At 34.1% G+C, this 69,519-nt stretch overlaps 2 protein-coding genes across 2 annotated transcripts; both read left to right on the top strand.

Moving 5' to 3' along the window:
- The first annotated feature begins 33,362 nt into the window (after positions 1 to 33,362).
- On the top strand, positions 33,363 to 37,914 carry SLITRK1 (SLIT and NTRK like family member 1). Its single transcript, XM_043581434.1, has 2 exons — positions 33,363 to 34,084; positions 34,562 to 37,914. The coding sequence occupies exon 2, from the start codon at positions 34,615 to 34,617 to the stop codon at positions 36,703 to 36,705; it is 2,091 nt and encodes a 696-aa protein (XP_043437369.1). The 5' UTR covers positions 33,363 to 34,084; positions 34,562 to 34,614; the 3' UTR covers positions 36,706 to 37,914.
- Positions 37,915 to 67,392: 29,478 nt separating this feature from the next.
- LOC122478752 (60S ribosomal protein L10-like) lies at positions 67,393 to 68,008 on the top strand. The gene is made up of 2 exons (XM_043572404.1): positions 67,393 to 67,403; positions 67,471 to 68,008. The coding sequence occupies exons 1-2, from the start codon at positions 67,393 to 67,395 to the stop codon at positions 67,997 to 67,999; spliced, it is 540 nt and encodes a 179-aa protein (XP_043428339.1). The 3' UTR covers positions 68,000 to 68,008.
- Positions 68,009 to 69,519: the final 1,511 nt, after the last annotated feature.

Here is a 69,519-nt window from a genome sequence, read left to right as displayed (position 1 = left end):
TATCTGTATCTGCTTCTTACCAATGCCACTTTACTGCACACAAATAACATATATCATCTGGATTGCTATAATGCCTACTTTCTGATTTCTTAACTATTCCCCATACCCACTGCAGCCTGTTGTCCCAGAAACCAGAATGATCCTTTTAGCATTTAAGTCAGATCATGTCACTTCTGAGCTCAACATACTCCAATAAGTCCTATTGATTCTTACAACGGCCTACAAAACCTTACATGACTTGACTGCTCTTATCTCACTTTCTACTATTCTCTCAAGATATGAGTCATGTTCCCACCTTAGGGTCTTTGCACTAGCTGTATCTACTTACAATTTCTTCTACCCTTAACAATATTTTAATATATCTTGTAACCTTTGACACATGTACAACCACACACACACACACACACACACACACACACACATACAAGAAAGACTTCTAATTTACTGCTGCTAATGTGCTACAGACTCAAATAGCAACTAAACAGCCTCATCCAAATGATGTCTAAAATTAGCATGCATACGCTCTGAATGGCAGCCTGAAGAACTTTTCTTTAAGGAAATTATATATTTTTTTGCATACGATTGAATGGTGTTCATGTTTTAAACTGCTCTAGATATTTGATATTACTGGAAAAGTCATCTCAACATAAGTGGGGTATTATTTTCTATGGCATGTAAGTGGCGCTGATGAAAACCATCAATGGAGCAGATAGGAAGGAAAAAAGCTTCATGTGTCAGTGATTCAGTCTTCTAGTAACATTGTTTCTATTTTTTATTTTAAATGTAATAAGCTTGTTGGGCCACAGAAGAATGCATTTGAGGTAAATCCAAGTCATTTATCATATTCTTATTAAAAAAATGAAACTGAAAACAAAACAGGAAACATAATGGGAAATGTTTACTTCTGTTTAAAGTATTAGAATCAATCCTATTTAGAAAGATGAAAACTGAATTATAAGGCATATAGAGATATTTAAGGCATAAGACTGAGGAAAAGATGGCTACTTTCATAATGAACATTCTCACCTCATTCCTATATTAGTGTTAAATATCAAAATTAAATTAGTTATCTTCTTTTCATTGGAACTCTAATGAAGTGCCAAATGAGTACCATGATAATTTGTTGCATGATTTAATGTAAGCAACATTTTATTATTCTAACTTATAATAATAATAGTGATTCATTATATTTATATAAGTCCAACATCCAGAAGAAAATCCACAAGCATAAGTGATATATGTATTCAGAAACTCATCCAATAGCTGTAGGAATAAAGACATATGGTAACTGAACATGCTATTGACTGAACAGAGATTGACAATATCTTGTGTTCATTGTTTGAATGGCTGTTTTATTTATTCTTATTTCCTGCATAGGGAAACCCAGATAATAGATAATGAATTGAGCCCCCCCAACACACAAACAAACAAACAAACAACAAACCAAAATCCAAAAAAAGAAAAACAACAAACATTGGACAACAACAAACAACAAATATTGGATTTTATGATACAGACACAGTCTTGGGTTGAAAGAGTAGCTAGTGGGAAATCTTCATACATAATACTTGCTACTGAATGACCCAGTGTCAAATACACTCCATAAGTAAAAATCATGTCTCTACAATAGCCATATGTTTTCAGCCCATTGTGTTATTATATAGGAACCTCATTTATGTGTCATTCACCCTTGAGAGTAATTTATAGTAAGATAAAATGAAATTCATCTTCATTTCATCTGAAGAGATTGAGTAACTGGAAATCTGAGAGAATCTCATTTTGTCAGAGTATACCTATTTGGGAGCAGAATTTATCCCTGGAGATAAGCGCCCATTCCTAGAGATTATGGCATGAGTCAAGTCCAAAATACAAAAGTTGAATGCTATTCCTTGCTGTTATTTTCATCCTAAAGCATAAATACTGAGAAATAAGAAGAGTCATTTTTTTTTTCTATAGAGAAGACGATGGGATTTCTAAAATAGAATGAGCACAAAACCTCCAATTGTTTTTTTTTCCTCTTTTCGTTTCAATCAGTGTAGCACTGAAATAATGGAAACTCTGTGGACTCCTCATCAAAATGGTCCTGAGTTAAGAATGTGGGCAGAAGCACCTTTCCTTTCTGGGTAGACCTTTGAGAATATGACTTTGCAGGATAAAGGAAAATGCTGCGAGGTTCTGATAAGGCCAGGTGACATTAGACACTTCATTAACTATCTGTGCTCAGTGCTGGTTAAGTAGGGATTTCTTCTATGGTGAATATTAAAATAAAATCAAAGCTCAAGCCATGACTGATTCCTTTATCACCTCTTCATCATACTCTTCATCATCATAGTTAACATTTATTTTGTCTAGTTTTCATGCTCTGTTTCATACATTTAATTGCTTATCATATGTAGTTGAAATTCTATAGTATGTACTTGTTTAGATTAGCTTCTTTCACTTGTAATATATAGATAAGGTTCCTCCATGCCCTTCCATGGCTCAATAAATCATTTATTTGCTGAATAATATTTCTGTGTCTGAGTTTATCCATTCACCTACTGTAGGACATTTTGGTTGCTTCCAAGTTTTGGTAATTATGAATAAAGCTGTTTTACATATCTGTGTGAAGGTTTTTCTGTGGACATAAATTTTCAACTTCTTAAGATAAAATACCAAGGACACTTATTGATAGATCATATGGTAAGAATACTTTTATCTTCTGAATTAAATTGTAGAGAATTGGTATAACTTTTCCTTCAGTGTTTGGTGGAATTCATCAATGAATAAACAAAGCCTGATGCTTTCTGTTTTGGAAGTTTCTCCATTATTGAATCAATTTCTTTACTAAATATAGTCCTTTTCAGATTACCTGTTTCTTCTTGTGTAAGTGTTGGCAGTTTGTGTCTTTCAAGGTATTGATCCATTTATCTCTGTTATAAAATGTGCCGGGCATAGAGTTTTTTATAGAATTATTTTATTATCATTCTAGCGGCCATGGATTTGTAGTGATGTACCATCTTTCACTTGTAATATTAGTAATTTGTGTCTTTTCTGTTTTTTTCCTTAGACTGGCTAGATAGTGTATTGATCTTTTCAAAAAAATAGTTTTGGGTTTTGTTAATTTTCCCTATTGATTTCCTGTATTCGATTTAATTGATTTCTGCTCTAAATCTTATAATTTACTTTCTTGTGCTTTATTTGGATTTAATTTTCTCTTCTTTTTTAAGTTGCCTAATATGGAAACTTAAATCATGATCTTAAAACTTTTTTTAAATAATATAAATATCCAAGGCTGTAAATATCCCTATAAACACTACTTTTGCTGCATCCCATAAATTTTAATAAATGACATTTTTATTTTCATTTAATTCCAAATTTTTTTTTCATTTCTCTTGAGGTGTCTTCTTTCACTCATGTGTTAAAGGTATATTATTTAATCTCTAAGTCTGTTGGTATTTTTGAGTTATCTTTCTGTTATTGATTTAATTGCATTGTGTCTAGTGTAATTGCATTATGGTCTGAGAGCAGACATTATATGATTTCTATTATTTTAAATTTTTTAAAGTGTCATTTAGGGCCCAGAATATGGTCTATCTTGGTGAATGTTCCATGTGAATTTGAGAAGAATGTGCTTTCTGCTATTGTTAGATGAATTACTTAAAATACATTTTTAAAATTTTTAATGAAAAAAAATCAAGCATATACAAAATAGAAAGTACCTCTATTTACCCATTGCTTAACTTCAGCAAATATCACCCATCGTGATTTTCTATACACCACCTACCTCCCTCATTATAACATATCTTGAGTCATTCCCCAGAAATCATTCCATCCATAACTTGCAAAATACTTTTAGCAAGACACAAAGGTAACATTTTTCAGGGACTTTGTTCAGATATTAAACAATAATTTACTTCAGAAAGTATTATCATTAGATCTTACAAAAGTATAAATAAAGAAAAGAAGCACAGATATCTGGGAATTATCAACTATATGAATTTTACAAAGTTACTTGTATTTTCTATTCTCTAGTTTACTTACCTGTAAGATAAGAAGAGCTTTGTAAACCTCACAATTTCTTATGAAGTTAAAATGGTAAAAGATGTGTGGATATCATATAAATAGTTGACTCAGTGTAACTGAATTTGAAGTAAAAGGGTGATTAAGAAATAGAGAACAGTATGTTTACTTATGCCTCTTTTGTGTATAGAATAGAAATACAGTCAAGTATGTAGAAATTGAGGAGCTATTTCATGGGTGACTTAATGCAGGAAGTTGACAAATTATTAAAGAATTACCCAAATCAAATTTTCCAAGAAGGTAATGTAGATTACTATACTGCTAGTTTTATATTTGAAGTTGTTATTACAATCATTTTGTAACCATACGGATTTTGAAGTGTTTGGCTTTTAATTTTTCCTTCTGTATATTGTAATAACTACTAGAGTCAGTATTAAAACTATAGTTTGTATGCTGCAATTTTCAATATCTTAGTAAAATTTTGATATCCACATCAGCATAAACTAATCACGAAAGTATAATTCACCTATATATATATATATATATATATATATATGATAATAGCTTTTTCCATTTGAAAATTTATTACAAAGAAATTAGTTAAAACTAGAGTGTTGAAAATATAAAATAAAATTCAAATGAAAAGAACCATAAAAATAAATTAGAAATAAATTAGAAATACATTTTATCCCTGGAGCACCTGGGTGGCCCAGTCGGTTGAGCATCTGCTTGATGTCTGCTCAGGTCATGATCTCATGGTTTGTGAGATCTAGCCCCATGTCAGGAACTGTACTGACAGCTCAGAGCCTGCTTGAGATTCTCTCTCTCCCTGTCTCTCTTCCCTTCCCCCACTCGTACTCTCTCTGTTTCACTCTCTCAAAATAAAAATAAGTAAATAAATACTAAAAAAGGAAAGAGAGAAATTTAATTCCTGAGAAAATGATCACAACTATTGAGTGTTTTGTTGTTCTGGAGCTATCCATTTTTGTGGCATTAAAAATATTTAAAAATTTTTGTATACCAGAAAAATCCATGTGTAGTCCTCAGTGTATTTATATTTTTTAAATATATATTAAAGATATATATGTATATATATATGTATCATATATATGTATCATATATATAATTTTTCCATGTATTTTTAAACATATATAACATATATGGGTACCCCAGTAATACAAAATAGCTTTTTAATATCGAAATGCTTTTTAATATAAATATTACATTGTTATTAGCCAAATAGGCATGGGATAGTGATATAAGGAATGAGTGTTTGATGGTAGTATTTTGTAGTGAAAGGATCACAGAAAAATGTGTACTAAATAACGTATAGAGGGCAAATATGTTAGGACTACATTTTTTTATACATTTATAATGAAACAAATTATGGAGAAATTTTTTTTTTATTTTACTATATAAAAATAAAAATGTGGCTCTTTTATTTGTGAGATTTTGTTGCCCAAATCGTTTTCCATCTTTAAATTGTTAAAACCTTTATCCAAATTCTTTCCTACACTGAGCAATGCTGTCCTCACTTGAGATAATAATTATTTAGGTAATCTCTACCACACTTCTTTTTTCATATATGTGCTGACTTGCTTTCCATAAATAAAACCATGAAAATCCTTTGGTGGCTATATTCATTTTATTTGTGTTTTGAGAGGAGAAAAAGAGACAGGGAGCTCTTAACCAAGTATGATTGATATTCAACTTATGTGATCATGAATACTTCTATATTTTATATATGAAATATTTCATAATATGACATTAAAATAGTAGTATTTCGCGTAGGGTATTATAGAACTGCACAGGTTGTACAATAGTATTTTGCTTTAGATTAAGACCTCAATTTAAATCAATGTGTGAATAAAGTATATACATACATATATACATGTACATGTACATCATATATATAAACATACAAAAATAATATTTACTAACTAAAGTGTTTTTCTAACCTTTGTATAGTTTATATCTGTTAGGGTCAGGCGTAAGGCAGGGTAAAGATAAGAGTCAGGGGATAAAAACTTTTAGCAGTCAAAGGTTTTACTGGGAACTAAGGTCTCAGGCAAGGTTCCTTGACTCAGGGAGAGAGAGAGAGGAGTCAGGGATGTCGCCCCAGTTGTGGTGGGGTTTTTAAGCTGCAGCGATTCAGGGTTTAGGTCCGGGTGGGCCTTTTTTGCGTCAGGTCTTGCTTTCGCTGGGTGATTGGTTGACCTCCAATTCGTTCTGACACCCTACTAGGGGCTTTTCCTTGGGTTGCGCTGGCAAGATGGCCGTCCTCTCTACTGTGGTTCCAAGGAAATACTAACAATATCCTTAGTCACTATATTTCTCTGTAGATATTGATTTGAATTTGTTGGATATAAAATTAAAAATGGGTATTTATATTTGAAAAATATTCCTTTATATTTGTAGCAATTAGATTATTACCAATTTGTACCAATTTGCTCAAAGTAAATAAATGCATAACCTAAAAAGAGTATCAAAGAAATAATTTGTAATAATTTGAGAATCATTTTTGATTATTTGATTCTGAGTTTAAACATTAATCTTTTGTAATTAACTATAAATGGTATGCTGTTGCAAAAAACTTTCTTAGACATCAAATGTATTAGCATTGTGAAAGTTTCACATTCTAAATATATTAGTAATATTATAAGATGATATTAACTGCTTTCAGTAAATGAAATGACCTATTTGCATTTTTGAGGCCATTCAAGAAGTACTGATTTTACAAAGTGTAAACTTTTACCTAAAATAGCAAGTTTCAAATATAAACATATTCACACTGACTGTGATATTAGGTAGTTACCTATACCACAGGTGTAAATGATAGGGCGTTATCTATGCCACAGGTGCTAATGCTAGAGATATATAGAAGTGTGTGTCAAAAAATTCCATATTCCATTCAGACCCTATCATAGTTTTCATTAACTCAAAATAGCTACTAAACCAAAGTTAAACTCTATAAAAGATGGCATCAAGATCTATCAGGTTCTGAGTTGTATGTATGATTTATGTGACTAAAATTAAACCTCAAAGGGGCGCCTGGGTGGCGCAGTCGGTTAGGCATCCGACTTCAGCCAGGTCACGATCTCGCGGTCCGTGAGTTCGAGCCCCGCGTCGGGCTCTGGGTTGATGGCTCAGAGCCTGGAGCCTGTTTCTGATTCTGTGTCTCCCTCTCTCTCTGCCCCTCCCCCGTTCATGCTCTGTCTCTCTCTGTCCCAAAAATAAATAAACGTTGAAAAAAAAAATTTTTTTAAATTAAACCTCAATGGAAAATAAAATCATAAACAAAGAGGGGGACATAGCTTCTTGTATAGGAGTAGAATGATGATGGCTCATAAAACAGAGTTTTGCTACATGAGATAAACGCATAGCATTAATAACTTCAAAACATATCCAATAATTTAAAATGATATAATAATTATAAGTAAATTTCATCAGAGAATAAGGCTTTAAAAAGTTTACTATTATAATAAAAATGGAAGGAACTAGAGAATCAACCCTATCAACCAGATCTAATACTGTGATTTAATGTTTATATTCAAAGTTTTCTTGCAAATGATGATGGAACATGCAGAAATTTACAGTGGTTTAACTTATCACTGCCACCTATAAGTCTCTGTCAATTAAACATATACTTTCAAACTAATAGAAGAGAACAACCAATTTGTTCTTTCATGAATTGTATAGGAGGTATTGAATGCCATATTCAAGAAGCCTTTCTGTTCTAACTCAGTATTATACAATTTGTTTTGTATATACGAAGAGGTAGAAGATTCACTATTTCCCCTTAGCTTATTTACAGGAGATTTTGATGTACTAAATCATTTTAAAAGTTAAAAATAAATTTTCTTGAGCAATTTTATTTCTTTAATTTGCATCCAATAAAACTAATAATGACCATGTCTTTCAATTTGTTGCCACACAAAGCATAAAGCATTATTGTGTTGGGAAATCGTTTGATTTTGACTTAAAGGGAGAGTTCTTTTTTTTTTTAATTGATTCCTGAGTTATTATAAATGATGCCTGTGCAATTATTCAATCAATCCAAAATCATGTAGCTAAGTTAGTTCATGGTACAAATAAATATATTGAGCCACATTTTTTACATTGTTTTCTTTTTCTTTTTCTTTTTCTTTCTTTTTTTGTTTTTAAAGTAATCTCTACACCCAATGTGGGGCTTGAATTCATGATCCCAAGACCAAGAATCCCATGCTCTATTGACTGAGCCAGCCATGCACACCCTGAGCCAAAAGTTTTTTAACAGGATTTTTTTTAATCCAGTAATGTATTACAATACATATATGGACTTGAGCAAAAAAAAAAATTAAGATTTTGACTATCATTTTAAAAGAAGGCAAATGGTTTTATATACTATATATTTAAATATACCTGTTAAGCATAAATTAATCTAGTCATAGAAATGGTATTATTGTAGTCATTCATTGAATTAACAAATACTTACTGGGTAAAATATTATTCTACTCCTTTGCTTGACACTGATCTGGTGTTGGTGGAAAGCTGTCAGGATCCCTTTTCTCATAGAGCTTACCTCCTAGCTGTGCTCTTGGTAACTCATTCTGCCTCTGGGTCAATTCCAAATGACAATGATCTCATATATTTTCTCTTGAGAGTGAGGAGAGTGAGGGCAAAAAACACCATCATTGCCTTGAGATGAGGTCATTATGATTATGCCACACAAATCAGATTTTTATTCAAACTTTGACATAAAAGAGAAAGTTCTGCATTATATATATATATGTTTTACATTATATATATGTTTTATATATATATGTTTTATATTATATATAATATATATGATAAATATTATATATATGTTTATATATTTAATATATATTATATATGTAATATAATATTTTATATATATGTAAAATGAGAGAGAGAGAGAGAGACAAAGGTAGAGACAGAGACAAGAGACAGACCACAAGAATCAGAAGATATGGAAGTCAGAAGATATGGAAATCTATTTTTGTGTAATAATCCAATGCTTTATTTCAGTTTGATTTGTCTTGTCATATTAGCATGTGAACCGTATGGTCTTATATCTACAGATCTGAATTTCAGATTTTTAGTTATCGTCATACCCCAAACTTTGGTTTCAGCAGTATTTCGTTTATTTAATATATTTATTTAAAGCAAATTTAAAGCAGTTTTTAAAGCAAATTACATAAAGTAATATGTATTTAAAGCAAATACTTTTTCTTGCACTTTTGTTGAAATATTAAGACTCCAAGGTGATCAATATTAGTTAAATATATCATAAATTAAGAGTATAGCCTTTAGTGTAAGAGTATGGATTTTATAATTAGATAAATGTAGATTTAAATCAGGTGTTCACCGATGACAACTGTGTGAATTAGACCCATGTCTTAGACAGTAGTTACCTCACAGATGTGAAGAATTGCTAGTAAGAATGTAATGTATACACAAAGCTCCCAAAATTTTACTTACATACGCACATAACAAACACAGAATTCAACACTTTGGAAGTGATTAAAGCTTGGACAAGAGTGAAATGCTTAAACAAAAAGAATTCTGAATGAACTTACTTGTCTGAGGCAAGGCAGTCCTAATTTTTCAACATGATACTTTTCTCAATACAGACATGTATTGAAAAGTCAAAAGGCATATGCAATTGCAGAGGGATATAACATTGATGTAATCATAAAGTTACATTTTTATGATTATAATGAAGTAATTTAGTAGAGAGGTAAAGGACATTTGGAGAAACTATTCTGATATGAATATTACTATAGCTCTTTATAGAGTTCAATTTCTCCATTATCTAGATATAAAGCATCTATTTACTGATACAGGTTAATGAGGACTTTGGTAAAGTGCTTATTTGTGGCTTTAAAACCTAATGGAAATTTACTATATCAAGTAATAGCACATAGTACCTTTCAAATAATATGAAATTTTCAGTTTACATGACAAACACAAATCTGCCCATGATCTTTGTTATTCAGTGATGAAAATGCTTTATCAAATGTAAAATATAGAAATATTTTGCATTAATATTTCTGAAAAAAAACAATAGTATGTAGGTGTAATTATAGAACTCATGGAACTTATGATATAATAATGTTTCAAGACCATACTGCTCAGGAATTTTTGTTCATGATAGTATATACTAGGGATATAAATGCCATATCACACAGCAACATTAACACTGTGGGAAAGAAAGCAGGATCACATAACTGGAGGAGGAAAGAGAGAGAGAGAGAGAGAGAGAGAGAGATGGAAAAAGCAAGAAAAAGTATAATCTAGTACTGACCTCTAAGATTTTGGGTAGCATTAAAAATATGAGAACTTTTTGGGTACCTGGGTGGCTCAATCAGTGAAGCCTCTGACTTTGGCTCAGGTCATGATCTCACAGTTTGTGAGTTTGAGCTCCGCATTGAGTTCTGTGCTGATAGCTCAGAGGCTGGAGTTTGCTTCAGATTCTGTGTCTCTCTCTCTGTCCATCCCCCATGCTTGCTCTCTCTCTCTCTTTCAAAAATAAATTAACATTAAAAAATGAGAACTTTTGATTCACCTCAAGATTAAAGGAAAATACACAGACACGTATACATACATGTTTGGCAAGATATTACCCATTATCATGATACATAAAAATCTTTCATTCATTCAGTGATTAAAAACACAAATAGCATTCTTAGTGTTACTATCTCATTTATAATTATTTAATTACTTCCTACTCTGTGATGGAGACTGTCATAAGTACTGAGAATATTGTGTTCAATGAAAAGATGTGGTCCATGCCCTCATAAAATTTTAAAACTTGTAGATGGGAAAGGTATCTACAACAGTCACAGTAAGTGACTATGTAATAGTTACAAAATGTGGGAGTGCTTTAAAGAAAAATATGGAGCAAAATAAGAAATTATTACAACTAGACATCAAGGCAAGGGAGTGGGTCGTGGTCTGAGAAGATCTTTTGGTGAAAACAATACTTCCATTAGAAAAATTTTCCCAGGCAAAAGGGGTAGTGTATATAATGTCTCTAAATCTAAAAAGAACTTAATTCTTTGGAGGAATAATATGAATGTGGCTGCGGAAGTGATCACAGGAGTGATATTACAGAGATTGGGGCCATCATCAAACACTTTGAGTAAGAAACCATGATAAAGATTTTATGTTTTAGCTAAAATGCAATTGGGAACTGTTAAAAGTTTCTGAGTAGGCAGTGACCTTTTTTGATAAGCATATTAATAAGATCACCAAAACTGTGGTGAAAAATGGATTATTGCTTTTAACATTTTCCAATGATTCAACAATTCCAAAAGTGAAAGAAGCAAATATTATTCAATGGCCACTGCAAGTGATCAGTACATTTTGCATTTCTATCTTCCTTACATCCAAAATCCTCATGAAAGTGGAATGTTATAATCCTAAAATTATAAACTCACAATTTCAAGAGGATGAGTAAAGTACAATCTTCAGAAAAGAGATTTCAACAAAATTCTGAATGCTGAGAGCAAATAAAGAAATGCCAGGTGGTGAAATAGGACAGCAATAGCCAGAGCTTCTAGTACAAATGGAAACACGGAAGTAGCAAAGACTTGTCATAGGAGAACCCTAGGGAAGGTAGAAACTTGAGAATCCTGCATACAATAAAGTGTGACATTGATGTATGGTTTCAAACGAGAGGATTTTCCTGTGGCTTCTGTATATGAGCATAATATTCTATCTCCTCTTCTCTTGTACCATTTCATAAAGGCCTGGAAGTTAGGCACTCAAGCAAAGATTTAAAGGGCTCTTTTCTTAAGCAATTGAATGCCAAGTATAAATTCTTGATTTTGTTCTACTCATCCTTTGACAAAGCTTACCACTGACAAAATCACACAAATTCCAAACCAAATTTTGTCTCATTTTTAAACATTAAAGGATATTCTAGGAGCAGTAGAACAATGAAAGATTCACTTTAAAAGTGAATCTAAAGCAGAGTTTCTCAATCATGGCATTATTGACATCTTGGAAATGATGTATGTTAGAAGCATGATAACCAAGAATATCTTCACACATTGTCAATGTCACAAGGAGACTAGATCATCTCCAGTGGAGGACCACTGCTCTATAGGAAACAGACTGAGGAAAAGAAGATAATTTTCAAATAACTCTATTTCACTTGAATATTGCATTCACAATACAAGAAACATATAACATAAAAAGCAAATAGGAAGTAGGAAGTTCTTGAAAGTCAAAAATATTTCTAAAATTAAACAAAAAATAACTGACAACTTGGAAAAGTCCAGATACATACTAAAGATGTAGAACAAAAGGATAACATGAGGGGAGACTAATTCATGAGAAATTCAATATACAACTAAATATGAACTCTAGATAAAGAGAGCAAAGAAAATAAAAGCTAACAGAAATTTCTCAGAAAGGTGTCTAGGCATAGACTTGACAACTGACCAAATGAGTAAATGACAAAAAATTTTGAAAGACAAAGGGTGGATTCTAAACCTTCACTAGCGAGTTTCCATACCAATTAATGAGAGTTACATTTGAGTCACATATCATAAACAGTGAAGTAGCTTGAGATCAAAGAAATTATAGCTTTATAGATCTGACAAAAAAAAGATCTCAGAAGAAAGGACTGAAGTAAAATAAAGAATATAAGCAAGAAATTGAATATATATGAGTAAATCAGAGAAACAAAAAAAGTAAAAAAAAATAATCTTTTTAGAAAAGTGTTTATTTATTTTGAGAGAGAAAGAGAGCACAAGTTGGGGAGGGGTACAGAGAGAGAGTAAGAAAGAGAGAGAATCCCAAGTAGGCTCCACACTGTCAGTGCAGAGGCAGACACATGGCTCCATCCCATGAACAATGAGATCATGGCCTGAGCTGAAATCAAGAGTTGGACACTCAATCGACTGAGCTACCCAGGCACCCCAAAGAAAAATTATCTTATTAAACTAAACTATAGTAGTGCATAATTTGTAAAGAGTGATGGAATTAATGTCTTCCAAAGCTTTTGCATTGTTAAGGATAAAGATAATTAAATAACTTAAGTTTAGATTTTTAACCTCATTGACTTAAATATGCATGATAAAGTTTCTAACATAACCACTAAAACTATAAAAATAGAATGCATAAAATCTAAAAGAGTAGATGGAAGTTGAAATAAGAGAAAAAAGTCCTATCAGAATAAGGCAAGAAAAGATTAAAAGCCTATGAAAAAAAGGACAAATGGAAGAGGAAAAATATGTAGGTAGAAATAAATCCAAACATATCAGGAATGATGATGAATGAAAACAATGTTTGCCAGTTAATATCTAAAGTTTGGCTGTGATACCCTATTTGTAAAAGCCCTAACTAATATATAAGAAATCAGAGATGATAGTAAAGATGACACCATATATATTCCAAATACCAAGAAAAAAGGATTATTCATTTTAATATCAAACAAAGTGGATTAATGTCTCATAATATAACATATGAGCAAAAAGTAATCTAATTCTGATGAGATTTTGAAAAAAAAATCCATTGTATTATATGACATAAACATGTATGAATCAAATATTTGATGTTCAAGTAGACAAAATTATAGAATATAAAATATTGGAACATGAGTGTGCAGCATCCAATGTTTAGAGAAAATGCATTATTCTTAAAGTACAGTTAATATGTATTACAATTGTTTAACACTTGTGAAGTATGGTATTGAAACTGATCATATGCTTGAGCCACAATACAATTTAACTTGGAAATCAGTTTCAAATACATAGTGTAGAAATTTTAAAATGCACTTTCAAGTATCACTAAATAGGGGCACCTGGGTGGCTTAGTTGGTTGAGCATCTGAATCCTGATCTCAGCTCAGGTCATGATGCCAGAGTGATGGGATCAAGCCCTGTGTTCAGCTCCATGTTGAATGTGAAGCCTGACTGGGATTCTCTCTCTCTCTCTCTCTCTCTCTCTCTCTCTCTCTCTTTCTCTCCCTCTCTCTCTCTGTCTCTCTCTCTCTGTCTCCCTCTCTACCCCCCCACCCCTGCCCCTCTGCCCTGCTCTAAATAAATAAATAAATAAATATCACCAAATGAACTTCTCTATATCACATAAATATGGAAGTCAATGGAAATACTACACATTAAGACAATGGATAAGGATATATTGAAGACAATTATGGATTTAGTATTTCTATTAGAAGAGCATAAAAAGATGAAAATAGTGAGCAGAATAGCTAACTGAGTTCTGGAAAAAAGATTAAATAAATCCAAAGAAGTTAGAAGCACCTTAACATGAGAGAGGAAATTAATAAATTAGAGAACAAAGTTTCCATGGAGAAAATAAAAACAAAAAGTTGACAATAAAGAAAAAAGCACCATTTGAAAAGAGTAATAAAAGTGATATGTTTTTCTTGAGAATTCACTGAGGAAAAAATCAAGATAGATACATATTAAAATGAATAATGAAGTAAAACTCATATACTCATTATACACAGTATATACAATATAATCTTTAATTTGTTTCAAAGATGTATTTTTCAAAAAATGTTTTCATTTCTTATATCTTCTCAAATTTTGGACATAAAACTATTCCTTTTATCTTTCCCCCTAGCTTTATTGAGCTAAAATTGACAAATATAATTTGTACATATTTAAAGTGTACAATGTGATGTTTTAAAATACATATACATTGTGAAATGATTACTATAATGAAGCTAATACATATCCATCACCTCACATTGTGTGTGTGTGTGTGTGTGTGTGTGTGTGTGTGTGGTGAGAACACTTAAGATCTCTCCGAGCAAATTTCAAGAATATAATACATATTTATTAACCATAGTTACCTAATATATATGTATGCATGTATGTATATATATTTATTTTCAGAAGAAACTCTCAGGTAAAGGACAAATGTTTTCATTATTTATCTCTGTAATCTGGACTGTGGGATGCTATAAGCAGCCAAAGCTCTACCAGGGAAATCATGGAATACCTCTGATTTTACCACTCTACTCATCAAAGTTGAAAAGCAAGCAATTGAAGGATAGCTATTGTCCTTTGTTGCCATAAAATGGAAAGTAAAGTTTTTCTTTCCTTTCTTGTACCTTATACTCACCACATTCTTTATTGAGATATAATCAGGTAAGTTTATCTTTAAGGTAAATTTACCTTAAATTTAAGGTGTATTGCCTGTTGATTTGATACACTTATGTATTTAACTGTGATTACCACTGTAGCATTGTTTAACAGGCCATACCAATATCATTTCTTTTTTGTGGTGAGAACATTTAGGATCTCTTGCCAACTTTGAAGTATAGTATTGTTGACTATAATCACTAAGCTGTGCATTAGATCTCCAAAACTAATTCACCTTCTAACTACAGGTGTGTACCATTTCACGGAATCTGCCCAATTGCTCCACCCCTCAGCCCCTGGGAACCACCATTCCACTCTTTCTATGAGATCTGTTTATTTAGATTCCACATATAAGTGATATAGTACATTATTTGTCTATCTCTGACTTGTTACTTAGCATATTGCCCTCAAGGTCTAGAAGTGTTTTTGTTCAAGAATTATAGCTGATGATAGCTCACAAATATAGATCGTTCTATACTAATAAAGCTAACCTTCAAATATTAAGGAGCTCAGAAAACAGTATAATTTTCTTATGAAAAAGAAATGCAACATAAAGAAGTAAACAATTATCAGTGATGTTTTTGAAAGACAAAGAAAGAGAGGCTTTGAAGGGAAAAAGTGTGTAGATTATAATGTATATTCCATTATATTTTGAAGGCCTATAGAAGAGTGAAGTGCTCTGTAAGGTTTCTTTGTTTGCCTCAACCATTCTCCCTGGCTTTCATCAGAGGCATGCTTTTGCCACCAAAAGATGACTTTTTTTTCACCTGACAAGGGGATATTTTTCCTTGTATTTAAATAATTATAATTTTATACAAACTATGGACCTATTATTATGTTGCTACTGAAATAAATTCATGTCTTATAGTCTATATCTTAATTGTACGTGATAATATTATTGTATTAGTGTACATAATATAAGCTTATTATTTTAATCCTATGCTTATAAATTACTATAAAACAAAAATTTCCCTTCTCATTGCTAGTAATTTCGGCTAGTTTTCAATTGGCTTTTTTTGATATTGCTAGTGCCTTAGTTTTAAAGTTGAATGAATGAGTGAATGAACAAATGAATGAACAAAAATATTATATGTGTAATAAGGCTTCCAGTAAGATTTTATGTGTATATGCACAGAAGAATATGAATATTTGTTAAACAGATATTCAAAATTCTTCTCAATGAAATTAAGAGTTGCATGTGCTGTGGTATCCTGGTGAGGGCAGCAAAAGATTCAGCCTAATTTTAAAAAGAGGTACTGTTCTATGCAAACTACAAGTCATTACAAAATCCAAAGTGCAGCTCTTCAATCCCAAAGGAAGTATTCAAAGACAAAACAACTGTACTTTTCATCAAAACAATCACAGTATCATCACTGTTTTCTAAATCACAGTAGCTCTTGTATCTATTCATTCATTCATTCTTCATATAATATATGTATATATACATATATACGTGTGTGTGTGTGTATGCGTGTGTGTGTGTGCGTGTGTATACACACACACATATCTAAGTCACAGGCCTGCAGAATTTTAAGAACCACCTGAAAAGATATAAATACACCTGTAACTGAGAACTAAGAGGATGCACACTCTTATTAGTTATCACTAAGTTACAATTGTTCTATGCAGCATATATTTTTTTCTAATTTATTGTCTATTTTCATAATTTGTTTAAAGTATCAAACATCTTAAAATATCTTTTGTGATATATTTAGGTGGGTAAATGTAATAGCATGTTCTGGTATCTAAGTGAAGGTACGGTCAGAAGAGAATCTGTTGAATTTATTTATTTTTTTAATTTCAATATACTAAAGCTAAATATAAATATATTTTGATGGACTATAAACATGTTAGCAGCTGAATCAACAATATTTATTGAGCAGATACTGCATTGTTTTAACAAATATTTATTTGATACTGACTCAGAGTGAAAATGAAATGATATAAATATAAGAAATCTTGGAAATGCATCATTTTATTGACTTGATGATTGTTTAGGAATTCATTGTACACATGAGTGGATTTTTTCTTAAGTTACACACCTTAACAGAAATGCAAGTTATTAGCTAGAATAATAGTAATGAAGAAAGGGCAGGTGGAATGAGGAGGAAGGCATGGAAAAACCTGTATGAGTTCCAACATGCTTTATTGGAGTTTTAACTCTGAAAAAATAGAAATGGTTCTAGAAACCTGAAATGGAATCTTAAAATTTTCAGCCTTTTCAGTGAGATACTCTATGTTTCTAGTCACTTCCATGCTAATATCATATGTGGAAACATTCTTTCAACTGAAAATATTCCATTGGATGCTGACTAGTTCAGAGCATGTGTGCCTCACATGGTATCCTCTTAGTTTTTGTTTTAAAAAGTGATTTCCATATATGTTTAATTGGTAGTATAATTTGAAATTTAAACACATACTTCCAGATGCTGAGGTTCAGAAATTACAAATTTGTTCTATATTCTGAGCCACTAAAGAAAAAATACATTAACAATGTTATCTCATATTTGACACATAGAATTACAAATTGGATGTTGTTTTTATTTTTATCATGAAAAATCAAAGAATAAATATGTATTGTGACCTCAATATGAGTGAGGATAAAGCATAGTTCTATTTCAAAGCATCTATAACCTAGGCAAGAAAATCAGGCACAGATATTTTACAAACTAAAGAAAAATAAAATGTGAGATGAAATAATTCTAATCTAAGGAAACTTGTAATGTGTAGATATCAAGTAAGTAGCAAAGATATAAAGTGAAATAGTTCAGAGGAGTTCATCTTAAATTGTAATTGTCATTTTTTTGTTGTTTTTTAAAAATATATGGTATCTACTGTGTTCAGTGCTGTTTCCCATGGGAATGTCTGGGGAAGACATAGGACAGTCAGAAGGTGGTTTGATGAGCATGAAATCAGAATTTAAAGGACAAGGATGTAAGTGGATACACTTCCCAGGACTCACTTTTCCCCTTAGCATTCTCAGATATGAAGAGTTTTGCCAATATCTTATTTTTCTGTTTCTTTTGTTAAGTTTCTTGCCATGATACTACTCTAATGGTACTGTTGTTTTTATCTGATGAGCTGGTCTTTAGGGTGCAGTGGCATGTTTATCATATGATAGTATGTACCTAAAAAAGTATAACTTTTGGGCAACCCAGTCGGGACCCCTCTTACTCTTGAGAGCTATGTACTTTGGCTCAATAAACTCTATCTCTTTGCTCAAAGAAAAAGTATAACTTTCAGGAAATAAATTACTGAATAAATTTTATGATTGCCATTCATACCATCATATCAACCATATGATTATTGTGAGCTGTGGAATTTGTATATATGCATATATGTACACTTACATATATAGACATATACATACACACATAAATTCAGCTTACAATTTATAATGATAGATAGGACATACCTATAATATAAGCTAGACTATCATGAGACAGAATGGAAATATGGTATATGGATGGATACTAGTAAGTTTAAACTTACATTTATTGGGGAGTAAGAATTTAAAAGAAGGAACTGTTGTTTTGCAAGCTTTTCTATGGGTCTCATGTTTGGCTTTTGATACTCTTTTAACATGTTTTCCCAGATTTATTGAAATATAATCAGTATACAAAAAAATGACACATAATTTATACAATTTGATCAGTTTGGACATATCTATGCATTGGTGTTACCCTCACCACAATCAGATAAAGAGGATAATAACTATATCCATTACCTCCAAAAGCTTCCTTGTGTCCCTTTTGTTTCTGTTTATGTTGGGGAGGGGAGGCTAAGAACACTTAACATAAGATCTACTCTCAACAAATTTTTAAGTGCATAATACCTTATTGTTAACTATAGTCATTGTATTTTCTTTTTTGAAAAGTTTATTTATTTTGAGAGAGAGAAAGAGAGCATATGTGGGGGAGGGGTAGAGAGAGACAGAGGGAGAGAGAGAATCCCAAGCAGGCTCTGCATTGCCAAAGTGGGACTCAACATGGGGCTCGATCTCACAAACCATCAGATCATGACCTGAGCCAAAATCAAGAGTCAGGCGCTTGACTGACTGAACCACCCAGGTGCCCCTAGTCATTGCTCTTCCATCATAATCTCAACAATCATCAGTCCTCTATGATAAAATACACAGTTTTGGAGAATCTAGTAAAGTTTCTTAGATATGAACCTGGGCTTTGCTCAGCAACTTTACATAGTTAGACATTTTAAAATATTTTGCTAACAGTGAAAAGTGAGTAAAATAATGGTCACTTAGATAACTAAGGCACAATGATTTACAGTTAACAACATGCCTTTGTGTTCATCCCTTCCTTTAATCTTCAGAGTATAGACATGAAAATGGGTAGAACAAATATTTAACAACTGATCAAGTAAGTTGTGCATCTTTTATTTTTCGAGCCGTAAAATGTAGTCATTAAATTGACCTTTGAGCATTAATTAGTTTTCTTTGGGATCTCAATTCTCTTCCACCTCTTTTGTTTTTTGCATTTTTTAAAATAACTTTTAGCATTTTTAATTTAATTTGATAATGTTTTTTATACTTCACAGTTCAATAGTTGGCTAATATTGAAAACTACTTTTCTAGGGGCGCCCGGGTGGCGCAGTTGGTTAAGCATCCGACTTCAGCCAGGTCACGATCTCGCGGTCCGTGAGTTCCAGCCCCACGTCGGGCTCTGGGCTGATGGCTCAGAGCCTGGAGCCTGTTTCCGATTCTGTGTCTCCCTCTCTCTCTGCCCCACCCCCGTTCATGCTCTGTCTCTCTCTGTCCCCAAAATAAATAAATGTTGAAAAAAAAAAAAAGAAGAAAACTACTTTTCTGTTCATACCACCTTTTCAATTTAACACATACAAATATTTTGAAATGTATAAGAAGAAAAGGAATAATGGAGATCAGTACTTGGCTAATATTAGAAAATTCCCCTTTCTCCTTTTCTTCTCGCTCCCACTTATGTTTTACTGCATATGCATACTTCAACATATACAATGATAAGAAATAAAATGGTTCACATCAAAACATTGTTTCACATAAGTAAGAAGATAAATATTGCCTCTAAAGTATTATTTCTGAAGGCGTTGGCATTTGTGTTTTTTACCCAGCTCTTGAAATAATTCAAATTTATCATCATTCATGGCACAAATAGTTATGAGCATTTTTTAAGCTTCTTAACCTTTTACAAAAAGCAGACTGACAGATACTATAATGTTACTTGGAAGGAGTTTATGAAGCATACAGAGTCCATTTATCTTTGCAGACAATTAAGGATTTAAACATGGATTAGGCCATGCAATCAAGTAGTTTGTACATAGATTATTTGGTCTTGGCATCCTATCAAGTTATTTGAGTGCCATATTGTTATTTCACCAAAAGGTATTACAGGAACAGCTTTAAAAACTCATTCCTGTATATGCTCTAAGGAGTTATTATGTCATCCATAATATCACCATTTCTCAATGTCTTCTGTATGAAAACCTACATTGAAAATTCAGTACTTAAATTTAGTACTTGTGAAAAAAAATGTGGTTTTCTTAAGGGAACTTCAGTTTTGTCCCCATATCACAAAGTAACTCCCAATATAGCATTTACTTTCAAAATTTGGCCATCCACTAAAGGATATTGAAAAATACCTTGCACTCAGTGCACATATTTATAAATGTAAGTAGACTATTAGAAAGTTAGAAATGCTTAGTTAAAGGAACAGAGCAAGAGCTATGGTGATTAATAATATATAAGTACAACATTATTTTTATTATGCTATCCATACTGGTTAAGTGTGGAAAGAGAAAAAAATAGCAATTCAATGAGTTTGACATCCCATAAGTAATTGTACAGAGAGGAAAATAGTTTACCTATAAGCACACCCTTACAAACTAGCAAAAGTATTATTACCCATTTTGTTTTGGACACCATAATACTCAGGAGCAAATGCATAACCAAATTAAAATGGCTCTGAGGACCTTACAGTTCTGCAGGTTAGGTCCTGATGGCCTTTTCCAACTCATTTTCTCCCTAAGAATATGTCTATACTTTGCTATTGTATTGTATATATTTTCTGTAAACTACCACAAATCCTTTGTGGAACCAGACATGCTATTAATTAATTGCTTAATTCTGTGCAGCTGCACTGTGCCAGGCCCTCTGCCAGATGCTGGAGATACAAAGATAAACATGACACAATCCCTTTTTTTCAAGGAGTTAAAAATCTAGCCAAAGTGGATCCCATTTTTACGGTACTTTGAAATATAGCAAGCTCTTCCACATTATCATATTTGATATACACACATGGGAAATTTAAAAAGTGCATTAGAAGTATGTTTACTCTTCCTGGGCACTGAACTGCAACAATTATTTTGTTCAATAATAGATCCACTGGGAGTATGTAGCTAATGTGTGAAAATTCAAATCTGAATAGATGTGTTATCCTGGGAGAATAACTAGAATTTTGGTGAAACCCCTTTTGATTCTGTACTGTTATTGGATTTTGATTTTCATGAAGCAAAATACTTCCATCATTACCAAATCTGAGAATCTAATATTTATATTGTAGATAATAGCAATTGTAGACTACTGCATTGCTTCAGAAACAAAATGAAAAGAATCCACAGCCAAAGATCAGAGTGAAATGATAACATATTAAGAAAAACCTCTAATTTGTTTATATTTTTAAGTCTTTAAGAATTTTAAATATGTAAAATAAAATGATTTGATGACCATTTACTAAATATTAGTCATTTTGTTGATAATGTAAATATTTTATTTTGTCTTACCATGCAAAATAGAAGCCAGCCAATTACATATCCTACTGCTATCCATGGTTTTGTGCTTTATCTGGCTGCCTTTGAAAAATAGATTTAAGAGCTCCTGGATGGCTCAATTGGTTGAATGCCTACCTCTTGATCTTGGCTCAGGTCTTGATCCCAGGGTCTTTAGATCAAGCCCTGCATGAGCTTCCCACTGAGCATGGAGCCTGCTTGGAATTCTCTCTCTCTCTCTCTCTCTCTCTCTCTCTCTCTCTCTTTCTCTCTCTTTTTCTCTGTCTTTCTGTCTCTCTCAAAAAAAAATAGAATAAAATAAAATAGATTTGAAAACAAGGCTATTTATTCTGCCTTTGGTTTACTACCCTCCTTTTCCTCCCATTGTTGAGGAAGAGAGTCACATTCCAGGGTAGTGGTTTTTCCATCCTTGAGGATGGCCAAAGCATCACACTTGACACTGGATGATTAACACTGACAGCAGGGAAGAGTAGTGCAGCAAACCATTTGCCCAAAACATGTGTGCTGATACTAGTTGTAATAAGACTAAAATGAAAAAAGAAAAAAATCTCTTTTTTACCTATACTGGGAGAGCAATTTCAACATGTGTTTTGATTGACATGCTTGCAGATGTTTAAGTACTGTGAAGCAAACTATAATTTATGGAAACCAGATTTGCATCCAGTTGATTTCCCTTAGAAACATTTCACTGAGATATGACATTTGATTTTGATTTTTCAAGACCACCTCAGAGACAAAATGTTATGTGCTATCTCCTAATGCTATTAACATATTTTTGTGTGCCTGTAGTGACTACTTCAGCAAATCTTCCTTCAGGAATACCAGGAATTATAAATATGTTACTAAACTAATGGTAAAAATCTGGGAACAGACCATCCATTTTCAGTGGCAATGATCACCCACAAGGGGGGAAATTGGTTTGAAATGGCAGAATATTAGATATTGAGTAGTTGTAGACATGTAGGACATGCATGATATATAGTATATCTTTTATGAACATTTTAGGGGAGCAGGAATAGGGGAAAAAGAAGTCTAAAAAAGCTCTTGGTATGGGAAATGATAATGGAAAAAATTAAAAGTTTAAGAAACAATGGTATAAACCTAGTCATTTAGGGTTTGAAGCCACATACTGGTTTACCTAAAACTAAATTTATCAAGCAAAAGGCAAAATTTTGCTGAACTGGAAAATTACAAATAAAATGGTATTAATACTTCAGTAAGTAAACATCTTCTAGAGAATTCCTTAATGATGTTCTTTTAATATAAGAGAACTGAAATACAGTTAAGACAATTTCAAATATGATTATAATTATTTCTAGATTAAAATAAGTATATGAAGGATTAAAAGTATGAGAAAAGTTACAGGTTTTTAATGTCTTGTGTTCTAATATATTTATTTCCAATTTCAAAAGGGGTAGAATAATAACTATCAATAAAATATTTTCAAATCAAACTAGTAAAAATTATGGAAGAGCATATTAAAATAATATCTCTTCTTAAACAGTTCCAAAGATGAAAAGCATTAAAGTATAATGAAATTTTTACTGTGTATTTGTTTTAATTCTTCTTTCCACTTAGTTTTTAAGTTAAGGTAACAATATTTATAATTTGTGGAAGCCATATTCTTCAAAAACAATTATTTTTCTGCAGGTTGTATGCTAACAAATAATTCAAAGTAGTGAAATTCATAAATTAACAAATAAGCTAACCAATTAAACTAAATCCAAACTAAAATCAAGCAATGTGAAGTCAATTATAGTGATATATAAAAATCCATGGCTGTGCACAAAGGCATTTTAGAAACTTACTGTGAAATAAACTTTTGCTAAATTTGCCCCTTTAATTAAAACCTATTATGTAAAAAAAATATTTAAGAAAACAACGATTTACTGTATGAGTTTTAAAATGCAAATTTAGTATCTAACACAATCATTTTTAACATAGCTTTTTAACTAGTAAGTTTTTTTATTTAAAATTTTTCATTATATTTGAAATAATCTTTGCAAATATATTTCTTAGGCCAGTAAATGGATTTTTTAGCATGATAATTTCAAGCTGTAATATACTGAAAAGAGGAGGAGTAAACTAAAAAGATAAGAAAGGCAGGCAGAAAATATTTATTATAATGACATAGAAGAATAGAAATTGCCCATTATTGGGGCACCTGGGTGGTTCATTCAGTTAAGCCTCCAACTTTGGCTCAGGTCCTGGTCTCACAGTTTGTGAGTTTGAGCCCCACGTCAGGCTCTGTGCTGACAGCTCAGAGCCTGGAGCCTGCTTCAGATTCTGTGTCTCCCTCTCTCTCTGCCCCTCCCCTCACACTCTGTCTCTCTCTCTTTCAAAAATAAACATTAAATTTTTTTAAGTTTAAAAAGAAATAAATTGTTACTATGTAGCAGAATCTTATGTTCTCAAAAATAAGTTTTCCAATAAAGTTTTTCAATAAAGAAAAACAAATGATGATAAGATTTAGTCGCTTTTCCAAAAATCATACTAATGGGAAAATACCAACTTGAGATAGAAAACCACGCTTGAAAAAATATATATATATATGCATGTGTACCTATATATGTGTGTATATATGTACATGTACATATGTTTGTTTATTAACTTATGTAAATCACCTACCAGATATGACATCACTTCCTCGGCTTCATGATAGTTTTAGAGGACAAAGCTTTTGGACAAAGCAAAATATTCTGGGAAAGGGAAACCTCACTGTGCTTTAGATACAAATTTCAGCTTGAAATAATTGGAAACTGAGTATAAGCATTGTATGTTTAATAAATGGCTATGATAGAGGTGCTTGTTCAAGAAGAAACAGGAATGTAGCTAGTTAGCCTAACTTCAGGGACACAGTAAAATGAGAAATGATAACAAAAGTCCCTCAAGGGAATTACTCAAGCCATGCAATCTAACTGCCAACATCAGCTTACTTTCCAGGATGCTCCTGGAGATATAACAAGTAGATATATGACTGTACAGCAACAAAGTTAAAACTGAGCAGATAACTGGGCATAAAGCCTTATTTCTCAGTGCCACCTTCAAAGTGACACTGTGGGTTTTCAAACAATTACAAAATTTGAATTTGTGTTCTGCTGTGTCTGTACTACAATATTCAGAAACCCTGAACCATCATTATCTCAGAAGTAGCCCCAAATTACCTACTTTCTTGTACAATTATCTTTGATAAACTAGCATTAGAAAAAGGATTGGTAAAATTTGGGGGTGAGGGGAAACAACCAACATAAACCAGGACTTTCCTGGGAAAACATGGATGTAAAGTCAGTCACCTTACTCCCACTCAGATCAGTCAGATTTCCTGATTTACTCAAGCAGAGAAGCCATTTAGAAAAAGGTAACTGGGTAGCTCCCAGAATCTCTGGAAAGATCAGAGAACCAGGTTGGGTACATGGACAGGAGCAAAAGTTGCCCCATAATCAAAATGGTTGAAGTTAGGCCATAACATTCCTCTGCTGAGGATGATGCTGCCAGCACTGGAACCAGCAGCAAAACGTTTTCAACAACTCCCGTCTCAGCCCTGGACCCTGAGAAGTCCCCTGCCACAGTTGTGTTGGATATTCTCATTGCTGCCGTTGCTACCATGGCCAGAGATAATCCTTCTGTTTCCTTTGCCACATGTCACTAAGTCTAATTTCAAAATCCAGACACATGAGCCAAGTCATATGATCTGCCCTAGCCACCAGAAGAACTGGGAAAATGGGTGTCTAATGTTTTACCATTTATGATATTATATGTGGTTTATCTCCAAATAAGACTTAAAATATGGGAAATTGACTGCTATTAGGATCGGAGTAAGAGATTCTCCCATAAGCCCGGTTTCCTACAAAGTATGATTTCCTGAGTTTGATGCCAAAGCCCATGCTATTTTCACTGCTCTAGGCAACTGCTCATGTGAGATAATGATTTTTCACAGCCTAATAGTTACCATAAATGTTAAGAACTGCCAATTCCAACTGATTAGAAAATAACATGTTTTCTAGTTTAATAAATAATATTTAATTCTTTTTTCTTGGGCGATTTAAATGCCCTATAAGATTTCCATTCTCCATAATATCGAAACCAAAATTAGCTACTAGTATATAGTGCTTGTGGACAAATCTAAGAGATGGTGTTGACCTTTTTCATCAGCTGATTAGCCACTAGCCATCTGCATGATGTAATGTAATGGTCATCACAACAAGGCATCCACCTCTGTTAAATGCATCTCTACCTGGCCTGCAATAGTGCATGTAATTCTACCTTTAGACATTTATTTCTCTAGATCAAGACATTGATCAAGAATCAAGAGTGAAAATGTAAGTGGCAGCTTTGTCCATCTTGCAGTTTTTGCATTCTGGTGTTTTGCATACAGTAGGTTCTTTTATGATTTATTGTGCATACAGTGTATATACATGTTTGTGTATGGCTAGTGTACATGTGTGTGTGTAAAAGGAAATAAATAATTTTAACACTTTGTTTTTGAAAACTGATGAAAAAGAATGTGGGTATAATACATTTTTAAATGGTACATAATCTTGCCATCATATGAACACTTGAAAGACAGTCAAATTTTGTCCTGAAATAAGTCCCAAGGAAGACATAGTAATGTATATAACAAAATAATAATGAGTGGGACAAAGAGAAAGGTAAAGAAAGAAAATATTTGAGAAAGAAAATAGGGGGCAAAAGACAACTTAGCATCTTTAAGATTTTGCCATAGCTCTGAAAAAAAAACAGAATAGCAAATATTTTTGTATTCATACATTTGTTTTGTTTTCACACCTTTTAGAAAATCCAGTCAATAACCTGAAAAGTTAACCTCACTGGGTCTATAGACTTTCATGATCTTTTATATTCACAACAGCTAATTTCATAATCCACTTCCTCTTGCAAAAGCAGCAACGTGTCCCCATCATTAGCATCATCACCCATTCATTGGTTGTCAACTAGGTCCATGGTGCTATACTACTCTTATGGGATATACAAAATGTAGGTTAGAAACTCATTTTCTAGAGGAAAAAAATTCATAAATACATGCATGATAATACAAGAAAAAATGTATAAAGTGCACATAATGCATGGAAAATATGAAACCTAAAAATGTACCTAAAAAATTCACAGATCATATCACTTCCCCAGGTAACTAGTTTGTGAATTAATCCTGTCTCTGAACTTCTAACTCTTGTGATCTGTCCTATTCAATTTATCACTAACTTGCCTACTGCCTTATTTCACCGGTAGAGTATACATCTCACATATTATGTGCCCATTGCTCTGCTAGATGACTGATATAAAAATATAAAAGAATTTTATTCTTTCAAGAATATTACATTTTAGTGAGGAATCAATGCCACAAACAAATAATTTTTTTTAAATACACAATTTATTAGTTATTTTACTGAATACATTAAGCTGAAAGGTCCTGAGATGCATAGATAGCTTGGTCTGGAAAGTCACAGAAGTGATTTTAAGCTGAACCATATCTTAATACTTAAACAGGAATGAAGAAGGCAAACAATGTACTCAATAAATAATCATAAATTGAAAATTATTTGCTTAAGTAAATAGATCAGCTTGGCTTCACTTTAAAAGTACTGAACTGATTGGAAAATATTTTAAATAATAACAAATAGTGTTGGCAGGGGTTTAAGGAAATAGCAAATCTCATCTACCATGGATAGAATATAAATTGGCAAAATTTTTGTGTAGGCAACTTGTCAGTTTGTATCAAAAGTCTTAATATTATTCCTACACTTTGACCTGGCAATTCTACTTCTAGGAATCTATAATAAGAAGATAAATAATGATGTTCATAGTGATTTGAACACAAGGTTGTTCTTTGCAGAATTATTTATAAGAGCAAAAATTTTAGTAAGAACTAAATATCCAACAATGTGAAATTAATTCAATTAATTATTCTATGCCGTACAAAGGAATTCAGCCTCTAATGTAATATATAAAATATAAAATATAAAATATAAAACATAATATATAATATATAATATATAATATAATATAATATAATATAATATAATATAATGATGGATAATTGTTGTTTAATGACAAGGAATGTGAACAATGTTCACAAATAAATGTTAAGTGCAAAAAGTATATTGCAAAATATATGTGTGGATGTTTTTACTAATTTCTGGGTGCTGGAATGCAGTAGATATTATTTTATTTTTTTGCTGTTGTTTTCAGTGTTTTCCAAAAGCTCTACTAGTAACATGTATTGCTTTATCTTAAAAATGTAATATGTAATTTGTACGTAACACAGAATTCCTTTTCTGTGAGTAATTATCTGCAGTATCTTACAAATTTTTAAAAGTAAAATCAGTTCTGTTAAAAACAAAACAACAGGCCCAAGATGGAGTTGCTTATGCTAAGCCCCACATCACCAAACTAATACTTAATTCATTTTGGCTCTCCCAGAAGTAGAATATTAAATCAGCATGAGTGAGGTAATCAGCTCTAAGAACTCGTTCCATGCTCTGAAGAAAAGTGACCTTGCTACAACCACTCTGATTTTTGCTAGTATAACTTTCTTGTTCATGCTTGCCTTCTGCCTACAAAAGTCTTTTTCATTTTGGACAGCTCTTTGGAGCACTTCACTATCTGCTAGATAGAAAGCTGCCCAATTCATGAATCATTGAGTAAAGCCAATAAAATCTTTAAATTTTATTCAGTTGAATTTTGTGTTTTAACAGTTCTTAATAGTTATATACTTAGGCACCCATTAATATAAACAATTGGAAGAATATGTGTTCTTACTTCATGGTAGTATAGTACAGAATACAGTGTAGCACAGTTGACCCTTGAACAAAATAGGTTGGATAGATACAGCACAATACTATAAATGTATTTTATCCTCTTTATGATCTTCTTAATAATATTTTCTTTTCTCTAGCTTACTTTACCATCAGATACAGTATATAATCATATACAAAATATATGTTAACTGACCATTTATGTTATTGGTAAGCCTTCTTGTCAACAGTAGACTATTAACAGTTAAATTTTGGGAGAGTAAAAAGTTATACATGGATCTTCAACTGTACAAGGGGTTGTTCAAGAGACAATTGTATACACCTAAGTCAACTGTTACCCTTTCCAGGCAAACATTTGGTTGTGTGATCTATGTTAAATTTTTAAAAATAATTGATTAGCATTTCCCTTCATATAAATTATGTTTTTGATCAGTGTGCTCTCCAATATGTCCAAAATAGTGATTCACATGAGTTTTATTAGACAATGAGACTTTATGAGAACATCAGTTCCACTTGAAAATGGCCAAACATGTGACTCAAAGCAGCTTAAAATTTAAAGTAATATGAACATGACAAAAGGATATGTCAAGTCACAAGTAAAAATGTAAAAGTATTTTTATGTGTCCTACTTAGTTTACTGTTTATTTCATTATAAATAAAAGCTACATTTTGAAAAGCAACTATAAAAAATAATGTAAAAATATCTTTTATGGTTTTGCCTTCAGAAGTCATGTAATGTGATAATTATCTTGGTATTCCACTCCTAGAAAATGATTTACAAACATAAAAAGAAACTATAGAGAAATAGAGGGAAATCTTACATTCTAAGCATATTAGTTTATAGGTATAATTGATTTATGTTCTCATTTCTTAGTTTACAATTTGTATTACAGAAGAAAGAATTCCAACAACTCCTTTATCTTGTGAAATAGCAAGGATAGTAGTAGATTAAAGTCAGCACCAGTGAATTCTATTCTACAGTGGTTATTACATTTATTCTTGGTTTCAAGGCCAAGTGAATATGCAAATACATTAATAAAATATCCCAACTCCAAATGTAAAAAGTCTAAGGATGCAAGAGACATTCGGATTTTTCTGAAATCACTTTTAAAGATTTTGGAATCAGGAAAAAAAGCATGAAGGGACCAAAAATTCCACAAACTTCAATGAATTAATTTGCTAGTAAGGAAATTGACCCATGGAGATCTTACCTGAAGTAACAGATTTAGAGCAAATAAGGACTTACAAGTAGGAATAAAAGTTTAGCTCATGAGGGTGTAGTTTTGTTAACTCTGGCAAAGTCAGCTGGTATTATTCAATCTTGGTAGATTACTCAATACTCCTCAGTTTTGGTTTAAGCATCTATAAAATAGAATGACAATATTAAATTCACTATACACAAGTTTTCAGTAGTTTCCTCTGGAATAAAAATCATGGATGAGAGAAGACTAAAGATGGACTTCCTATATATAATTTTGTATTTCTTAAATAAAAATGTATTTCTTTAAAATTAAAAATCAGAGGCACTGGGTGGCTCAGTCGGTTAAGCAGCCTACTTCGGCTGAGGTCATGATTTTGTGGTCTGTGAGTTCGAGCCCCGCGTTGGGCTCTGTGCTGACAGCTCAGAGCCTGGAGCCTGTTTCAGATTCTGTGTCTCCCTCTCTCTGACCCTCCCCCGTTCATGCTCTGTCTCTCTCTGTCTCAAAAATAAATAAACATTAAGAAAATTTTTTTAATTAAAAATCAAAACTGAATAATTTTAAAATTATTGTGCAGAATAAATAAACTAAATATCTTAAGATATTTAATATTTTAAATTAATATTTGTTATATATTCTATTCTTCCATCTTAAATATGCAGTACACATATGCATGGAAACATCTGGAAATTTGATGCCACTTGGGGAAATAGATAATAAACTGATAACTCTATTTTTAATCATAATGATTTTGTGATATGTATATCTAGCTTTTGTTACTTAAGAGATGAACCTGTTGAAGAAGAATAAGAAAACATGAACTTTTAATGATACAATTGAAATCCTTCTAGCCACAGCCCAGAAACAAAACTACAGCCCTGAGCAAATATTATCAGTTCTCATCATCATCTGGAGTATCCTTTATCTCAGGCTCCTGAGAGCATCTGTTAGAGAGGCAAAGCAATTGAAGTAGTTCACTTGAACTCAAACAGATACAGTAGAACCCTTTTAAAAAGAGTTCATGCCTAAGAAATATTCCCCTAAGGCATTAGAAATGTTTAGATTGCATACACATTGCCATATTTTTTTTTATTTCCCACCAAGAAATTTACTGTTGTACTTGAAGAGTTAATCTTTGGAGGGATGGGAGTGCTTTCCTGGACTGATTTATTTCTCTGAAATGAATTTTTAGGACAATAATATTTTTAAGAAAAAATTTTTGGCTAATTAATGAGGGTGCATTTTCAAAGGAACTACTTGTGTGTATCTGTGTTGTTAGCTTGCAACTTTGTATTGAATATCTTCATCTAGGTAATATTACCTAATATTGTCTTCTGATTTGGTTGCTCATCTGACACTACCACACACCTTTTCTTAGAGTACAGACGTAATAAACTATTTGAGGAGGGTAACTCCCCCCCTCAAATTGTAATGTGTCTAAGTAGGAAAACCCTGATTGTAAATTTTCTAATGTGACTGGTGCTTTGAGAGGCAAGAAGCCATCAAGGAAGAGAGAGAGAATTTAATGGGTGGGGGAGGGGTGAAATGTGAATATCAATTGCTTGCTACCTCAATTCTGTTCGTTTAAAATCAACTGAAATATGTTCTTTCGGTCTCTTCATATAAAGAGTTTATTCAGCAAGTTGAATAAACAAGTAACTAATTAAGTGAAAAAGTGTGATTTTTAGATGATTACCATCAATACTTTTCTTCCTAAACAGACAGTATTTTTCTGTCTCCCCTTCAGAGCCTACTTACCCCTATCAATCACAGACACTGAAAGAGGCTGCCTTTCACAGGGTGTTTTCTGGGGCTAAGAAGTTTCAGACCTGAGTCTTATTACAAAGATACAGAAATATCCTTCCCTTCAGTATAACTCCTCCAGCACTTCTGCAGCTCTACTGCATAGCATTTTTTTCAGTGAAATGGTTTCAGATTAAGCGTTTTCTCTTTTTACATGTGGTAATGGGTTAAATTAAATAGGAAGGGAATTGTTTTAGAAGTGTAATAGGTTGTCTAAAAAAAGGCCTCCCCTCTCAGTCTCTCTCTCTCTCTCTCTCTCTCTCTCTCTCTCTCTCTGTCTCTCTCTCTCTCACACACACATGTGCACACACACACACACACACACACACACACTGAACCTTCATCCATGCTCTCGGGCTGAATTTCACCAGAAGACAATACATTTGATTATATGAAAATATTATCTATAGATACGAAAACTGCCTCCCCCAAAGAATTAGCTTCTGGACCCAAGAAAAAATTTTCCTCTACACTTCTCTGAATTTCCCTATCTCTAGTCCTTCCCGGAATTCTTTAACTCTCCAGTCTTTTCAAAATGCACACATCCTTGAATATTGGATCTTTTATTCAGATTATTAGCAGGCATATTAACAGCTATCCAATTGCATAACACATAGTTGAAAGGGAAACTGATGTAAACATATTTCTACTTCGACTGAAGAAAGGGCATCATCATCATCATCATCACCATCATGTCCTGTAAATTCAAACCCTAAAATGTGCACAATTTTTAAAATGCATTCACTGAAAAGGTTTTGACACTAATAAGAAAAGTCAGCAGAACAGCTGACAAGCAGCAGTCTCTCACCATTTCTCACCTCTCCGGTGTTTGTAGAACTTGGTTTTTATAAGCTCCATCTAAGTTTGAGGAACTGGAGATTCCTTCTCTGAGAAAAGCCCTAGCCAAGCTCCACTAGCACCAGTGACCCAGAGAAGAGAAACTGCTAGCTACCTGCAGAGAAGCTTCGAACAGGGCCTTAGAGACCGGCGATTTCTCTCTCTCTCTCTCTCTCTCTCTCTCTCCCCCCCCCCCCCCGAATCCCCCTCTCTCTCCCTCAAAATGCAACTGGTTATTTACTTGTATGCGTTTTAAAATCGTCCGTTCAAATTCGGAAACTTTGTGAGTGTGTCTGAGTGAGTGAGTGAGTGCGTGCGTGTGTGTGTGTGTGTGTGTGTGTGTGTGATGCGCGTGCCAGTCTGCCAGTGGGTTTTTAAGAGCACTCACGAATCATATTGGGATTTTTTCCTGCTCCCTCCCTCCTTTTCCGGTTCTCTGTGAAAGCTTTCGGGTCTGGAATCAAAGACGCAAGCAGGCATTGTATTTTCACCCTGCAGACTTAAATAACATTCAAGAAATATCATCAGAGAAACCTAACTCTCAACAACCAAATTGACTAAAATTCTATACCAAGTTTAAAAAAGAAAAAAGTATGTGCCTAAATTATATCCATGCAACAAAAAACTCATACCCAAGTATATTATTTTAAAAATATATATGATACGATTATATGTTCCAAATAATCACTTTAAACATAGCCAAAAAAAAAAAAAAAAGGTTTCAAAGACATCAAATAGCATAAAACATTGTACTGCAGAGACGGAAGAAATGCATTTAAAGCACCGATGAAAATGGCGTGCAGTATAATTACCTCAAATTGCTGTTCGCTTGACACCCTGACACTAATTTTATTCAAGCCATTGGGAAATAAATGTTTTAAAAGCACTCCTTTCCAAACGCTGGAGCCAGTGGGGGCTGTGAGGTCATTAAGGAAAGGAAAGGGTAAAGTTTTCAGCACGCAAAAAAGAATTAAATAATCCATTTAAAATAAGCGTCTATCTGGATCGACAGCCTTTAATGCCCACATTTTTAACGCTTGCCCTGTACGTGGATTTTTTTTTTTTCCTTCAGCATTCCCTCACCAGATGGATTTTTGCTACTGCAGATCAGCAGAGGGTGTCAGATCTTTCAGAGTGCACCAGGCTGGAACAAGCAGAGCTTCTTAGCAACTCTCTTCTACCCCCTCCCCATTCTCGCGCTCTCTCCCTCCCTCAGACAACTCGCCCCCCGCCCTCCGCCCCCTCCACGTAATTCCGAAAGAGCAGAATAAAGAGGAGAAAAAGAAAAGAAGAGCTAGTAACCGAGAGCTGGAGCCCAGAAAAAACGGCTGAAGAGGACCGAAAGGGAGGAAAGGAAAAGGATGGACAGCCACAAAACGCAACGATTGCGGAAATTTTCCAGCGCCATTGGCTCGGCAGCGTGAGTCCTTTCGGTCGGGCGTGATTTCAGCACCGGGGGGACTGGACAGCACCTCGGGGGGACTTCTGGGCAACCTGCAACCACAGCAAGAACTCCATCAGCCGCCTCAGCTACAGAAGCCGCCGAAAACCCTGCTTTGTATCAGAGAGGCAAGGTCAGTCCGACGCACAGCCATGCACAGGCAGTGCGCCTGTACTACGCTGCAAACCCTCTGCTTGTTTCTCTAACATGCACTTGCTTCTAATTACTAGCATTGTTCCCTTCCTGATTAGTGAGGACCACTAGATCAGATTCTGTAAGGGTGTATTTTTAATTTATATGTATATATTTAACTTCTTTTGGTAATTTTTAAAGGGTTGAGGGAGAGTGGGGTTATTTTTTCTACTTTTCTTTCTTTCTCTTTCTTCTTCTTCTTCTTCTTCTTGTTTCTTTTTGTTTCTTTTTGCTTGCCTTGCACTACGTGCCTGGATAGTTTGTGGATATAATTATTGACTGGCGCCTGGGTTGTTGCAGTGCGGGGGGGTTAGGGAGGAAGGAATCCACCCCCACCCCCCCAAACCCTTTTCTTCTCCTTCCCTGGGTTCGGACATTGGAGCACTAAATGAACTTGAATTGTGTCTGTGGCGAGCAGGATGGTCGCTGTTACTTTGTGATGAGATCGGGGATGAATTGCTCGCTTTAAAAATGCTGCTTTGGATTCTGTTGCTGGAGACGTCTCTTTGTTTTGCCGCTGGAAACGTTACAGGGGACGTTTGTAAAGAGAAGATCTGTTCCTGCAATGAGATAGAAGGGGACCTGCACGTAGACTGTGAAAAAAAGGGCTTTACAAGTCTGCAGCGTTTCACCGCCCCGACTTCCCAGTTTTACCATCTATTTCTGCATGGTAATTCCCTCACTCGACTTTTCCCTAATGAGTTTGCTAACTTTTATAATGCGGTTAGTTTGCACATGGAAAACAATGGCTTGCATGAAATCGTTCCTGGGGCTTTTCTGGGGCTGCAGCTGGTGAAAAGGCTGCACATCAACAACAACAAGATCAAATCTTTTCGAAAGCAGACTTTTCTGGGTCTGGACGATCTGGAATACCTCCAGGCCGATTTTAATTTATTACGGGATATAGACCCGGGGGCCTTCCAGGACTTGAACAAGCTGGAGGTACTCATTTTAAATGACAATCTCATCAGCACCCTACCTGCCAACGTGTTCCAGTATGTGCCCATCACCCACCTCGACCTCCGGGGAAACAGGCTGAAAACGCTGCCCTATGAGGAGGTCTTGGAGCAAATCCCTGGCATTGCTGAGATCCTGCTAGAGGATAACCCGTGGGACTGCACCTGTGATCTCCTCTCCCTGAAAGAATGGCTGGAAAACATTCCCAAAAATGCTCTGATCGGCCGAGTTGTCTGTGAAGCCCCCACCAGACTGCAGGGGAAAGACCTCAATGAAACCACAGAACAGGACTTGTGTCCTTTGAAAAACAGAGTGGATTCCAGTCTCCCGGCGCCCCCTGCCCAAGAAGAGACCTTCGCTCCTGGCCCCCTGCCAACTCCTTTCAAGACAAATGGGCAAGAGGATCATGCCACCCCAGGGTCTGCTCCAAATGGAGGTACAAAGATCCCAGGCAACTGGCAGATCAAAATAAGACCCACTGCTGCGATAGCGACCGGCGGCGCCAGAAACAAGCCCCAAACCAATGGCTTGCCTTGCCCTGGGGGCTGCAGCTGCGACCACATCCCAGGGTCGGGTTTAAAGATGAACTGCAACAACCGGAACGTGAGCAGCTTGGCTGATTTGAAGCCCAAGCTTTCCAATGTGCAGGAGCTTTTCCTTCGAGATAACAAGATACATAGCATCCGAAAATCGCACTTTGTGGATTACAAGAATCTCATTCTGTTAGACCTCGGCAACAACAACATTGCCACCGTAGAGAACAACACTTTTAAGAACCTTCTGGACCTCAGGTGGCTGTATATGGATAGCAATTACCTGGACACGCTGTCCCGGGAGAAATTCGCCGGGCTGCAAAACCTCGAGTACCTGAACGTGGAGTACAATGCAATCCAGCTCATCCTTCCTGGCACCTTCAATGCCATGCCCAAACTAAGGATCCTCATTCTCAACAACAACTTGCTGAGGTCCCTGCCCGTGGACGTGTTCGCTGGGGTCTCACTCTCTAAGCTCAGTCTGCACAACAATTATTTCATGTACCTTCCAGTGGCAGGGGTACTGGACCAGTTAACCTCCATCATCCAGATAGACCTGCACGGAAACCCTTGGGAGTGCTCCTGCACCATTGTGCCTTTTAAGCAATGGGCAGAACGCCTGGGTTCCGAAGTGCTGATGAGCGACCTCAAGTGTGAGACGCCGGTGAACTTCTTTAGGAAGGATTTCATGCTCCTCTCCAATGACGAGATCTGCCCCCAGCTGTACGCGAGGATCTCGCCCACGCTAACTTCGCACAGTAAAAACAGCACTGGGTTGGCGGAGACCGGGACGCACTCCAACTCCTATCTAGACACCAGCAGGGTGTCCATCTCGGTGTTGGTCCCGGGACTGCTGCTGGTGTTTGTCACCTCCGCCTTCACTGTAGTGGGCATGCTCGTGTTTATCCTGAGGAATAGAAAACGATCTAAGAGAAGGGACGCCAACTCCTCGGCGTCCGAAATTAATTCCCTACAGACAGTCTGTGACTCTTCCTACTGGCACAATGGGCCTTACAACGCAGATGGGGCCCACAGAGTATATGACTGTGGCTCCCACTCACTCTCAGACTAAGACCCCAACCCGGGTAGAGCAGGGGAGCAGGAAGGCGATGGGCCCCCTCCCCCCCCCCCACCCCACCAATCCCCTACCCGGCTGGCATCCCAGGGGTCAGAGGAGCCCAGACCCAAGTCCAGCGCGCCCCAAGGCTTTATGGACATAAGTAAATAAATAACTGTGAACTCGCTCCGCTGAGAGGGTTTGACCCCTTAGCTCCCTTCTGGAAACAAAGAGCAGACTGTGGTGAGCTGGGAGAGCGCTGCCAAAACGCTCTTTGCAGCGAGCTCCTTTTGATAAAACCCAGCAGGGGCCCTGCTCGAAGAACTAGCCCTCTGCGTTGGGGCTGACCGGGATGTCTGCTGCGGTCCTATACATATATACGTGTACCCCACATCTATATAGAGAGATAGATATCTATTTTTCCCCCTGTGGATTAGCCCCGTGAGGAGGGGGGGGCGTGATGGCTCCCTGTTGGCTATGCAGGGACGGGCAGTTGCACGAAGGCATGAATGTATTGTAAATAAATAACTTTGACTTCTGACAAAAACAAAAAGTGCTGCATGGCTCGCATGGAATCCACGCGCTCCAGGGACGCTGCCCTCCTCGGCGACTGGAGACGGCGTCACGTTCACAGCACCCACCCTCTTACCTGATAAGTCCCATCGTATCAAACTTTCTATAAACAAAACACAGTATAATCAGAAAGTGCCATTTCACCATTATTTGTGATCGGTAGGCAGTTCAGAGCGTACGTACGTTTACTGTGAAAAAAAAATGTAAAGGTTTTATTTAAGACATTTGCATGGCTAATCATCGGTCCATTTTATGAGTTAAAAATGTATTTTGTTGAGCGGAGTTTTTAGGGGTTGTTTTGGGTTCTTTCTTTTATTTTGATGGTGATGTTTTAATTTTTTTTTTTGAGGGGGAATATTTTTCTATACATATCCAATAATGCCTTTCATCTGAATGTAAAATAAGTACCCATGATTTCTATTATAGTATCAGTGTAATTATTAAAAGAAAAGATTTTGAGGCAGTTAAGCATGACCAATTAATGTCATTCTAGTGCTTAGGCTGCGATCTTATGGTAGCAATTCTGTGCTGGTGTAAATCTTACTTATAAAGTAGGAAAAAAGAACCGAGGAAGCACGTGAAACTTACTAATTCTATTCGAGGATTTTATAATGGCATATTTTTTCAGTATTAAAGTGAAAATGTTTTCAACTCTGGGTCCTTACATTTTTCCAGCTTCATGTTTGCAACTGGTAAATTGGATTTGCGGTGGAAGGGACCGGGGAGGGGGACGGTTGGGGGTGGATCCCTTCTAGAACTACATCAAGGCTCTTTCAGCGTTTTACTTAGCTTTTCATCCTTTACGTAGCTCCCCTCCTCCTCCATCCGCACCCGGGCGTTTTCCAGCTCTCCCCAGTCCGTAAAGCAAGGTCTTCCCCAACACACCCTCCCTCCCTCCGCCCCTTTTTCCCCTTCTCCTTATGCGGCAGCGAATCCCTTTATTAATACTGGAAATCCCTCGCTGCTGCTTCTGCTGCTGCTGCACACACTGCAGATATATTAAGGATGTTAGTAGAGATTTGATTTAATTGACTCTGCCTAGATCGGTCTCATTAAACAGAGTGGAGATTTCATTGGTCAGCACTCTTCGATGAAAGACAGCCCTAATGACTGGCATTTGAGATGCTGCTGGCGTTTTGAATTCAACATCTGCTGAAAACGGTAAAACTAATTAGTGCCCACCCACCCTCCCCGCCCCAACAACTGCATACTGAAATTTGTTAAAGCACTCATCTTTATGAAAATCAATCATTATCCTAAAGAAGTGTTTCTCTCCCATCGTTCGGATTTCTGGTTGTGGCCTAGTAATTAACAAGAAAAGCATTGAACTGTTTGAATTTTATGAGCCAGTGTAACCTGGCCTCAATCATATCCCTCTGGGATTTCTAAGCAGTCTATTTATCAGCAGTTAAGGGACAAACAGCAAGCAAAACTACACATATTGATGGGGGTCTGCATTCCACCACATATCCACCTTGGAGAAGTGTATTAAAAGACTGCAGACCACAGATTAAAAAAAAAAAAATATATATATATATATGTATATATATATATATATATATATATATATATGATTGTAAATCAGCTAATGAAAACTCCCAGAGCAGTAGTAGTAAGATTTGCCTTCTAGAGCTCATATTCTAAAGAGAAGTAATTTCCCAGAACAGTGATGTTCTAGAGTATGTATTATTTATTTTAACAGTTTTTAAATAAAATCTTTATTATAAACTATGACTATACCTAAGGCCATTCATCATTTTCTCTCTTGATTCTTTTTTTGTGGATTGCATTTCATAGTGATGAAATTGTAACCTACTATCCTCTGACAAATATTATGGGCTGTTTATTTATTTATTTTTTTCTTATGAAGGACTGAATTCTTTTTTTGGAGAGTACAACTGGGTTCCCTATAAGCAATCAATAGATTTATTTGTAATGGAAAAGTTGGAGAGGAGGGGAAGAGTCGTATACTCAGCAATATTATGACCTTAAATGTAGATATTCTACATCTCTGGTGGGAAGTGATATTAAAAGATATCTAGTGAAGCATGATAGTAATGTTTAAAACTAATACATGATTAGTCTAAGTCAGGAAACTAGAACTTCTCCTAGAAGGTCTTCACTGGGGCAAGAACTGTTGTTCATACTAATTAAAAATAAATTACGATATAGAGGCCAAAGTTTAAAGAGTAAACTTGGTTTTTAAATACTGCTTTAACATCTTTGAGTGAGCCAGCCATGTGCTAAATAGTTTACATAATTATTTAATTTAACCCTCACAAATACATTTGACAAATACTGTGATAATGTATCACAATATTGCTATTTCCATTATACTGATGAGAAAATTGAGGAGAGTAAGCAATAACTCAGATCGTAACTGGTAGATACTGAAGTGGTATTTAAACTCAATTTTCTTTGCCCTACCAAACCTCATTGTTTGAATGGAATGGTCATATATATTTAGCAGGATAAACTCTTAAAGAAGAGTATCCTTAAGAAATACACAGAGCTGTAGAAATACTTTATAACAAGTCAAAAACCCAAGTTGTATCTTCTTAATTGAGTATGTATAGGGAGCTCTTTATATTTCCAATATGCCTTGCAGCAAAAGAAAATTGCCCTACATTTAGAGGAGATAACTTTAGTGTGTTCTCCAAGAATGTATAAAAAGGCAACATAAAAGAACAAAGATGAATTGCTATAGGCATTTATCAATTATACAAATTAAAATCATTAAATTTTCTATTCATTGGTTCTAAAAATATTAGAATTATCAAATATTTTAATAAACACTAATATATGTTAAAAATCCATGTAGAAAAGGTTTTCAATGATTTAATGTAAAAGAACATTCATTATTTAGAGAATTTTTTATTTTGATAAAGTATCTCTATTGCAATTATATATATAAGCTAATATATAACCATATATGTTCGTTTTGGTTTAAGGTAATATATGTTATGTATTAGTTTAGTTTTCAGGATACATAATACATATGGTCTTAGCACATAACTTTCATTTACAAGTGCCTACGTTGTTGTTGCCTTTATGTAAAATGTTCATATAACTAGCTGCCATGTGAATTAGTTTAGATATCTTGTTTCCAATTAAATCATATTTAATTCATCAAAGTAAGAGATTTTAGTTATGCCAGATGGAAAAGGAGGAAAAAAGGAGGTATGTTGTTTAGTTCCATTGCTTTAAAGAAAGTAGTAGCTTCTGTGGTTGCTGCTGTAACTAAGAATATCCTAGAATTTAAGTTGTTGCCATAGAAATTTATTGTTTAACCATTTTTACATGTTTACTCAGAGGAAGCTGGAATAGCTGATCTAACATTAACATAACAGGATTCTCTTTCTTAATAGTTTTTATGTCAGATATAATTAGAATTATCAGGCATTTTAATGTGTTAAAAATTATATTGGTAATTCCAAGGACAGTTTGTTAATTTAGCTTTTTCCAGGTTGCTAATAAGTGTTATTTGGTATGTACAGAGAGGTGGATAAATTTGCAAGGGTGAACACAGGAAGTGTGTGTTTTTAATGTGTTGGTAGAATATTAAGTAGAGTGGTTTCTAATTCAGCTCTTTTGCTAGCTAATTTATAAATACTATTTTTTTAATATGTAAGCTTATTTGAAGAAAAATGGAAATATAAACTGTGATTAAGATTTCATTTTAGTAGGTATTATTCAAATGCAACATATTATTTAATTCATAAAAGATAAACTCTCTATGGTGTCAGTAGATATAACAAATGTATACTCAAGATTTTTAATGTATAGGATTTGCTTCAGTTTGGCCCTGAACCATAAAAATAAGAAGAAGACTAAAAATAAATGTTTCATATAATCCCCTGACATTTTCTTCTTCCTAAAAATTTACCAAAAATATTATTATTGTTGTTATAAAAAGTAATACACAGGACATTCAGGACTTTCTTCTTGGTATCAAAACTTACAGATATAGCACTAAATGGTTCCATGAAAACACATGTTAAAAACAGAGCAATCCTGAAATCTGAACCTGTATTGACTCTGCTGTAACCCAAAATTGCTGTCAAAAAAATTGAATCATTAAGAAAAAAAACAGATTAAGTATTTAGAACTAAAATTTTATAATGAAATGAATGACTGAAGAAATCATCTTTGATTATTGAAGCCCAATATAACTCTTTGGCCTCAGTTGACCAGCAATTACAGTATATGGCTTAGACCTCAATTATCTAATTAATTACTCTTTCCCATCCATTTATTTGTGATATGCTATATCACATACTTGAAATATAACTATATTTCCAACTTGAACTTTGCCTGAGGTGTGCAAGAAAAGAATTATCTAATAGTTTAAAGAATTTTGAATGAGTAAGAACCTAAATATTCAATTGGCAACATTAATTGGGCAATTGCTACATGAAAAATACTGGGAAAACTCTTTTGGGAAAAGAGAATAAGGCATTTCTCACCTCAAGGAGTTTACAACCTACAAAGCTGAACTATATCCATCCTTGTAATTGTAGAATGGTACACCATTGGCAATTCTTAGAATACTACTAGAAAATTTTGTGTTTCTTTCTTTGAAGTAGTTTAGGTTTTTAGCCATTTGGAAAAGTGCAATGGTCACATCAGCTTTATTAGTTGTTATGCAAATAGTTGAAAATCTTAAAATGATATTTTTAAATGAAAGCATTACTTTAATTATCCACTAGTTTTATATCTTTTTCTGTAAAATGGGAATAATGTCTGCAATTTTGTAACTTCAGTTACGAGTTTTTTATCTAATCACTCTAAAAAGAAACAAAGCGATTTTACCATAAGTGAATGATCATTTTTTAATTTTAATTGTTTGAGAAATCAAATAAGTTTAGGAAATTTAATAAGGTATTTTATGATATCATAAGAATTTCAGAATAGTTGTCCTTGGTTCTTAGCTTTGATTTGTGTTGTTTATATACATAAAATAATTAGTCACTTTAATAAAATATTAATATTCTTTTATAATTGTGCTGTAAAGCTAATAATCCCATAGCTATGTGTTGTTTACTGAAAGCTAATATTCAGTTACTTAGTAGTATAGTCCAAAGGTTTAACATGCAGGAAGCAGTAAGCAAAATCATACATTTACTTGCTTCTATGCCTTATTCCCTTTGCTTCTAATTCCATTTCATTTCTTGGCAGAAGAATACAGGAAGGAAACATGTTTAGCTGCAGCATATCGATAGAAAAAGTCAATATATAGTGAAAAATGAGAAGTGCCTCAAATATAGATGATAAATGGCTAATCCATACTGCTATCAGAGAAGCAGTCTGTGCCTCCCAGGAAAGGGAGATGAGTGTAAAGGGCCACTGTTACCATAAACAATAATAGCTCTTACCAGACTCTGTGATATTTATTGTATACTTTCCTCTTTTAAATCAAGATCTTTTTAACGTTTTTGAACTGTACATGATATGAGAAAGTAATGCTCATTATTATAATAGCAATATGATTTGAATATTAATATATATATTATAAATATAATATATATATATACACACACAAAGAACTTTGTACCACTGCCATAAAATAATAAGATTGCAAAATGTGAATGAATTTAAAACAATGTCATTGCCTATACACTATAGTAGAATCCACATGTTTTAGTTCAGGCATTTTTATTTATTAAAATAATTATTTTTATAGTTACAAGTAATCCTACGTGACTAAATTATTATATCTAAAATATTTTGTTGTATAATATATAAAATGGTATCATATAATAATCATTTGCTAATTTCTGTTCAGTTACATAATTTCTATAGCTAATCTGATTCAGTTCTGAGTCCAGTTAACTTTATCTAATTGGATATATTTAGCACCAGTTTGTATTTTGGTAGCTTATACAGAATATGGTTAAGTACCATTTGTCATCACGGAATTGTAAATTAATGTTAGTGAACTTTTCAGGGTTCCTAAATAATGAATCTAAATTAGTTTACTTCATTATCAGATAAATCTAAAGAAATGAAATCACACAGCAAAGGGTTTAATGCTGTTAATCCCTCTGTTTCCTGAATGAGTAAATGTTTTCTGGTGTCGTAATATATGCTTTAATGAGAGTTTATTATTATTATTATTATTGGAGTCAGAAAATGTTATATTTTGTTATTTTTCAGCAAAACTGGTTTTATGACATTTGTATTTTTCACTAGAATGGTCATTTCTTTAACAATCGAATTTCATGTCACAGATGGTATTTGGTATAATTAGACATTAAGACATAACAAGCAGGGTGTTCCAGGAGGGTATTACATCTTATGGTGTAATGTTATGAGGAATAAGACTTGGAGCCAAGAAACTAACAGCTGGAAGCAGCAATATTCCCCAAGAAATGAATTACATGGAATGTCATGTTACTAGTACAACTTAAAATTTATAACATCAAATTAAGAGGAAAGTCAGATCAGAGCCCTTTTGAACATTATTTGCATAAGTGTGACATCACTTTTGGCTAGCCCAAAACTATTTATGCCACAAGTTTTTTATTAACATAGAACATGTTTTCCAGCATTTTTACATGGATAGCTAATATGGTGCCTGTTAGATTTCCATCTCTGAAAGCCCAATTTACACACTTGATGAGTAATCAAATGAACAAATTGGAAACAGTTATTTTCTTTTATAAAGTCAGGGTTTTTTTGTTCATAATATCTTAAGCTAGTATGACATATATAAAGAAGAGTAATTTCAGTCCTTATTTTGCTGTTTTTTAAACCATGACTGAGAAATATTTTGACCACGGCCTTTATAATAGTGTATTCGTCAAGACTAACACAATTGTTTAAGGAGGCAACATTGCATTGGTGTTGGGGAGATACATCTTAATCATGACAAATTCAGAAAACAAAAGCAAAAACAAAAAAAGAAAAACAACTATGGATGATGGAAATTTTACTTTGATTGATTCAACATGTATTTCATGTATTCATCTGATTACCAGCTATATGACAGGTACTTACGCAGAGGATCTAAATCTAAAGGAAACAGACTAGATTTCTGCTCACTTGAATTTACATTCTATAGGGTATTACAGAAAACAAAACAAAAAAAAAGCAGTTAAGATAAATTTGAATAATGAAGAGTCATGAATGAAATGAAATAGGAAAGGGGCTGATGATCTCTTTTCTTTAGGATGATCATGAAAGTTCTATCTGAGATAATGCATGAACTGAGTGAAAATGGTAACAGACAATCATTTGAAGATTTGGAGCTGAGAGATCCTGGCAAATAAAACATCAAGTGCAAAACATCCTGATTTTAAAATGTGCATGGAATGTTTGAGGACTAGAAAGAAGACTAGAATGGCTGGCATCTGACCACAGACAGAGCTGAAACTGGAGAGACAGAAAATGGATAATGCCTTATAAGCCATAGCAAAGTATTTGGATTTTAAGTATAACAGAGAGTTTTAAGCAGCCAAGTGTTATGATTCAAGCGGTATATTTAAATATCCATTTTGACTTGTTTAGTGAGAATGAATTATACGAAGGCAAAGAGTTGTTGTTGGAGTTTGGGATAAACATGATGATATCTTGTACAATAGAGGCAGGAGGGGAGATGGACAGAAGTGGACAGCTGGGGGGTATCTTTTGGTGTCAACAGAACTCCATATTGGAGCAGACATTAGTGAAGGTAGAAAAAATACTTGTACGTGAGTGTGTGTGTGTGCATGTGTGAGTGTGTGTGTGTTTTCTTTTTCAAACGATTTGATGGTGGCATCTTTTATTGAGAAGGGAAATCTGGAGGAAGCAAGTGTTAGGTGTCAGAGCTGGATTTGGAACATGATAACTTTGAGATGCCTATTTACATATTCCAGGTACGTTGTTGGATATGGGACTATGGAGTTCTGCAGTAGTTTAGGGAGAAAATACAGACTTGGAATTCATCATTAGTCTTTTATTGACTCCATTTTATAGAATTAAAACCTAAGCCCATGGTTGTGTTTAACCAGAATATATAATCTATATTCAGGGAAGATTTACTCAAAATTGAGTATAAAGTTGATTTTAGAGACAACTGATGTGGGAAAGTTATGAAACGTTATATCTTTAATATTTGTACATTTTCCCTCAAACCAGAAAAGAATACATAAAACCTAGCAAAATATTCACTTATGAAAATCAATTGAAAACAGGAGAAAAATAGTCTGGAAAAGGATACAAACAACTTGTGACCTAATTGTACAATGTAAACTTTAAATTGAAATGCTTAAGGTCTTTGCTTTAATAAGCATATTTCTGAATAAGAAAGTAGCAACTAATCATATCCATTATCAGTTACAAAAGGATTTTTTTTTTCTTTTCCTCCAAGAGAAAATATTTCTGGCAAAGGAAGATTAGCTTTCATAATCAATAATAAAACAAAAATGTAGATTGGGCTATTCTTACTTGGTAGTCAAAGGTTGGACTCCATCTAGGAAGGTTTCCTTTTTACCCTTACTTTTGGGCAACTCGATGATCAGATTATCTCTGAAAACCTCCCACAACACATTTGACATTTAGTCCAACCCTTGAAGAGACAGCACAATAAAATATATTTCATGTTTTCCTTATAGAACAATTTGTCCACATGTACCATTCAGCTCACCATCAGTAACTGTCTCTAATTCTTAACCCTGTAAGTGGAATTGAACTTAATTTTCTAAGTAAATTGTGATAACCTTTCATTTAATGTAGTCCCTGCTGTGATTCAAATATTCATTTTAGACATTGTACAAGGATAGTTTCCCCCTCATCAGAAGGCTTTTAGTAGCTTCAGTTCTTTCTGTGTAGGTGTGATGCCATGTCGTAAATACTGTTTATTTTATTTTCTTTTTTTTTTAAATTTTTTTTTCAACGTTTATTTATTTTTGGGACAGAGAGAGACAGAGCATGAACGGGGGAGGGGCAGAGAGAGAGGGAGACACAGAATCGGAAACAGGCTCCAGGCTCTGAGCCATCAGCCCAGAGCCTGACGCGGGACTCGAACTCATGGACCGCGAGATCGTGACCTGGCTGAAGTCGGACGCTTAACCGACTGCGCCACCCAGGCGCCCCACTCAGTTTATTTTCAAAAGGAAAGTTAAAAGCTGACTGAGAGCTCTGCTTAGATTCTTATAACATGCCCTTACGGTGCTACAGAGTTCAAAGTCTTTGGGATCATTTATGGGGTCAACAACAATGAACCTACAATCAGAAGCTCTGGATTCTGGATTAAGTCATTCTCTAACTAGCTCTGTGATCTTAGGCAAGACTCTTAATTCATCCCTGAAATGAGACTGCTGGACTGGAATAAAGAAATCAAAAAACTTTTTCTGTAATGGTCCTAATAATAAGTATTTTAGGCTTTGTGGACTAAGATGCAAATCTAGGACATTATAGACATATTATATATTAAATATGTGTGTGTATTACATATTATATATATGTGTGTGTGTATATATATTAAAACAAGAGAGGAAATAAATTTCCAAAAGTATGTGTTGACAAAATTTAAAACTTTCTTCACACACGGAAATTTGAATTTTATATAATTTTTATATGTTATAAATAACATTTTTTTCAAATACTTAAGAATGTAAAAACATCACAAGTGGCATAAAAACAGAAAACAGAACTGATCTGGCCTATGGAAGGTAGTTTTTGAATTCCTGAACCAGATTAGCTCTAAATTCCTCTAATAAAGCTCAAATGAAGTTTTTATTATATAGTCATTATAATATCTCCAATTGTTTTCTCTATGAAAATTGTGTAAGATTTTCAAAATTATACAGGGGATTTGTCTAACTTTTTTTTTCCATTCAGTGTTTTATGTTTTAAATTATGTCAGGGAATGTCATCAATTTATAATTATAAATGTGTATAAAATAGGCCAGGGATAGGGGCACTTGGGTGGCTCAGTTGGTTAAGCCTCTGACTTCAACTCAGGTCATGTTTTTGCCATTCATGGTTTGAGCCCTACGTTGGGCTCTGTGCTGACAGCTTGGAGCCTGCTTCCAATTCTGTGTCTCCTTTTCTCTCTGACCCTCGCCCGCTCATATTCTTACTTTCTCTCTCAAAAATAAATACACATTTAAAAAATTAAAAAAAAACAGTAGGCCAGGGATAAAATAATGTCTGAAGAGGACTGACAATAAACTAATCGTGTTTGATCAAGAATTATTAGAGTGGTTAAGAGTCCCATCTCTAGAATTAGACTGTATCAATTCTAATCCTAGCTCTGGCTAGCTGTGTGAACTTGACCAAGTTATTAACCTTATGGCTCCTCGATTTTCTCACTTGTAAAATGTAAATGACAATGTTAGTGCCTACTTCATAGCAGTGCCGTGAATATTAAATGTGTTAATACAGTTAAAGTGCTTAAAAGAAGTTTTGATACATTAGGAACTTTCAGAAAGCATTAGCTATTAATCGTGATTCTCTATTGCGTAAATAATTTTACATAATCCTCAAAACAATTACAACTAGTAGGTCAGTTTTTAAAATCACTATTTTTCAAATAGAGAATCTGAGGATTAGAAAGCAACTTGCCTGGGAGAATACTGCTCAGTGCAGAGCCAAAATGCAAAGCCAGATCAGAGGGACTTTAAAACAAATGCATTTTAACTGCACAACTGGGTATTTGATGAGAAATTATCAGTGTCTATCCAATCCAATATCCTGTTGCATTTTTCTGACATACATGTTGTTGTTTTTCCTGGGATTACAAGCTTATAATGATATTTTATTGTATCTCTCCATTCCACACCCACCTCGAAGTAAACACACACACACACACACACACATATATGTGTGTGTATATATATACACACACATGTATGTATATATACATACACACACACACACACACACACACACACACACACACATATATATATATATATAATTAATTTGACACAATTAAATTTACCCCCTCTTCCCAACTTGCTCAATTACTGGACAGTAACTGACATTCTAAAATTTCATTTGTCTTACATTTGGCCTTCAATTCCTAAGCTTCGTTTAAGTTTCTGCATAGTAGCTGATTTTAGCCAATACACAGAAGGAAAAGAAAAAAAAAACAAAAACAAGCTAAATGGCACGTGGATATGACAAAATTGATTAATATGACAACTCTCTGCAAGAGGTAGGATATTTTAAAATATTTAATAGCAGTATGGTAACAAATAAATGCATTTCTAATACTAGTATTTCAACAAGGATGTTTGGCAGGATGAATGTGTCATAGTGCTTCTAAATACATACAAATAAGATATGCTGTGGAACCAGGTAACATGTTTTATGCATTTTATTTTACTTTATCATTATTACTATTCTTTTAAGTAATCTCTACATTCAGTGTGGGGCTTGAACTCACAACCTTGAAATCAAGGCTTGCATGCTTCACTGACTGAGCCAGACAGGCACCCCATTTTATTATTTTTTTTAATTGAGGTATAGTTGACATACATTGGTTTGAGGTGTACAACATACTGATTCAACAAGTTTATATGTTATGCTATGCTCACCACAAGTGTAGCTCACTTTAAAAAGTATTTAAATAAAAAAATCCGATTGCTTCTCCATCATATCAGAAAATGAAAATGGTGAAATTTGCCTTTTTGGGGCTCCCAAGGTGTCCAATAGAACTGGAAAGGGAATTTAGACTAGTGTTTGTATAAGGAAAATTCTCCACCAAAGTCAGTTACAGAATTGGAGTAACATTATATTTGGGTTTGAAGACTGTATTAGTTATATACCAGGGACCACAGATCTTTTTGCTTGGAATAACACCTGTCTGTGAATGAATCTTTAATACAATATTGTTGCTACTATGAGAGTACTAATAATCCATGCCATCATTTTGAAAGGCAATTCATTCCACCTTCCAATGCCAAAAATGAAGCAGGCTAAAATGTCAGAATACATTTGCTTAGGATAGGAAACATGTTTTCCTCCCATGAATTACTTCCAATAGAATCTGTGTTGACTCTTATTTATGGAACTGTGTTCCATGATCCTAAAGGTCCAGGAGATATTAAAAAAAAAAAAAAAAAACACTGTGGCCTCTAAAAAATGATTTCTTGACTTTAAAATTTAGAGAAATACCGCACTATATATATAACTTAAGTAATCATCTTTACTATAGGACTTAACTGATTTCAAGAAATACTCTGAATCTCTGTGAGAAATGTATGTATGTAATATTTCTCACACTTATTGACCTCAGAAGTCACTACCCTTCTGTCACCTACCATCCTTTGTTTATTCGTTTGTTTTTTTCAGAACACTATTTAGAGACTAGAGGGACACAAGAGATAACTGCTTATGTACCTAATTTAGGAGAGGTAACAAAACAAAACAAAACAAGCTGAGATCTTTAAAAAACCTGAATTTTAGTGGTCTATAATAATAGGCTTAGAGCCAGTTACTTCTGACAGAAAACTAACAATCCAGAGAAATAATAATAATAATAAAACAAAAAAGGAGCCATTACTTTCACTTCCTATGGCTTTCAGACATTTCTGAATCCAAATTGTGTGCCATTTACCATGAAGAGCTTGGACTTTCTTCAACTGTGCCATCTGTTGAAGCACAGGATAGATCACTACTTCATGACCTAGTCATTCAAAATAGATTGTGTTTCAATAAATACAGAATACTCCACTGAACAATTTTTCTTTATTAATCTGGTTTTGGAAGATTCTTCCATTTAGCCATGTTTTATTGGAATAAAATTAATTGATCACAATAGAGCTTATTTTACAACAGTGTACAATTCCAAGTTATCCCAATCCCTCTTGTCTTCAATGAATTATCTTTTTTCCTGCATAGACTTAGTCAGCCTTACAAGTAAAATATAACTAATAATAAACTGACAGTCTATGGTGATTAGTGTGCAGTCCCTTAACTCTGTAACTGGAGGGCTTCTTTACCCAACTTTATAAGCAAGTTTATTTCCTCTAATTTGGTGTGTTAAAATGCTGATTGATTTTCCATCTGAACTTATCAGTTACGACCATACTTAATGAAACAAAAGGTCAATTTGTTCTAATTTGCTACTGTTTTGTTAAATCAGTAAGCAAATTCTACTTGTTGAAGAATTCACCTTTCCCCCTCTTTTAAAATAATTTATGCCTATGTTCACAGTGATAAATAGATATTATTATACATTAGCAAATCTATATCCTTTAAATTCCATTAACATTGTAAGTTCTTGAGCAAGGCTTCTGCCTTATGTATCTTGTATCCTCCTTACTTATTTGGTGAATAATAGATAATTAATATTAGATGATTGAATGAACACTTCTAAAAATACATATCTTTATGCTTTAAATATGGTTATAGAATGGCAAGGCGAAATCATTTTCAGCATATTTTCAGAACCCACACTCTTCCTAAAACAAATGTTTTCCAAACCACAAAGCACAATACTTGTAAATAAATTGTTCATTCCTAAGTTTGTTATGGAGATAAAAGTGGCTATCTTTCAAAGAGGGCATAGAGCTTTATCTTTTTGTTAATTTAATCGTGATATATTTGATAGGTAGAGCTAGTAATAGACTTATATAAAATTAGATTTACACAAAAGGTAAAAAAGTCACAGGCTATAAGTTAGCAAAAAGAAATGTGGCTACAAAGGGCTTTTTTAAAAACTCACCAGAGTCTTTCAGGAAAAATTTTCTCCTACCATGCACACAATACCCGCTATGGTATAAACATAAGGACAAGAGTAGACCACAGCTTTGGGACACTGACTCATGAAGGATTGAATGGGATAGAGCAACACTGAATATAGGTCTATATTGAAAATATAGAAATACTGTCTTTTTTTTTTAAATTTACTTGTCCAGTAGAATGATGAGAAGGAAAATGGTGCATTTACATAGTTTATTGAATAAGTAAAGCAAAGCTTTATTATTGATTTATTAAAATTACTTGTTTATATTGACTGGCATAAATGTTTTATGTATGTGAGATTTACCAAATGCATATCACACAGCACTGAAATAAGTGTCAACTACATTTGCAAATAAGACTTGAGTTTTCTAGATGATTTTGAAATTTAAGCTTTCATTAAAAATATGTACTGAGAATTGTCAGTTTCTATTAAACTCAATCATATCGTGTCCCAAATTGCTTTTGGCCAAAGAGGATTAGTTACTCAACATTGATTTTCATTTCTTGGTACTATTTTATAATTCTTGTAATCTCTTTTGTATTTTAAAAATTGTCTTATTCATAGGCAATTATTAATTATCATCCTTAAGAAATTCCAAAGTGTATTGTTAAAAAGAAAGCTTTCAATTCTTAGAACACTTTAAGGACATTTACTGTTTTGTAAACGAATTTGAAATTGATTTCCTATTTGGGGATATTAAACAAACTCATATGTCTCTAAATGTTACAGCAGAAACAACCATATTATAAACTATTTTTTTCTGTATTATAAATTTTATTTAAAAATACTAAAATCTTAAATTCCTATGGACTCTACAGGGAATCTTGCTTTCTTTGTTTTTATTAGTGGTTTTAAAACATTTTGGTGGATTCACATCAGCAACTAAAATTAAGATTAGATGTATTTAATCACTGGACAGAAAATTTTTCTCTTTTGACAAAAAATAAGCCCTGTGTCTCAGAATTTTCTTAACAATGTCTTAAAAGCAGATAAATATCTGTAATGTTTACTTTTTTTTTTTTTGCTAAATTATTCAATCCATATTTAGGGACATCAAAAATTTTGTTCATTTACTGAAAGAGAGCTCCTACTTAATCTATGAATGTTTGGGAGGAAAATTTTAAAAAACTCAAATTCAAGGGGAAAATACATGCACTATTTGCTAATTACTCCTCTGGACAAGAGGTGGAAAAACTCTCCAAAGTGTGCTGTAGGCATCAAAGGAGTTGATAGGAACCAAATAATGGGCTTCTGCTGCCTTTAGTGTTAAAAACACAGCTTGCATCTTTTTACTTCTGTGATGCATTATGGTTGACACAACTTTGAGATAAAATTAAATGTGATTTTGACCCTAGCTGTGTAGCATGAATGCTGCTAACGGAGATAATTTCTCCCTTTCCATATATATGTTCAAGGGTAGGACAAAAAAATGCCAGGAGTGCCTAGTCATTTCGGCCTTCTAAACTAAGGGGGACTTGAGACCTTTATCCTTACTGATCACAAAGAGAAGAAGTGAATCTCAGTTAAATGTAAGAAGACATTTTGTAAATTGAGCTGTTTGATTCTATGGGACTATAGATGATTACGAATCACATTATTTCAGCAGCCTGGTATTATGGCATAAGTATTTTACCATTAGAGTTTTTCTGTATAATGAAAATGCAACTCATTTGCAAATGTTATTTGTTCTATTGATTTTGTTTACTCAGTAAAATGTATGTTTGAGCTGTGTTTCACTTATATTAAGGATGATTTAGTTTTGTATTATATTTTTGAGTTATGAAATTGCTCGAAGAATATTTCCTATGCATTTTCATGTTTATCTATTATTTAAAATTAACCTAAGGTCTAGAAGACTCAGAATATGTCTCTGCATATTCTATCATATTAAGAATAATTGTACAATTAATTACAATTCTTCTTTTAAGCCAACCCTAAAATCTTGAAATGTGTGTGAACAGGTAAACAAGTTCTAATTTATCTGTCTTTTAGCTCATACTGAAAACCAGCTTAGAGAAAAAGTTATTGTTTGAGAAGACAGTGCCAAATTGAAGATACTTATTGAGGTACTCTAAAAATGTGCCCAGGGTTAAAATATATCACCCTGAGACATTAGTCAGGAAACCTGCACAGTTAATAGGAACCCTCAGTTTGACTAATTGTTGGCATTAAGAAGGAAATTTCAAGGTCTATTAAGAAGGAAAATGAAAACCCAAGTGCATATGTGGTTTAGAGTGTTTAGTGGAGTCTGGCAAGGACATAGACAAAAAGTAATGAACAAAAATAATAGAAAATGTTACAAAGAGGCCTTGTGAAAGTCAAGTACTATAAGAGGGATAAGGAGTAGCCAGGATGATCCTGAGGGCAGTTTGATCTATGGTTGAAGGATGATTATTCTTCAGATTGGTAGTATATACTATAGTTGTAGGTATGTGTCTTTTAACTCAAGCTGATTATTTAGGAACACATATGTTTGGTAGATTTTTAAAAATCAGCTACATATCAAGAACAGGAAAAACTGAGTATCAGGGTGCCTGGGTGGCTCAGCCAGTTAAGCGTCCAACTCTTGATTTTGGCTCAGGTCATGATCTCACATTCCTGAGATTGAGTCCCCAGTCGGGCTTTATGTGGACAGCATGGAGCTCACTTGGGATTCTGTCTCCTTGTTCTCTGCCCCACCTCACTTGTGCTCTCTCTCTCTCAGAATAAGTAAGTAAATCTTCAAAAAAAAAAAAAAAGAAAAAGAAAAAAAAACTGAGTATCTTCCATCTGAACAGAAAAAGTATTTATTAATGGATATCAATTTATTTTAAAATTTTATTTCATTAAAGACATTTCCATGGTAAATAGTTTTATGTCCTTATTTAGATTTAATTTAAAAATGTTTCTATACTACTCCAAAACACTTGGATTGTAAGTGGAGACAAATGATTTTCTATGTGATTTTAGTGAATTAGACCAATAAGAAAAATGTCCAGGGTGATGAGGCATCTGAAATTAGGGATGTTAAAATAGTCACTTCCCTTTTTCTTAGTTAACTTAAATCTCTGTTAAATCAGAAAATGTTCTAAGCTGAAAAATATAGTAGTATTACTTTGGGTAATCCAAACTAAAGTGAAACATACATATTATTTTGAAATAGTGTATATCATCAGTCACTAGAATTATTGAGTGGCCAGTACATATGGAGTGCTGTATTGACATTCAAAGATATTCATAGATGTTTAGCTCCAATTATAAGCAAGTATTATTACTACCTTTGAGTAAACACATTTGTACTAGTGATTTAGATGCACTTTGTGTACAGGAGTTAGAAACATAGGTAAAGCACTAAACACTCACATTTTTGTTCAGTACAAATGACGCTAATCAACTTCTGACTGATAGCTTGTTGGACTGAGCCAAGGAGCAGAGATGATGCTTTTATGTACCTTAGCTGTGTTTTATTAAATTGACCTCATGACCTGCCAGGATTCCTGCTTCTCCTGAGTGCTGAAAGACACTTGTATTCACAAGCATTTATTGAGTAAAAAGCAATGAGCTAGGTGTTAGGTACAACATGATAAATAAAACAGTCCAATTTCTCAAGGAACTCACATTCCAAAGACTTTTTTGTCAAAATGAAGTTGTTGCATTGCCTGTGTGAAAAGTATCAGAGGTGCTTGTTTCAAGGGCAGATTCCTGGACAGAGTCTTAAGTTTTCTGCTTCACCACCTTGAGTTCTGGTAACCTGCATTTAAAAAATAATGCCCTTTTTATTGCTTAAGCCTTTTTATTTAGAATACTTTTGAGTAATAGATTCTTTAGCAGAAACTTATTTTCAAAGTAATGTAGTAATAGATATGCTCAGGGAATTGCAAGCATAGAGAAGGGACATGTAACCTAATCTAGAGGAGCAGGAAGGCATTCTTTGGAAGGAGCATCAAAGGTCAGCTATCACAGGAAGCCCCTATTTCTCATGTGTGGTTTGGTGGGGATCATTCCAAGGCCTTTCTAGCAGCAGATAATCTCCATATCAAGGAAGAGATGATTAGTAAGAGACTGGTATAGATGGAGAAATGCAAGGAATTTGTTTAGGGGGAGAATAAGGGACATAAAAAAGGAGGATTAAGAAGATGATTAGGCACCAAATCATCACAGACCCTGAATGTTATGTTAAGGAAATTGGATCGTATCTTGTATTTCACTGGTTTTGATATTCAAATGCAAATAAAATTGATTATTAAAGAAACAAGTCCAGAGAGGGAAGCAATGCAGAATTTTTAACACGAAAGCTGTTCTTCTCCAGCTAGTCGTTGCCATGGGGAAATGTGGCATAGAATTGCCAGATTGTCCAGTCTTTCAAAAATAGCCAAAAATCTGGTGTATTCATTAGAATTAGGTTCAGCTGCAAATAACAGGATATCTTAAAATAAGTGTTTCAGCAACAATGAAATTATTTATTGCTCACAAATTAGTCTGGAAAAATGCAGTGCTAGGCTAGAATGTCGGTCCTGTTCTACCAAAACTATATGGAGCCAGATGATGTCTACCTCTGTCCTCCATTATCCCTGGGTTCTGACTCTTGTTGTTATGATTCATTGTGTCCAGGCAGCAGAAGAAATGAACAAGGTGATGGAGGAGGACAGTGTTCTCATTTAAATAAGTTCACTGGAGATGGCCATAGAGCTTTATTCTATGTCTACATGCCTTAGGTGTAAGGAAGACTGTGAAATGGATTTTTTAAAATTCTGAGTAGCCATTGCTCATTAAACATTTTATTATCATGGAAAAAAACGCAGAATGAATATTAGGGGACCAGAAGCATTTTGCACTACATTCAATTACACATGAAATATTAAGTATCTATCTATCTATATATCTATCATCTATCTATCACTATGTAAGATCAATACTAGTAATATTGGGGAAAATGTTTGAGCTATACATAGTCTTCAAGCTATAAGTTTGTTAATGACAGTCTTTGTTTTATGGGAATCTTTGGATATTCTGGAGGAGCAGATTTAGCTGTTCAATATACAGAGAAGGTTTGTGTCATAAGCTATTTAAGTGGTCAAATTATCTGAACTTGGTGACTATATTTTTGGATAAAAGGGAGAGGGAGAATTAGGGAATTACTTCCAGGGTTTCAGTTTATTTTATTTGACAGATTAAGGTGCAACTAATTGGAACAAAAAAAATCCCAAAGGATGATTGGTTTGCAGGGGAAGAGAAATCCATTTTTGCCCAACTCTGCATTGGCATATTGCACACATTTTGATATCAAGACTGAAGGTAGAGGAGAGGTTTGAGTCATAGATTCAGGACTTCCAGGATATGCCAAATGAAACTATCATCATAGAAGAAATCATCAAGATAACACAGAAGTGGGTATAGTTTTAAAATAGCAGTGTTAAGGGAACAGAATAAAGGCAAAATGGTTATTCAAGAGTTGATCAAAGAGATGTAAAACCAAACTCATCATGAAAGTAAATAAGTGAGAACTGGTAGAAGTTTGAATGTTAGCTCAGCAGATGTGTTGTAGGTAGATGTCCACTGCGTTTGTTGATTGACAGTATGCTAATTAGGGAAAGGTGCTCTCCCTCCTTAAAAGGAGGTGTTTTGGGAAGGAAGATAAATGCCAGTGTGTGGGTAAGTGAATGGTAGGTGTGGAAGTGGATATAAATAACTACTGTAAATACAAATCTTTTGTAAAAATTGCTAAGAAGGTATTATACACAGGATGAGGGTAAAATAAGATCAAGGGGAAAACATTTGTTTATTTAGAATGGAATAAATACAAGTATATTTATTGGATTAGAAAAAGAGAGAGTATGGAGAAAGACTTTGAAGGTGTCTAAGTTGGATGTGATGACCACTTGACCAGAGTGTGAGGAAGAAATGACCTCAAGTGTAGCAGCATGGATTACAATTAAGGATGAGAAGACATGACAATGTGGCTATACATAAGCTTTAGTTTGGGGTATAGGAATTTATGGACAATTATTCCTCACCAATACAATGTTCAAAATTAATTTATCTTCTATGATAAAGGTGGGAAGTGTAGATGAAAAATTCACAGAGAGATCAGAGGCTGCAGATGAGTTAGGAAACAATGATTTTGTAATGATGCCAATTAGCAGAGGGATTTCTGTGTGTGTGTGTGTGTGTGTGTGTGTGTGTGTGTTAAGCCATGGTAATAGGATGAAAGGACACACATGTTATTGACCCAGATATGAATTTGCTGACCCTATTTGGTGGAGGCATAATGATGCAAATGTGTTAGATGATCTCCATAGAGAATTATTCAATGGATAAATAACTGAGTCCAAACTAGAGAGGAAAGAGAAAGAATAGTTCCAATAGACAAGAACAGGTTGCAAGAATTGAGACAATGGTGGTCTTTAAGAATCTGAAGATAAGATTTAGCAGAAAGGAACTTTAAAAAAAACTGGAGGATATGGGGTAATAGTCAAAAAGGAGGATAAGGGGCGCCTGGGTGGCACAGTCGGTTAAGCGTCCGACTTCAGCCAGGTCACAATCTCGCGGTCCGTGAGTTCGAGCCCCGCGTCGGGCTCTGGGCTGATGGCTCAGAGCCTGGAGCCTGTTTCCGATTCTGTGTCTCCCTCTCTCTCTGCCCCTCCTCCGTTCATGCTCTGTCTCTCTCTGTCCCCAAAATAAATAAACGTTGAAAAAAAAATTAAAAAAAAAAGGAGGATGTTATGAATTAGGTTGTTAGCTGGACTACTCCATGATAATAGGAGTGGCTGGTTAAACTTAAATAAAGGCAAAGTCTTGGGTACTATGTTTTCAAAGGCTATTACTTGTCGGGTGGGTATATATCATTACTTTACAGAAATGTATTATGTGCATTACATAGATCAGGTTAAGATTTTGATACATAGACCTAAGAGTAAAAATAAATCTTCTGTTTCCAACACCTATTTGATTTCTAACTGCTGGAAGGTATCTAACTTTTCTCAGTTTTAAATACTATAATGGTAAAATGGAAATAGCAAAGTTAATTACCTTCTATAGCGAGTAATGAAAAAAATCTGAGCTTTTAGAGATTAGCTGTGACATATCATAGAGAACATTATAAACAGAAAGATGAAGAGACAAATCTAGTCTTCCTTGCCTAATTGTAGCTCACTGAATAAACAGCCTTCTGAAGCCACTCTCCTTCCTTGGCTTAGTATGCAGGACAATTGATAATCACTAAGACACACAGAAGGAGTAGTTGCAGATGGTTCACATTGATTACACTGAGATGTCATGGTGATCTTTCTGAAGTTCTTAGGCACTAAAATCTGAAGAGAATTTCAGAGAGATTACAAATAGGCTATGACCCATCAACACAGTCCCTCAACCACAATTGGAGAATCTCTTGAAGCCTGGGGGAAACACAAGATTCCTTTATTATTTTTAAGAAACAAGTTGTTTCAACACTAAATATAATAGGTAAATTGATAGTGTTTCTGTGTGTGTGTGTGTGTGTGTGTGTTTTAATAAATACCTATATCCATTTCAAGATGAAGATAGCCTAATTTTTCACACTTCCAAAAAAGATGGATATCATAAAAAGAGAATTTAGGGATTTCCTAATTCATGTGAATGGAAGTAAACATCTTACCCTAAAGGAGTAATAAAAATCTTGTGTATATGGCCAGTGGTAGGAGTTTATTTCTATCATAAGTTAGTTTTGATAAAGCTGTGAAAGACTAAAGCTGTGATTGATGTCAGAAATTTTAGGTCATGAGGTGAGTGAAAAACAAGAATGAGGACAAACACTACCAAGTATACCTTGTCTGAAGATATTTGGGAGTCAGTCATATATAGAAAACATGGTTGTGATTTTAAAACCAAATTTTTATAAAGAATAAACATCTAAATAAGGAAAGACTATGTGCAATTATACACTTCTAAAGGTTTTTTGATTTTTCTTAAAAAGTAGTCTCACTCTGAAACAAATAACAAGATAAACTTTTTAATATTCCTCTTCATCAATAATTATTTTCCTAAATTAACTTGGAGTTTTCATTGAGTTGTTCAGTATTTTGTAGTATGGGTTGTGTTTCCTTGTGGACACAAATTATACCAAGTGGAAATTTGCCTAATAATCATTCTATTGTTTTGTAGGATTCAATTATAATCATTGATTTGGAAGATATCTTAGAGATCAGTCTAAACCAACTTCCTCATCTTTAAATTTTAAATAGAAAAACTGTTTGTAAGCCAGCCAAAACACTTGATTCTTTCCTAGCTTCTAGTTTGAAATTCTTATTATAGCCAGAGCCTGTTTCCCTGAAATGTAGGTGAAAAACTAATAAGAGAGGTGGGAGACTAAGAGGGAGAATGTTCACTCTCTGTTTTTTCCAAATTGTTATTTACGGTTAAAGTACTCCATTGGTTTAGCTAAAAATACTTTGTTTGCATTTCTTGTGTTGCTAATAAGATTGTGAGATGACATTTTGATTCTTCACAGAACAGGGAGGAGACTTCATGCCACATTTAATAGGTGTTGAAAATGGAAGGTGCGGTAGGCACAATTTCTTTTCATGTTGGCAGATGGGAAAGAAGGTGGAGGACTGGAATTGGGATTTGCATTCTTGGAGGAAGGGGCTTGCCTTGGCAGATGGCTGTAGTTTCTACTGCTTTTTGCTCTTGTAGTCTACAGCCCTTACTCTCACCCTAGTTTCACATTCTATTAGACCCAGTAGTTGATACTGGTGGTTTACAGTTGGAGAATCTGTGTTCTCATTATATAGCAAGTAGAAAGGTCAAGTAACCCCATTTTTACTCAAGTGTCAGAAATGTGCTTCTGAAATATTATAATTCTGATTTTATTTTCCCATAGTAATAATTGCTTAATTGACATATGCCAAGTGGGCCAATTATTCTAAGGTGTCATATTTTGGAGGGGGGTCGGCAGGTAAAACATAGTAATAATAAGATGCAAAAAGATGTAGAACTATGCATGTTGATCATTGACTATGGAATTACTAGTACAGACTGCTCATAAGTTAAGGTATTTTGTAGGTTTTTGTGAGTAGACCTAAATCCCTACAATTCTTAAACTTTTTGGATTCTTTGCCAAAATTTACCCTGTGTGCTAAACAGTATAAATTTACAAACTGTTTTGTGAAACAATGTTCATATGCAAGTCATGCTTTTTTCATACATTTTAGTTATCTATTCAATAGAAACTATTCCGAGAGCTAGAGATAATACCATAGTCCTGTGCTCAAGAATCTTATGGTCCAGTAAATAAACTTGTTCTGATTTTCTCTATTGTTTATGACATAAAATTTATATCATCAAACAATTTATAGATTGATTCCTGCAACAATAGCTGTATATAATTATATTATTTGTAAATAAGTTTAAAAATTTTTTAAGGTTATTTATTTATTTTGAGAGACAGAGAGCACGTGCACATGCACAAGTCGGGGAGGGGCAGAGAGAAGGAGAGACAGAATGTCAAGCAGGCTCTGCACCATCAGCCCCTATGTGGGGCCTGAACTCACGATCTGTGAGATCATGACCTGATCATGGTGGTATTGTGGCTTGCTTTAAAGTGATATTAAATTGGAATGTTTTGGAATTTCATTCATGCATCAACTATTACCGAAAGCCTAAGTTATGACTAGCATGGAACATGTTTGTGTGTAAGTTGTACATGGAATTATCTCTATGCAAACATAAAATCATCAGCATAGTCTCTATATCAAAGCTAACAGAACAGGAAAAGATGACTGATATTTTTGATAGTAGATAGAGATCCAAGAGTTGTTCTGTTCCTGAGGAAACACAGAGAAGCTGGAGTCAGTTTCCAGCTCTTTTCAAGACTTATTCTGGGTCCAACATGTTACATTTTCTCTGATGTAAGGTAACACATTCCAAGCTCTCTTGATGTTTTCTAAGAAATATAATTTTTCAAATAACTTAAAGATTTATATTTTGAATGATCATTGTATTATTTTCAAAAAATGCTAGGTGTATGACTATCTTGAGATGATGCTTATAAGCCACAAATTTTATACCAAAAACAGCCAGATAGATGGATTTTCCTACATGCTTTCCCAAATAAAATAAGCCCAAAGTTAAATACCTACTCCAAAGCAATCTGTATTGTAAGTGTGAAGGTGTAGGTCTATTCCTTAAGAGCTTTCTTCTTCATAAAGGGTATTAAGATTTTCTTCTTTAAACACTGATGTTTGGCTCTTCATATTTCTCCATGCTCTGTCATGAACCAATTTAACTGCCTTCATATAATCAACAGTGATTGACTTTACCCATGATGGTTACTGTTATTTTATAGAATTCCAAGTTATTTTTCAGTGTTCCAGGATTAATTTGTATTTGTCCTTTACAAATTATCTCATTACATTTCTTACTGTCACTATAATAACAAAATAAATCAAATGAATTTTCAGTGGTGCTATGACTGATTTCAAAGATAATGATATTTTTTTTAACAGTTTCCAATGGCACATATCATGCGATGACAAAATGTTTTAGCTAGTAGATGCAACTATAATCCAACTTATTTTTACTATTACAAGACACATTTCTATTTTCCCTAAATCTGTCGAGAGTAAAATTCAGACACCTCCGTTTAATTTATTTGCTAATAAGGATAAATTAGCACATGTTTTCATACGAGTCAAGTAATCATGAATTTAGATTGAACTTAAAAACTGAAATGACATATGTAGTAACAGTTGTCATAGTCACAAAGTCTCAGTGCCTAGGTAAGCTATCCACAGAGAAGATATAACAGGTTCATATTTTGTACAATAACCTGACCTACTTTCCCTTTTTCTAGAATATGTTAGGTAGAGGAGCAACAGAAGAATCCTGCCATTCAGAAAATGTCCCACTAGTGTAAGAAAACATTAGACTAGTCCCCATCTGGGGAAAAAAAATACTTTGTTGATTATGTATTTTATGAAATTTTGCCCCTTATCACAGACAAAAATGTACAAACATTTTTGCCAAATGCAGGGGCGCCTGGGTGGCTCTGTCGGTTAAGTGTCCAACTTCTGCTCAGGTCATGATCTCACATTTTGTGAGTTCAAACCCCACATTGGGCTCTATTCTGAGAGCTCAGATCCTGGAACTTGCTTCAGATTCTGTGCCTCCCTCTCTCTCTGCTCTTCCCCCACTTGCTCTCTCTCTATCTCTTAAAAACAAATAAACATTTAAAAAAATTATAAAAATAAAATGCCAAATGCAATGTTAGTCCTTTTCTAAATAGATTAATATGGGAACAGTTCAAATGGTTCCACATCGAAGGGAATTGTGAGATTGCTAAAGGAAAACTGTCAACTGAAATGGTTATTCTTTTTTTTTTTTTTTTTTAAAGCGAGAGAGCACATGTGTGAGCTGGGGAGAAGGGCAGAGAAAGAGAGAGAACCTTAAGCAGGCTCCACGCTCAGCATGGAACCTGACATAGGGCTTGATCTCATGACCCTGGGATCATGAACTGAGCCAAAAATCAAGAGTCGGATGCTCAACTGACTGAGCCATGCAGGAAACCCCAAAATAGTTTTTTCTTAATACTAATATGCCTAATAATATACTATCCAAAATATGTATATATACATCATAATAATGTGGTTCTGGTCTCATAGGCAACTTCCAATCTTCATAGTCTAGCCATTGTTTGCTACGCTCAACCAAGAAACAAATATTATATCCAACAACCTCTTACAAATGATATCCATGATATGGCAATTGAAGCCACTTTCAAAAATGCAAGCTTCAGACATACATTTTTCAACATGAGGTACTATGTACAGAATGTTGTTAATGCTATTTTAAAGTAGTTTTTGTAAATTTGACCTGATTTTTAAGAAATAAGAATATATATTCCATCAATCTTACTTTTATACATAGTATAAAAGTATTGCTTTTTACTGGGTACTGACTACTACATAATTCTATGTATTTGTCTTAAATTTTTTAAGTATTTAAGTGCCTCTTCACATGGCCTAGTTACCAAAATGTTTTGAAAGAAGGGAGATGTTATTTTTATTAGAGTGTATTAGTGTTTGTGAGGTTATATTTAAAATTTTTTAAGTGTAACTGGTGTGAGGCCGAATTAATTTTGGGTGATTTTGGAAAGGAGCTCATTATTGTATAAAATGAGTTTAGATTTTATGGTTTTGTGAACTTATTAGTACTTTATGATTTTATAGCTCTAAGTATTTAATTTTAATTACTCCACATTAAAAATAAAACATGTAGAGAAAAAAGACAGTTTTACATGTTTCAAATACTAGGACAAATAAGGAATGAATTTTTATATTTTAGTAAGATATTAGCATTTATTTTAGTACGATCACTAAGGAAGAAAATACACACATATTAAGTAAAATAAAATGTACACCTAAAATTTTTATTGTAGAAAATTTAGTCTTATCATGGGCTAATAGAGATATTCAAATAAATACCCAGTTAGGTTAATCAGATCTTGAACATGCATTAGATACAACTCAAGCTTGAAGAGACCAAAGGTCACCATCAGTCTACCTCTACCTTCTTATTAACTTAAATTTTTCCATTATTTTCACTTAAATGTCACTGTTTTATTCTTTATATTACCCTTTCAAAGTATCACTAAGTTTCAGAAAATGTAAAAGACAACTTTTCCTTAGAAAACAGATTGTTATCTTGCCATAACGAATAAGGAGTGGAGTGGCATTTTTTGAAGAGGTGGTTTTGGATGGTCTAGGCTTTCCTAATATACATATTGATCTATAAAGACAGTTTGAGTCTGATAATATAATTTGGGGAAGATAGTGATTGCAGAGCACAGATATATCATTATTATAGCAATAGTGGAAGGAAATGAGTAACTGGGGGTCAGGAAGTAGCATTCCTAATCAGTGCTTTTTGTGTATAACTGAAGTTAAAGCAAACTAGACAAAAGGAAGAAAGGTTTTGGAAAGCATCATATGCTTTGATTAGGTGTCAAAATGTGATCACTTTATTGTTTTTATAAGTAGAGTGCACGCTAAAGTCAAAATTTGTGGAAAACTATTCTTAACTGATAAAATAAATGGAGAAAGGACAGGATGTAAAGAAGCTGTTATAGAGACTTAAGCCAAAAGTGACTTAATTTTGAACTATAGTTCTACTGGGGATATAGCAAAAAAAAAAAAAAAAAGTGAATATGTACAGGAAGAAAATTAAATTCATAAGTGTCCTTAAAATTGGCATGTTTGTTATTTGACACATGTGATTCTGTATATGTTTTTGACTGTCTATTTATTCTATCAATAGCCAAGATATAACTATTTTTTATTGTTTATACCAAGTAATTCTCAATTTATTGTGTACTGTATTTTATTTTTTATAATTTTTTAAATGTTATATATTTTTGAGAGAGAGAGAAAGTGTGAGTGTGCAAGCAGGGGAGGGGCAGAGAGAGAGGAAGACAGGATCCAAAGTGGGCTCCATGCTCTGACAGGAGAGCCCAATGAGGGGCTCTGTCTCATGAACCAGGAAATCATGACCTGAGCCAAAGTCAGATGCTTAACCAACTGACCACCCAGGACCCCTAATGTGTACCCTATTTTAGAATCACTAATTAACTAAATGAAAAGTTTTCTTTTGAGGTCACCAACACATGCCAGCATTCCCAGTTTGTTCTAGACTGAGGAATTCCCAGGGATATAGGACTTTCAGTGATGAAACTGGAGAGGGCTGGGAAAAACTGGGATGAATGTCTTTCCAAAGCACATGCACATTCTTTAAAAATTACTGATAATAGAATTGACTTTGAAAGTGAATGGTTTCTGTATTTGCTTGGCACTGTGGAAGATACAAGTCTCCAAGAGGCACACCATCTTTTTGTTTACTCTTCATTTTATTACAATGTTAATGGCTGCTTTTTTTTTTTTCAATCTCTGAGGCCATCTCTGTACCCAGACCATTTGAATCGATCAATCAATCAATCAATCAACCAACCAGTATCTCTGTCTCCATCTCTTTCTCCCTTTTAAGTTAATAAAATTTATTCTAAAATAACTACTTTAATGCCAATCTCTTTTCTGAAGGGATCTAGTAATGTAGTGGCCATGTTCTCCAAATCAAAAACCAAAACACACGGTTTAGCTCTTATTAGTACAATATAGTGAATATTTGACATCAGAAATGTTCCCAGTAAATCTAGATATATATAGCTGTGCAACTAAAAAAAAAAAAGAACCCAAACAAAAAACAAAACAAAGAAAAATGATAAAAACCCAGTAAGTTTAGGGTTTGAAGTTATCAAACAGAAATCCAAGTAAAATGAATTAATTTCATAAAAGATATATACAGTATATTATATTAGGCCAATAAATGTTCAATGCATATTTCTTCCATCACCAGAATTAATCTGATGTGGCAAAATTGCTTAAAGTATTTCCTGAGTTTTCTTTATTCATTCAGTCAATAGAATTGCATCCTTCTTATTCCAAGCTTCCCATAATTGACTAGTTTAATTTATTTAGAGATTTGACATATATCTTCTTATGGACAGATTTATTTGGTGCTCAGTTTCAGTCACAGGATTAAATAAGAAATAGCAGTAAATACCCAGGTCCATAAGTTTACTGAAGCTACAGCTTTCTAGGTCATACACTTGTGATATAAAGGAGTGATTTGTTAGTAACAAGCTTTTACAATTATAGACTATATTTCCTTAGCCACTTCTTGGAACTGAATAATTCTAACTTAATTGCCCTCTTTAAATCAGATTTACTATAGTTATTTCCTTTGCAGCATTTCAAGAATAACCATATTATTCTCCAAGGAAATACCTAATGGAGTCTTTTAGCTTGGATCTTTCCTTTAGGCCCCACTTGAGGAGGTCATCTGAGAAAATAGTATTAGTCCCTGTCCAGATGTCTTCACGATAGTCCTTCTTCCACTAAGGGTGGGGATACAGCACAGGGATGGAAGAAAGGCTTACCAAATTATGAGATTTCATTCTTATTTAGTCATCTTTACACTGTCTCATTAAGTAGTTGGTGTATATTCAATTTGTAGACATGATATAAAGAGTTTTGTTTTGTTACCTTATTTGATTTTCACCAATGACAGAATAACTGGGTACTAATAAGTTAGATAGGTTAAACGAGGTTTACTAACACCTAAGTGTAGTATTCTCAGGAGCCAGTTTTTAAAAAGATAAATATTTTACCCCAAATGTCACTTTGTATTACTAGAATGATAACTGTGTATTAAAAGTAATGGGATTAATTAAGCTCTAAAAGTTTTCTTCTAGCCTTTAAAAGTTTTATTATGAAATCTTACTACTTCTTTTAAGCCATATAGTGTTGTGATTTTAATTGATCAGATACAACCCAAATAACCAAACTACTTTAAATTCTCATCAGATTAGAAAATATTATCTACAGTTTTTTCGCAGCTTCTCTTTGTAATCCAGTGGCCTATTTACCAAAATATGAGAGACCATAACCCTTAGAGCTATACATCACTGTAACACATCCTACATCCTCATTATTTAATTTTGAATTATTACCATATATACTTAAATATGACTTTCTAGTATATTCATTGACCATATAAATACCTAGACTAGGACTTATTTTTTTGCTCAATGGATATTTCATGATCAATATTTTTCAAATCTTTTTAAAGTTAAATATGTAATAGTTCTACTAGTTTTCTACATTTTGAGTATGGAAATTTGTTTGCTCAAGAGAAAATTATCATTGTTTAGAATAATTGCCTACTATTTTTTTTTATGTGTATCTTGACCTGGTTCTTGTTATTTAAGAACTTAAATATAACATGTATGGAATATCTGAGGTAATTGCCTTTGTAACTTCCCCATATTCTTTTAAAAATGGTACAGTGCTTTCTCCTTTGATCCATATGTCTCTAGCATTATACTACTTCATTTTTCTATTCCCCTTGAAAACAGAACATCTTGCAGATTTACTACTTGCTATCTCCAAATTCACTTCCTTTATTTTATCCTTAAACCCTCCATTAGGCTTGTCTGACCCATTCCTCTGAAACTGCTCTTTTAAGGTTACAGAGGACTATCACACTATAAATTTTACTTGCCATTCCTCAGTCTTATCTTACATGAATTATCAATAGCATTTGAAACAGATAATTTTTTCTCTTCTTCAAACACTGTTTTTCGCTTGCCTTCCAAAACTCTACTATCTTCTAATTTACTTCCCCCTACCCCCTACCCTGCCCTGCCACATTGGCTACTCTCTCTGTCCCTTTGTTCATTCTACCTCATCTCCCTAACCTCTTCACTTTTGAGCACCCCCAGGGCTTACTTCTTGCCTTTCTTCTTTTTTCTATATATAACTACTGTTTTGGTGTTCTCATCCGGACTCATAAAATTAATTACCTATACAGTGATAACTGCTAAATTTAGATCTCTAGACTGGACCTCTTCCCTGAACATTAGGCTCATACATTTATCTGCAGACATGTCTAGCAGGTATCCCAATGTGTCATGTGCAAAACTGACCTCATGGCACTTCCCCTCAAACCTACCTCTTTCGTAGTCTTCAGCATCGTGGAAATGGACAATTTGAGAAGCACAAGCCAAAGTCTGATATTGTTCCTAATTGTTCCAAAGCCCTGGAGGCTGCCCGAATTTGTGCCAACAAGTACATGGTGAAAAGCTGTGGCAAAGATGGTTTTCACATCCGGGTGCAGCTCCACCCTTTCCATGTCATCCGTATCAACAAGATGTTGTCCTGTGCTGGAGCTGACAGGCTCCAGACAGGTATGCGGGGTGCCTTTGGAAAGCCCCAGGGCACAGTGGCCAGGGTCCACATTGGCCAAGTCATCATGTCCATCCGTACCAAGTTGCAGAACAAGGAGCATGTGATTGAGGCCCTACGTAGGGCCAAGTTCAAGTTCCCTGGCCGCCAGAAGATCTACATTTCCAAGAGGTGGGGCTTTACTAAGTTTAACGCGGACGAATTTGAAGACATGGTGGCTGAAAAGCGGCTCATCCCAGATGGCTATGGGGTCAAATACATCCCTAATCGTGGCCCCTTGGACAAATGGCGGGCTCTGCACTCATGAGAACCTCAGCACTGCCCTTCCCCATTCATGCCCACCAATAAATCCTGCTTCCTGTCAAAAAAAAAAAAATGTCTAATATTGTTGGCAAATTTTGTTGGTTCTACTTGAAAAGCAAATTTAGATTCTGACCTCTTTTCCCAACTCCACTGCTTCCACTCTGGAAAACCACTATCTTATGTAACCTTTTGCATGATTGAAATATCCTCCTCATCGGTGTTCCTGCTTCTACCTTCCTTCTCCAGTCTGCCAGTCCTTTCACCAAGCCCCACGTACTCGTGCAGCCAAGGGATTCTTTGGATTGCAATTTAGAACACACCACAGCTCTGATTAAAATCTTTAATCACTTCCATCTTAAGCAGAGGAAAGGCAAAGTCCTTACCAAGACCCACAGTGCATTACATTACATTATTCTGACCTTTGCTGACCTCATTTCCCACTCCAAAACCTGTGTCTTACTCTTACAATATACTGGCCTTCCTGCTGCTCCTCAGAAGTATGAGGTATTGTTGGGGAGGAAGAATTCCCTCTGCCCTGTGGTCCTTCCAGCTGGACTTAGAATCAAGATGATATGAAAGAGACTAACAGGAGAAAAATAAAATTTAATAGCATATGTATGGGGAATCCACACAGAAATGACATTGCAAAGGCAGTGAGGCAACATGAAGCTTATATGACCTAAGGAGAAGGGTAGGATCTGAAAATATAAAAGGGAGGAAGGCCATTAGCAGGAAGGTAAAAGGGGATGTTTTCAAAACAAAGGTTGCCCTATTATGCACATAAGTCTCTTAGGTAAAGGGGAAGTCTCTGTTAATAGTTCTCTTCTGGTACAGGGTCTCCTTCCCAATGTTGAGGACCGTGAAGAGAGCTTGTCTTACATCTACTGGGTTTTGATTCTTTTTAACTCAAAATAATGTTAATGCCAAAGTGTACCATCTTGGGGCCCACCTTTAGCCCCTACACTATTTACCTAATTCTGCTCTACAGCCTGTACACTTCCTTTTCCCCTTGCCTAGAATTACCCATCATATTAAATATCTGTGTGGCTGGCTCCTTCACTTCCTCAAGAGTTTTGCTCAAATGGACATCTTTTTAAGACAGTCTGTCATGACCTCATTTAAAGTTCTAGATTTCAGCTGCCACAAACCTTCTCCCTTTCCCTTGTCTAATTATATATATATATATATATATATATGTATAGCATGTTTAAATTTTCTTTCTTTTTTATTGTGATATAATTAACCTATAACATTGTATTTTTTTTTTGTTTTAGGTATGCAGCATAATAATTTGATACATGTATATATTGCAAAATTATTACCACGGTAAATTTAGTTAACATCATCACCAAATATAGTTATTTTTTTCTCATGATGAGAACTTTTAAGATCTACTCATTTAGCAACTTTCAAATATATAGTGCAGTATTGTTAACTATAGTCACTACTCTGTACATTACATCCCCAAAAGTTACTTATCTTATAACTGAAAGTTTGTACTTTTGACTACCTCCTCCCCATTCT

This window comes from Prionailurus bengalensis, chromosome A1 (assembly GCF_016509475.1).
Source record: "Prionailurus bengalensis isolate Pbe53 chromosome A1, Fcat_Pben_1.1_paternal_pri, whole genome shotgun sequence".
Classification (NCBI taxonomy): Eukaryota; Metazoa; Chordata; class Mammalia; order Carnivora; family Felidae; genus Prionailurus; species Prionailurus bengalensis.
This window is presented reverse-complemented; position numbering and strand designations above follow the sequence as displayed.

Bases quoted from the DNA above. Each gene is read 5' to 3' on its own strand.
- SLITRK1 (XM_043581434.1), top strand. From the start codon at position 34,615: ATGCTGCTTTGGATTCTGTTGCTGGAGACGTCTCTTTGTTTTGCCGCT.